At 47.5% G+C, this 62,886-nt stretch overlaps 1 protein-coding gene across 1 annotated transcript; it reads left to right on the top strand.

Moving 5' to 3' along the window:
• The first annotated feature begins 4,613 nt into the window (after nucleotides 1–4,613).
• On the top strand, nucleotides 4,614–36,069 carry TDRD5 (tudor domain containing 5). Its single transcript, XM_075068286.1, has 17 exons — nucleotides 4,614–4,845; nucleotides 6,980–7,380; nucleotides 7,856–8,032; nucleotides 10,216–10,299; nucleotides 11,984–12,040; nucleotides 12,963–13,116; nucleotides 14,839–14,948; nucleotides 17,062–17,282; nucleotides 20,158–20,370; nucleotides 20,997–21,063; nucleotides 22,148–22,348; nucleotides 23,920–24,075; nucleotides 26,099–26,266; nucleotides 28,055–28,264; nucleotides 28,686–28,820; nucleotides 34,533–34,749; nucleotides 35,534–36,069. The coding sequence occupies exons 1-17, from the start codon at nucleotides 4,614–4,616 to the stop codon at nucleotides 35,788–35,790; spliced, it is 3,060 nt and encodes a 1,019-aa protein (XP_074924387.1). The 3' UTR covers nucleotides 35,791–36,069.
• Nucleotides 36,070–62,886: the final 26,817 nt, after the last annotated feature.

The following is a 62,886-nucleotide window of genomic DNA, read 5'->3' as shown; positions in this document are numbered from 1 at the left end:
GCGACAACTAATTCCTTTCCCCCCTCATTCCCCCATGGCAACTAACCCCGCCCAGGGAGACTCCCCCTGTCCCCCCACGGCAGCTAACCCTGCCTGGGGACACTTCCCCCCACCTGCCATGGCAGCTATCCCTGCCTGGGTAGCCCGCCTCAGCTCATCTCGGCTCCGCCTCCTCCACTGAGCAGGCCAGCGCTGCTCTAATTCTCCTCCCCACCCAGGCTTGCGGTGCTGATTGGAGGAGACTTTAAGTTGGGCTGTGTGCTCAGCGGAGGAGGCAAAGTGGAGGTGAGCTGGGGCGGGGAGCTGTTCCCCTGTGCGCCCCCCCATTACTGCGGGCGGCCCTCCCCGTGCCCCCCCACCCAGCTCACCTCCACTCCACCTCCTCGCCTGAGGGGACTTTTAGGCACCCCCATCACTAGGTGCCCTAGGCAGCTGCCTAGTTTGCCTAAATGGTTGCACCAGCCCTGCATGCTGTGCCCCCCCTTGCTCCTCTGGCTGCACCGCCCCCGCCCCCGGCTATACAGGGAGGCTGGCAAAGGACAGGGGGGTTGAGATGAGGGATGTAGAGGGAGGGTGGCAGGGAACAGGGGGTATGAGGGAAGGTGAAGGGGAGGATGTGGAGGGAGGAGGACAGGGGGGTTGACTTGAGGGGAGGATGTAGGGAGGGTGGCAGAGGATAGGGGTATGAAAGGAGGTGAAAGGGAGGGAAAGGCAGGGGAATGGGGTACATGAGAGGGGTACATGGGGTATGGAGCTTGGGGAGGGGTTACCGGGGATGGTATGGGGTGGGCTGGGGTCCCAGGGGCTCTCTGTGCAGAGGGGGCTGGAGCTGCCCCTGTGACTGGGAGAGCCTGGGAGTCCACTGCCTGCCCTTCCGCTGCTTTTTTCCTGGGTCCGGCTGAGCCAGCAGCAGAGACAGCAAACCCCACCATGGCGAATCTCCTGGCAGCCCCAATCACACAGCAAATTGGTAGCCGAGGTCGCACGTGGCTTAGTGGCCAGGAACCGGGGGAGCTGCAGTCTGGCTTGCTCACTCAGCCTGGAGGCGCTGCCCTTTCCGGGGTTGCTCGTGGAGCCTGGCTGTGGGCGGGTCGTGCTGACAGGCTGCGGCAGGAGCGGAGAAGCACTCTCCTCTCCTCAGGGGGAGTTTTATTCTGGTGAGCCAAGGGTGGCGCTAAGGATCCTGCTGGGAGTGACTGGCCGCGGGTCCGCCCAGTGTGGCTGCTGCGAGGAGGTGGGGGAGACCCTCCCTGTCCCAGGACCCAGTCAGTGCAGGAGGCGGGGCGGGCACCGAGCTGCCCTCGCAGCGGGTTGTGCACGGAGCTTGCCATGAGCAGTGCAGAGCTGTGGTGTCCGCTCCTCCACCGTGCACGGGCTCTGCTGCTGTCTCTGCTTTGCAGCTGCGCTGGCAGGGTTCTCCTGGGCCAGCAGGAACTGTCCGGACCTAATTGTTGACAGCTGCTTCTGCACCGCGGCGCACTCCAAGGGGCCTGGCCGCCAAACCGTCCACATCAAGGTTATCTGCGGGTGGAGGGAGAGTTGCGGGCCGCCATGCTGCGCCCCCCCCTTGCTCCTCTGGCCGTGCCGCCCCCTCCCCATGGCTCCTCCGGGTGTGCTGCCCTCCCTTGCCTGCAGGAACCCAGTGCTGCCCAGCAGACCAAGCTTCAGAGCGGAGGGAGCGTGGGCCCCGCCCTCTGGCGCCATGGTAACCCCTAACTAAGGCCCCACTTTTGGAAAATGCACTGAGGGAAGCGGCTGCTTCCCCTGCACCCTGCTAGCTACATTACTGCTTCCAGCATGACTGTGAACCACTGATAACTACTCTCTGGGAACCATTTATGCATCCACCTTTTAGTAGTGCCATCTAGGTTGTATTTACCTAGTTTGTTTATGGGAAGGTCATGTGAGACGGTATCAAAAGCCTTACTAAAGTCAAGATATACAACATCTACTGCTTCCCTCCATCCACAAGGCTTGTAACACCAACTGGGATTGATTAGTGCCCCTTCATTTCTTTCCAGATCCAGGGCTGTCCCTAGACATTTTGGTACCCTACACTGCCCCTTGTGGGAAGGGGTTGGCCCCAGGCCTCTGGGGGCTGGCCCAGGTTTCCGCGGGAGGGCAGGAGCTGGCTTGTGGGGCAGGGGGAAACCGTCCCCCAGCACAAGCTGGCAGAGCAGAGCAGGTTGGGGCTGGGTCGCTCCACTTCCTGCCACTTGGTGAGTACAGGGTGCGCCCGTCTGCAGACCCCTGGGACGTTGCTCAGAGGAAGGGGTGGGTCTGGGGAAGATCTGGGGCAGGAAGAGGCAGAGCTCATGGGGAAGAGGCGGGACAGGGGCAGCTTTCTTGTGCAGCTCAGCCATCCGAGGGATCAGGCTGGCCATGGAGCACTACTCAGCTGCATAGGGCACCAGAAAATTTGGGACAATTTAGTCCCCAAATTTCCTGGTGCCCTATGCAGCTGCGTACTTTGCATGTGGGTAAGGACGGCCCTGCCCAGGTCTTAATGATTTGTCTGACATTTTTCAATGCTTGCATCATTTTGTACAAGCCTAGGTTCTGGTGCCATAATATACACACTGTGCCATTACATTGTGCTGTTGTGCTGAAACATCAGTGTTGTGGAGCAATGATCCTTTCTGGGAATTTTCCTAACCTTCCATGAGGTAGGTCTGTGGAATGTGTAAGGCAGAGGTGGGCAAACTACGGTCCACTGGCCACATCTGTCCCGCGGAACCGTCCTGCCTGGCTCCTGAAATCCCGGCTGGGGAGGCTAGACCTCAGCCCCTCCCCTGCTGTTCCCTCTCCCCTGCAGTCTCAGCTCGCTGCGCCGCCAGTGCTCTGGCCCACCGCCCCTGCTGGGCAGCATGGCATTGTGGCTGGCCCTGTCATGGTAAAGGGATGGGGAGCGGGGAGTACCGAGGGGCAGTCAGGGCACAGGGAGTGGTTGGATGGAGTGGAGATTTGGGGGGGGGCAGTTAGAGAATGGGGAACGGGGGGTTGGATAGGCGTGGGAGTCCCAGGGGACCTGTCATAGGGAGGGAGTGTGGATAGGGGTCAGGGCAGTCAGGGGAGAGGGAGAAAGGGGGGTTAGATAGGGGGTGGGGTCCTGAGGGGCAGTTAGGGGATCTGGGAGGGGGTGGTCAGGGGGCAAGAAGCAGGGGGGGTTGGATGGGTCTGGGATTTTGAGGGGGGCAGTCAGGGGGTGGGACGTGGGAGGGGGCAAATAGGGGGCAGGGGCCAGGTTGTTTGGGGAGCCACAGCCTTCCCTACCCGGTTCTCCATATAGTTTTGCAACCCCGATGTGGCCCGCGGGCCAAAAAGTTTGCCCACCCCTGGTGTAAGGGCTTAAAGTTGATGCTAATTGGAGATTGTATGTTCATGATGTGGAGCTGGGCTGAAGGTTTATATTGGGGTGTGGTTGATTTTTTTTCTTCTATTCTTTCCCGCCATCCCTTTTGCTTTCTTTGAGCCTGAAGGGGGAGGGCTCAATCATGATTCTGTGGCAAGATCCTGGGCCTGCTTTCAAGGCCCCGTTGCTCTCATTGGTTTAGCCGGCTGTGCTGTCAGGTCTGTCTGATGAAGCCTACGTAGAGATCTCATGTTTTGCTTTGTGCCTCACGAGGTTGAGTTACCAGGATGGGCACAGCTAGCAAGGCGCAGTAGGACATGGCTCCGTGGGACATGCATGGGGTGGCCCGAAGGGTCAGACGGGAGCTCAGCAAAGGGACCACTCAGTACAACTTTGGGGGTGTGTCTGTACTATGGATGCCTGTCACCTGGGATGGAACTCAGCCCTGGCTGCTCCCCCACAGGACCTGTGTAGGAACCCCGCCCCCGCCCCATGGGCAGCTCCCACCTATGGAAGGCTGGCCCAGCCCCAGCAGGGGGAGGGCTGCCTCAGCGCAGTACCTCGCTCGCACCACTGGGTGGCATTATGTGCCGCTGGTGAAGCTCTAGCGTCCCTCCGCGGCTCTCTATGGTCTTCCTGGTCGAACGCCCCTCAGGCACCGCCCTATGGTCTGGTGGGAGGACACAGGGGCGGGGTGTTTGTGCGCAGGCGCACAGGGTGGGCACCACGTGAGGGAACGACCCGGACGCGAGGACACAGCCCGAGCCCGCGGTGGGGCGGGGCCGGGCCGGGCCATTCTGGGGGAAAGGGAGGGAGGAGGACTTGGGGCAGGAATCGCCATGGGGGAGGGGCGGTAACAGCAGAGGGGGCGCTAGCTGGGTGGGGGGAGGGACAGGGAGACACAGTGGCAGTAACCGCGGGGGTGAGGGAGGGGCAGTAATTGCATGAGGGACAGTAATTTCGTGGGGGGAGGAGCAGTAATTCTGAGGGGGCAATAACTGCAGAGGGGCAGTGATTCTGGGGAGAAGGGGACAGGCTGATGCAGGGGCAGTAACTGTGGGGCAAGGGCTGTTGTGCTGCACTCTTGGTGCTGGCAGACTCCCTCCCTTACCCCCCTTTTCTCCTGCTCTTCTACCCCCCCCCCCCGCTTGCCTGTCTCTGGGGCTTGCTATAAAAGTCCATCACTGAGGTGGTTCCAGTGCCTCTTCTCCCTGCTGGAAGCTGCGCTCTCTGCTCACTCTGTCTCTCCCCTAGTGCAAACATGTCGGACCAAGAGCACCTCATGGACTTGCTGAGGAAAGAGGTGAGGTCGCTGCTAATGGCTGTCAAAGAGGGCCTGACCCCAGTGCAGCTGGAGCAGGAGTACCTGACTATGATCGGCAAACCTCTCCCATTGCGCATGTTGGGCTACCGATCCACCATGGAGCTGGTGAAGGACATGCCCGATGTCGTCAGTATCTGCTCCTGTAGAGATGGCTGTGTTGTACTGAAAGGTGGGTGCGTGACTTTCCTGGGAAGAGGAGCAAATGACTTGGGAACCCTCACCCTAGCATGGGAAGACATTCAGTAGAACAGTCTCATGCTGTACTTGTAGTCTGTATGTGCATGATACAAGGCTGTAGTAGCTTGTGGACCCTGGATGTGGAGTATTTGGACGTGGAGGAAGTTATCCAGATCCTGCTTATTTCTTGTTTCCTCACCTTTGGGAGCAGAGTCTTTGGAATGATCATCATCATCAGCAGCAGCAGCACTGTTTTGGGAAGAGTGAGTTTTGCAAAATTGAAGAGGCAAGCAGCCTCAGGGGGAGGATGACTTGACATTTTAAAATCTTTTTTTAAGAAATGAGGGGTGATGTGGAAATGCTGGGAGAGCATAGCTTGGTCTCCAAAAATGTTCGTAGAATTCTTTGGTAAGCTCCATAATACCAATCCATCAGTCCAGAGAGATCTTGCAAGGCTGGCTGTGTGCTCCCTATAACTGAGGGTATTCACGGTTTAGTATTAATAACATCAGCTCTCACTGGTGGTGCTGGCTTGTTTTAAAGGCATGTAGATAAGTGCTTAATTTGAGGCCTCCCAAAGCACCGTGTAAGTGGTGACAGATATGGCAATTTCCTGATGATATTGAATTAAGGTTAAATAGCTTTGGAGTCCACTGTATTATAAATGCAAAGTTTGTATTATTGTATTGTACTGTATTATTGTGGGATTGTATGCAACTTCTCTTGGAAGGAAAGACTTGGCCAATATATACTCTGAGAAGTGTTGAGTTTCAAAGGACTCTTAAACAATATGCCAGACAAGAAGGATCTTTTGGAACAAAGTTAAGTGGGTTTTCTAGGAAATACCTGGGAGGAGGTGAATGCAGAGTGCCTCCTCTGGACCCAACTTTTTGATGCTATTCCCAAAGGAGAGTGCCATTGTCTGACTGACGTATGCATGGCCTCTCAAACGCAAAGACACAAGCAGTATAAAGGAAAGGCCAATCTATGAATGTGTGTGTTTTGAGCAAACAGCTGTTGTAACCACGGAAAAGCCCCATAGTGGGGTTCGAAGGAGCAATCACCTACTAGAACTCTTGCTCAAGTTCAGGTTGATCGCTAATAAGCTTATTTGCATAGTGGGTAGGTTCTTTTATTGTTTTAATAGTTTTTCAGCTTAACAATGAATGTGCTTGCTTAGAAAGGGCTGTGTGGTAACTTATAACTGTGGGCAATTACACTGTTTGTAGCCGCTGGTGAGAAGGCAAAGCACAGATGGAGACCTGCTTAAGCAGTCTGACTTACTAGGGAACTGCAGCCTGGAAAAACCCCTGTCAGGAGGGAAAGAGATATGAGTCTGTGCCCAAGAGAGGTGAGGAGCTGGGAGTCAAGAGTGGGTGCCCTTGCTGGAGCACAAGGGGGAAATACACATGCAGTTGCCGTGAATTGGCACCAGCTATGTATATACAGGGATCACTTTATCAAATAGTTGTGCAGTTTAGCTTCAGTATCTGCATCAGTGTAGGGCAGTGAAAAAAGAATGCTGTATCTGATTGAAATTGGAAAGTCAGTTTAGGTAGAATGTAACTGCACAAATTGGAATTAGTCCAGGACACTGTTGCTAACACCTTTAACATTGTGAAAAATGCCATGCTGACAGGTGGTTAGGGTCTTGGCTTTACATCTTTTTCGAAAGGCTGTAGCTCCAGTAAAGCGCATTGTGCTGTAGCACTATCAAAAGGTCCAGTAGGGTTTTGTTGCAATACTGGCTCACAGGGAAGGGTGCCATCTATTGAGCGGCCAGCACAGCCTTCTACAATATCTGGGTTCTCTCGTATGATCTGCTGTTCAAGCACTTAGTAGACTCAGTAGCCCTTTCTGCTTGGATCATGATCTGCTGAGATCATGATGCTGACACATTGTCCTCTATGGGATGTTAAAGCTGATCCAGACTGACTAAGGGGGGGAAGATAAAAGCTGTAAGTTACTGTGCTTTCCATCATTAATGGTAGAGTTCAGCAATAACTGAGTAGTGCAATTTGCTCTTTGAAGAGGACTGTTTCCTCAGAAAGGGGCAAGTAAAAGGGAAAGGGGAGAGAGGAAGAGCATTACCCAACACAGCTTTAACTATTTTTCTGCTTCTTTAGTCATTGCAGATGAGACCACCAGGGGGTTGGCAAGTTTGGTTGCCAAGCAGAGGACCAGTTCTAAGGCGCAAAATATCATGCGAAGAACAAATGCCTTCTCTCGCCCCCGCCTGCCCCGGCGGGGCCGGACCCCTCCTATCCTGCCAGCTATGGTGAAGAGTGAGCTGAAAGACCTGCTGAGTCTGTCCCCAGTCTTGCTCTCAGATTTTGATAAGGCCTTCGCCAGGCGTTTTGGACGGACATTCCAGTATACGCGCTATGGATTCTTGTCCATGATTGAAGTGCTGAGCGCAGCCTCTGATATCATTGCCATTGAGCAGACCAGGGCGGGCTCTCTGCTGACCCTGAAGGAAAGCCCCTCAGTTAAGCCACAGCAGGAAAAGCTGTCACAGGGTGAGGCTGTATATGTATTTAACTTGGGGCAGGTAGTTCTGATTAGCACATATTGTCACTTTTTTTTCAAGCAGACCGTGTTTCAGCTGAAAGGGCCTAGGTCTCCACTGGCTGCACTAGCACCCATCCTTTAGGATTCACACGCAGGAGGGCTGCAGTGGTGCTGCTGCCACAGCTGTGTGCCCAGCCCAGTGCCAAAGGGTTCTGGCTCTGTATGACTTGGGACTTTATTACATGGTTCCTCCTCTGTGTTCTCCAGGGTAGATGGATGGAGAGGGGCAAGTTTAGCTAATCGGAAGTGTATACTCTATAGATAGCTTTTATTAATATGACAAAGGTTGCCTCTTTGTTGTGGAAATGGATAAACATTGGTGTGAGCCCAACATTGCCTGCTGGCTTGACAGGGCAATGAAAAACTGTGATCTGCATGTTCACGTAGTTTGATTAATGCCATGTATAAACCTCTTCTCTGCTTAAGGTAAGATGATGATGATTCAGCCAAAGAAAGCAGAGCAGGCCAAGCCTGATTCTCTGCTACCACCTGCAGTTAGGACACCCCCTCCAGGATCTGTCTTATGTACAGAGAGCCTTGAAACACCAAAATGGGGATCAGAGCCAGTGGAAGCAGCAGTAGGGAACTGTGGTGAGAGACTGAAACAAGTAAGTAACTGAAGTAGTGAGCTGTGGGGTCTCTTATCCTTAAGCAGAGTCATTTAATAATGTAATTGTTTCTGGGATATAGTGTATCATCAGTACAAGGCAAAACAAGGTTTTCTAAATTGTTTCCTGTTGCACTAATCTGAAAACAAATTGATATTGGCATGGGAATCCAGTGGGCTATCAGAATCCTGTTTCTGATATGCAAAATCTCTGTACTCCTGTTACAGATCACCCATTGGCCAATTCCTGTAATGTTACCTAATGATAGAGTGCCTTCCACTCAAAGATCTCAGACCACTTAACATTAAGCCTCATAACCCTCCTGTGAGGGTAGATAAGCCATGGTAACTATTCCCACTTTACACATGTGGAAACTGAGGTACATTGTGGTTAAGTCACTTGTCCTAGGTCACACAGAATCTCATAGAGAAAGGAGTAGAAACCAGGAGCCTTGAATTCTTGTACTTTGCTCAGACTACTAGATATACTGCCTCCCAAGGACAAAAAAGAATGGAAACTTTTCCAGGTAATGCCAAAACTGAAAGACACTATTTCACATGTCCTTTCTGGTCCTGATGGGCTCTGTGCTGAGGTAGCATATAACTGGACCGTTTATTAGCACCAGGGAAGGGCTTGGTCCAAAGGCCAGCCATTGTTGTTGAGTTCTGTGTGCTAGGCAATATTCAGACAAAGGAAGATACTCACTCTCCTCACCCCAGTGTGCTTACCTAGGTGATCAGGCACAGACAATTCAGTACTGACCCACAATTAATACAGTGGTTAATGGTACAAATGGGAGGTGGTGTGGATTATTTTAGATCATTGTTGATGTACTAATGGAGCAGCATGTGTTAAGGAGGGATTTGAAATGAATAATACTTCACACCTAAGAGGGTCATTTAGCAAATGAGAGAGAGAGAGTTCTGTATGTAGGGGACAGCATGAGGGTAGATGCATAGACATGAGTGGGGAAAAAATACAAAGGTTAGGTTTTGCAGGGAGGTTTGGATGAAGTGTAGGCTGTGGGAGGGAACTGATCCAGAACTGTAATAGGCTGCAGTATAATTAGTTCCTGCTAGAAGGCTCATATGCCATGGCAAGAGCCTTAGGGACAAAGGAAGAATGAAAGAAAGTGTGTGAGATGTTCTGAGAGCTCCAGAAAGCTTGCTTATGGCCAGGGTTGTACCTACCCATGTGCAAAGTACACAACTGTGTAGGGCACCAGGAAATTTGGGGCACCAAATGCTGCTCCAGCTCCTGCCCCTGCTCCGCCCAAGCCCTGCCCGCCTCTACTCCTTCCCCAAAGCCCCTGCCCCTGCTCTGCCCCAGCTCTTCCCTCACTCCCCTGAGGTCTGCAGCAGGGGTCGGGCCTGCACTCATCGGTGGCAATAAGCAGAGTGACCCGGCCCTAGCCTGCTCCGCTCCCCTGGCTCCCAGCTGCACCGCTGCTGAGTGCTGGGGTGCAGTTCCCCCCTGCTCCCTAAGCCCCAAGGCTGGGAGCCAGGGGAGCAGAGTGGAGTGGGCTGTGGCTGGGTCACTCCACTTCCCACTGCCCCATGGGTGAGGGGTTGAGCCTGCCCTGTACTTGCTGGGTGGCAGGAAGTAGCACGACCTGGGCCCAACCGGCTGCACTCTGCTGGCTTGTGCTGAGGCGTGGTCCCCCCCCATCTCCCAAACTGTCTCCCTCTCCCCGCCTGTGGAGGCCTGGGGCCAGCCAACCCCCGGTGGGGTTGCATAGGGCACCAAAATGGCTAGGGATGGCCCTGCTTATGGCTGGCATGAAGTCTGCTTTATGATGAGGTGGTGCAACACCGGTAGTATAATGGCAAATGTAAGCAATAATTAATTGGAGACCCCTGCATCACAGCAAGACCCATCATCAGTATTGGCAAGCTACAGAATAGTCACCAGAGATTATGGAGGGCAAGAACTACTAGACATTCCAAGTGCCCTGTATCTGAGCAGTTTTAGAGTTAATGGTTGTGCATCTTATGCATGCAGTGTGTTTTAAAAATTCTTTGCTAGATGCTGACATGCAATCCTAATCTCTATGTAATTTCCACTAATAAACAAATCTTTTATTGTAATTATTGCCCCCTTGATTGCGCAATTGATATGAGTTTTCTTGAGCCTTGGAATTCACCTTTTTGTTCTTAGTATGATTTTTGGCTTTTTCTTTGAAGTTGGAGAAGGATATTAAGATGATCTTTGCACAGAAGGGAGCCGGAGGGACAGTCAGCTCAGAACTCAAAGAGAAGATCCGAGTTGTAAGTGTTGTTCATATCTGGAAATGTCTCTAAGCTTTGGGCAGGAAGAAGCATTTAGACATTAGCATGTCTAAGGCCCCATCTACATGACGCGTGAAATTCGATTTTAGATACGCAATTTCAGCTACGGGAATAGTGTAGCTGAAATCGAATATCTAAAATCGAGTTACTCACCCGTCTTCACCGCGCCGAATCGATGTGCGCGGCTCGCAAAGTCGAATCCGGAACTCCGTTTGTTTTGGTGGAGTTCCGGAATCGATGTAAGGGTGCTCTGGGTTCGATATATCCCCGTCTAGACGAGATGCATATATCGAACCCAGAGCTTTCGATTTTAACGCGCCGAAATGGCGCGTCGTATAGACGTGGCCTAAAGCCCTATGATCAAGGAACACCACAAGTGCTTCTCAGTAGACTTGGTGGTTACAGGTAAATTAGGGAAGATGATGTGGGGTCAGTAATATGTTTCCTCTGTCTTTGGCATCAGATAATCTGTATTCTCTGCTGGGTTTTTCCAGGCTATCTATGAATCCTGATGCTTGTGCAGAACCAGAACCTATGAAAGGTGGAGAAGCCCTATAGAGTATTTAAATGTGTGTATTTAGGGGGAGTGAGATCACATTGGAGAATAATCTACTATTCTCTCTTTTACTGCTAGTGTCTTGAACTGTTCCCCTTCACAACAACTGAAATTTTACAGATACTTCATGTACTAAAGAGCTCACCATCTTCCTATAAGTGTGGACAGTACCTTTCATGTTATGGGTACGCTTAAGCACACTGAAATACAGTGGTGGGCTGCTAATTGAGGCTTCTCAGCATAGCTATCTGGGTCGGGTTCTGAACCTGGAGGTGGTGAACAGGTAGATATGGGAGGCATGACTACTTTGTCCTTACTATATTGCTAAGTGGGAGAGGGGTTTTTGGCTAGATTTGGCTAGGGGTGTTAGGATGATGCCTTTTTGGAAAAGAAGGTAAAGGTATGGAAAAGGTCTTCAAAACCACTGGCCTAGATTATTTAGCTGGGAATTAGACTTTTGATCCTTGCAGCTATTCTACAATGTGGAATGCTCATAATCCTTGTATACAGTAGAGCTTCTCTCTGCACACAGTTCAGAGATGTGTGGACTTGCTGATTGGAACAGATGAATCCATGCCAAAGTAGATACTTTTCACTGAAATTCTCTCTTGTAACCGAGTAGGCTCTGGGTGCACTTTCTGTATCTTCTAGCAGGGTCTGTGGCCACAGCTGAGGCCAACAGGTCAAATGCAAAATGCAGATCATTTAAAGGGCTCTTCCATTTGCTCCTCCTGCTCGTTTCACTGTGTGGGGCCATGAATTCCAAACATACACATGCTAACTGTTGTCCTTTCCTCTCTTTCCAGTTTATATGTACCCTCAGAAATTAAGTTATGCAAGTCTGAGGTTCTGGATAAGTGGCAAAGCACTGCTAATTGAGGGCAGTGACAGATAGAAGGTCCAACACGTCTAGCCACAGGGGCTAGTATTAAAGTGCATGTTATTAAAAAGCTAGGGCCCCTGACTTTCTATAAGTACTTGTTTTGCACGCATAACATGCTGTTTAGTTGTCTGTGTTGCAGTATGAAGCCTATTCTTACTCTCTCTTTCACCTAAGGTCCAGGTACACAACTGTCTGGTTATGATGTGTCTTTTCCTATCATGTAGGTTGCAGCCCAGTATCCTGAGGGTTTGCTTGCTTCTAAGCTACCTGGTGAGTTTGAGGTAAGTTTTGCCTCTAGCAGGTAGGGAGTCTTTGTTCAGTTTGGTTAAAGCTGGGCATAGTACATGTAGATCTCTGTAAGCTTCTCTCTCAGCTCTGATAGAGCAGTTTCCTCTTTTCAGTGCAGGTCCCCTCCAGAAGAGGGTGCCAACTCTGTGTTGGCGCTATGGTGAAGATCAATATCCGTAGGAGCTAAGATGATGTCGCCTAACTCATGTCCATTCACATGCTGACAAAGAGGAAATAGGAATATTCCCCCAAAACTTAATTACCCCAATAATTCTCTTAAACAGTTTTAAAAGGGTATTTTATTTAACTAATCTTGAGGCAGGCCACAGAGGCTGAAATATTGATTTTTCTAATCTTTGTGGAATCCTGTAAGTAAATGAAATACCCTTCTTAAGAAGCTTAAGAGAACTGAATATATGTATTTTGAGAAATAGTCTAATTTTGTTTTTGCTATTGAGGAGCAGCTCCACTAATATTAGGGAACTAGTGTTCAAGCTCGTTCTGTCTGGGTGCAGGCTTCTATCTATAGTCATGTGTTCAAGCGAAACACATTCTTTGGTCGTTTAACAAAATTATTAGATATGCAAAATGTAAATCTACATCCTATGTCTGGTTTTAGGGATCAGGTATGTGTCTGTTACATAGCAATGAACATTGTAATTGATGCGCTGTGGAGTGCTGCATTCCATGTCCAACATCAAGAATGAGAAGGTTGCAAGTCATCTGGATATGATTTGTACCAGCTTATAGTCCTGACTGTGAAACAGTTCTGTTTAAAAGATACCATTGAACTGTTTTTATAGCTTTGGAATCTTTTTCCTCCCCATACTTGTAACTCCCTTTAGAATGGTGTGTTCGCAGTTTTTTTTAAGGCAGTAGAATATGCCTTGTAAAACTCTTCTTTTCTGGCAACAGGCACGTTTTAAACAGAAGCTGTCCGTGAAGGAGCTGGGGTTCTTAAATGTGATGGAGTTCGTTGGGGCCCTTAATGATATTCTCTATGTTGAGCGCAAGGAAGGCGGACAAGACTGGCTGGTCTTTGATCTTGAATCCAAGTGCTTAGCAGATGGTAAGTGAGGTTTGTATGTCCATGTTTCACTGTAGGGCAGGAGTCATCAAAATACTGCTGGTGGGACAGATGTTACCAACGAAGATGTACAGCAGGGTCCCTTAAAAATGGGATCTGTAAAAGAGAAACAGTGTCTACAAGTCTCATCATGCAATTCATCACCTTGGTCTAAACAGAGTAGCGTTCAGAGCACGATGCAGCATTACACACTAGGAGCTTTGCTCATTTCTTACCATTGGTGAGTGGATTTGTCAAGCCTGAGTGAAACTCTTAGATTTGACATTTATATTCAAAGTTAAAAACCTATTGAGATGAATGGGGGGACTTCACATCTGTTTTAGAATTACTGTCTGAGGCTGTCAAGAAAACAGAATAGCATAGATCGGGGTAGGCAATCTATGGCACGTGTGCCGAAGGTGGTACGCGAGCTGATTTTTCAGTGGCACTCACACTGCCCGGGTCCTGGCTACTGATCCGGGGGGCTCTGTGTTTTGTTTTAATTTTAAATGAAGCTTCTTAAACATTTTAAAAACCCTATTTACTTTACATACAGTAGTTTAGTTATATATTATAGACTTATAGAAAAAGACCTTCTAAAAATGTTAAAATGCATTACTGGCACACGAAACCTTCAGTTAGAGTGAATAAATGAAGACTTGGCACAACAATTCTGAAACGTTGCTGATCCCTGGCTTAGGTTCATTGCCAGAGAGTATTTTCACAATAAAGGCTAGCCACCCCTCCCCCTTTATTTATTTATTTATTTATTTTAAATCAAAGATTAGATTCTGCTGCAAGTATTGGAATCTGCGACCAGTATCACAGCAGTGGAAAGTGTGTGGTAAAAGTGCTGTCCATTTGAATTGTGAAGGCAAATCATCTGCTTCTCCTTCTCTTCTCTGTGGAGGGAAGCTTGCTTTGTTGGCATCTTGCAGATTATGCTTTAATGCAGATATTTTTGAAACCTTTTTGTTGTGGGTTCAGGAGGGAAGTTTTTATCAATGAGTTTTGTAGCATGTGCCACTGGGCAAGGAAAGAGTTTTTTAGTGTTTCTGCTTTTGTATCTTGATGTACATCAGTTCTTTTTCTCATTGCTTTCTGAAGCCCAAATGGATGTGTTCTCCTTCCTTTCTTAGGGCCTTATCTACAGACGCTCCCCAACTTACGCAAGCGTTCCATTCCATTCCGGAATGCCTTGCGTAAGTCGAATTTTGCATAAGTCAGGAACGTATACCCAATATTTATAGACGCCAGAAAAAAAAAAAGCATACAGAACGTATGGAACTTTTTCCATAAGTGCGCATTTCAAAAGTCGGGTTTGCGTAACCTGGGGAGCGTCTGTACGCTAAAGAAATTGATATCAGTGTAGTGTGACTTAGCAGTATAAACTGTGGCATTGTAAGCCCTGTTTTACAGCAGTATGGTGTGTCTACATTGGGAATTTGTGCAGGTGTAATTATCTTGATGTAGTTACGCGAGCGGCAATTTCTTTATTGGGTTAAGTCACACTTGTGTAAGCCCTGCATTACTTCAGTGCAACATATTTGCGCTAGAGTAAGAGCAAAGGTAAATTTCCTGAATGTAGATGGAGCCTTGGAAAGTTACAGCTCTAGCTTTTAAGACAAGTGTGAGTTTCATCCTCTAACAGAGCACATTTGGTTCCATTAGATAAGCAATCAAAGGATGAGATCTGTCAGTCTGATTCTTTGACATTTTCACTAGGTGCTGCTGAGCTCAAGGTCTCCAGCTGGGATTTCCATTCTGAGAACGCGGAGGCTCTGGACCTGAAAAAAAGCCAAGTATTCGATGTGGTAAAAAAGACAGTGAAACCAGTGAGTGTCTTTCAATAATGTAATGACCAGGGGTGCTTTTCAGGTTTGAAAGCTGTGATTTGTGTGGCTGGCTGCTGGGGATTTAAATATCCCTTCAAGAGTGTACTGTTGCCAGACTCAGCCTTGCAGAGTCACTAGAATCTTTCTGCATCTGTATCCAGCCTATCCAAAGCCATCTTACCTATGGACATTGTGGATTCTCCATCACTTGAAGTTTTCAGACTGAGATGGGATATTTTCCTAAAAGATATGCTGTAACTCAAATAAGAAGCTATGGGCTTGATGCAAAGAATACTGGGTAAGGATCTCTGGCATGTTATGAATAGGGTCTTACAAATTCACAGCCATGAAAAATGCATCATGGACCATGAAATCTGGTCTTTTGTGTGCTTTTACCCTATACTACACAGCTTTCATGGGGAAGACCAGCATTTTTCAAACTGGGGGTCCTGATCCAAAAGGGAGTTGCAGAGGGAAGTTGCAAGGTTATTTTAGGGGGGTCAGAGTATTGCCACCCTTACTTCTGTGATTACCTTCAGAGCTGGGTGGTGGGAGAGGAGTGGCTGTTTGCCAGGTGCCCAGCTCTGAAGCCAGATCTCAGCCAGCAGCAGCACAGAAGTAATGATGGCAGTATCATATCATGCCATTCTTACTTCTGCGCTGCTGCTGCTGGTGGCTCTGCCTTCAGAGCTGGGCTCCCAGACAGCAGCTATCACTCTCCAGCTGCCCAGCTCTGAAGGTAGGGCCACTGCCAGCAGCAGCACAGAGGTAAGGGTAGAAGTACCACAGCATCCCCTACAGTAATCTTGCAACCCCCCCCCTTCCCCACAACTCCTTTTTGGGTCAGGACCCCTACAGTTACAAACACCATGAAATTTCAGATTTTAGTAACTGAAATAATGAAATATACAAATTTTTAAAATCCTATGACCATGAAATTGACCAAAATGGTCTGTGAATTTGGCAAGGCCCTAGTTATGCAGGAGGTCAGATTAGAGCATCTTAATGGGCCCTTTTAGCCTTAATATTTATGAATTTGTTCATTCTGTTAAGTACCTTATTCCCACAATGCAGTTTCCACCTATGGTAGTTGATCAGGGGATCTTTTGAGCTCATCTGCTTTGCTTCTGCATTGTCCAGTAGGGATGGCTACCAGGTGAAGTGAGGTGCCTTTCTCTTTCTTTCTCCCTTGCCTCAACCCTCCATGTCCTGAAGTTACTTCTTTGGCACACACTCTCCTTGCTGGCACAAGAAGCAGTGTATACAGATGGAGTCTGAATCTCTGTAGGGCAGCAGAAAGCACTACCTCCAGGCCACTGCATGCACCCAGATAACTAAATGAAACCAAAAAAGATTTAGTTCACCTTTTCAGTCAAGTCCTCTCATGGAGGGGACTGGCTTTCTCCCTTCTGGGGTTGCCTCTAAGTTTTGATGACAAAATAGTTTTTTGTGTTTAATAGCTTATTTTCCAGGCTCCCAGATGGGAGCTGTTCAGAGGTCACTCTCAAATCTGGTGTGAGGTATCTGTTCCCCATTTGCTTTCTTGGTGGGCGTAACACATACCAGAGAGAGTTCTTGGAATTTCTCTGTTCCCAGAGAACTTTCTGCTGACAGATCTCCTCTGCTGAGCCAGTCAGACACAATGGTTAATTGGAATCTTTGCAATGGGTGAGTCAGGCACTCCTTCTCCTTCATTGTGGGTCTGAACCACTCCAATTAAATCTTCCAGCCCTCGTCATTTGAAGACCTCAAGAGGAAGGGCATTGCAGTAGGTCTTAAGCAGTGCTTAATTTGTGCCAGGGCTGAGCCCTTGCACCTCTAGGCTCGGCAGTTCAAAGCCCCGGAACCTCTGGGCTTCTCACATTTCTTATCAAAGTAAAATTATTGCTTGAGCACGAGCACCAGCACCTCTTTCGTTACAAATTAAGCACTGGACTTAGGCTGTACGGTGCCACTTAGAATCCTTTCCAGTAGGTATTAGGACAAGCCCCACCAGCACTGGGTTTTATCTTAATGGGGCGGTTGCTTGTCCTTGTTCAGTGCACCCACAGCACCAGCATTTAACCATCTGTCTGAGCACCAGATCCTTTTACTCCTTTTCTTGGTTCTGCAGTATCGGGATGTGGAGGAGCTACAGCTAGCATGGGAGATAGCAGAACCAGAGATCCCCCCTGATGCTGTTCAGGACAGAAGCCTTTATTGTCTCCCTGCACTGGACAGTAGCACCCTAGTGGGTGTCTTTGTGGAGTACATCATCTCTCCTAACCAGTTCTACATCCGGATATGTAGCAGGGAAACGTCTGAGATGCTGGAGGACATGATGATTGAGATGAGGTGAGACAGCATTGTATCAGCTTTGTGCTGTGGCCTGCTGTGCAGATTCTTCATGAATGTGTATGCATGTGCTATGCTGCTGAGAGAGCGTGGCACCCAGCTTGCTTTTGTGGTTGGTATTGGCTTGGGTATGTTGGTGCAGATGTGCATGCACTCTGCTCGTTCATGTATGCCTAATACTTACTCATTCCTCTATAACTGGCAAACAAGAACTATGTTTGGTGGCAGTTAAGGCTGCAGCAGGACACACTTCAGCCACCCAACATTTAAAAGCATGGAAATAAATAGTTATGGCAAAGGACTTACTTCACACTTTCATGTTGCCTACAACACTGTTGATATAGGACCCCTTAAGGCTTTCATGTCCATCTCTAACAGATACCAAAAAGCACTACTTACCCCAGCTTCATCAAACTTGCACAGTAAGGCAATACCTTAACAGTTACTTCCTGTGCTTTTGTATCAGCAGATCAGCACATCTGACTGTCATGCTATCCATGCATTTGGGAAAGTCATTATCTAAAGGTTTTGTGTTAAGTAAAAGGTTGTTACGACTGGGGTACATGTTGCTTTCAGGGATAGTTATGAAATGCTCTTTAGCATCATTACTGATGCATAACTCATATTCTAGGAATTCATGCATGAGGAACAGGAAAATAACTAAAGGACTGCTCCCAGAATGTGTTAGATTTCTTGCAGAAGGAGTACCAAAAAAGTGATACAATCTTAATGAAAAATTGCCAAATAGGGTGACTTTTAAATGCTTATAATTCTCTCTATTCATTTTTCATTGAACCACTATGAAAAATTCAAATAGATTCTGGTATTTTTTGACATTTCAGCAAAATAAAGGTTGACAGCTTCTGTTAAAAACTGAACTCTGAAACACAGCTCTAACTATACTTTTTACGTATACTTTTTTACATACTGCTGTGCAAGCAACCTGGAACATCACTGGCCCCCTTAACTCTCCAGCCTGGGCTCCATCTCTCAATGCTTTGCCAGTGACAAGCAGCAAACTCCTCCAGGCACTGTAATCACTCAGCCATCAGCATGCAGAGGCACACCCAGCTAAGTGGCATGGAGAGCATTCATGCAACTCATGAACTATACACAGGGAAACACCAGTAAACCTCCCAAGTCCCCAGCATTGCACCCCAGAAATATACTGTCTTCCACTGCTCAAGATCTTCTCTTGAACAATGGAAGCTCAGTAATTAGTTCGCACCTTCATCAAAGGAAAGTAGCTATGCACCAGCCTTTGTAATCTGAGCAGATTCCACAAGCACTTTGGACAGACTTACTAGTAAGGATAATACATTCAGATAAGTTTATTAACTACAGAAAAATAGATTTTAAGTGATTATAAATACGGCTCAGATTTTGTCAGAGATATTCAGTAAAAATTACGGACAGGTCACAGGCAATATACAAAAATTCACAGAAGCCCATGACCTGTCAGGGATATTTTTAGTAAAAATCACAGACAGAATGGGGAGGGAAAGGGTCCAGTGCCCACAGTGGCTGGGCTGCTGTGGGGTCCAATCCCTGCCCTGGTGGGTGGGCAGCTGTGGGGAGCTCAGCTCCCCAGAGGGAATTGGAGCTCTGAGGGACCCCTAGGAAGCTCTGGGGTCCCCCTGCTGCAGAGCTGCTGTGTGCCTCCACCAGCAGGCGATGAGAGCTGTGTTGCTGCCTGCTGACAGTAGTCCAGCCTTGGGGCAGAAAATGTCACGGAGGTCTCTGGAAGTCATGGATTCTGTGATAATCGTAGCCCTAATTATAAATGGTAGGCACAAAGATCAGAGATAGTTACCTTAAGAAAACAAAAAGTAAACTCATTATCTAAATCCTAAACTTTTAGACTAAGCAAGAATTGAATCAAACAGTTTTTCTCATCTCACTGAATGTTGTAGGCAGGTTCTGGTTCTTAATTCTCAGTCTGAATTTCCCTCCCAACATGAGACCAATCTCCTCAGTTCTTAGTCTTTGTCTTGCCATTGTTCTTGTTGTCTTCGGCGTAGGTGAGGGACAAGAGATGGTTTGATGATGCCACTGTCCCTTATTTTATACTCTCAATCTGTCCCTGGAAAGATACTGGTCCAGGCATGTCCTGGTGGGCCTTGCTGAGTCAGAGCTGAGCAATCCCGATTGTGTGGTGCTTGCGCAACTGTCTCTTACAGAACTGTAAATCTCTTGTTTACAATTCCCATGCTGATCAGTGGTCATTAAATGCCCATCTGGGTGTGAGTCACCATCCCTGTTGTCACTGGAAGGCTAGCAGTGAGCATATCCCACACTCATAGCACGTTTCAATAAGAACCATATAGCAAAATCTTATAACATCATACATAATGATATACATATTTTGACAGAACAATGAGTTTCAGCAGATCATGACCTTTCATATGATACCGTGCAAGGCACGCTTTATTATGAAATATCACAACCATATACTGTTGAATATGGGGATTGCAGGATGCTACTTTGAAGTACAGTGTGTCACAACTGTACCTACTGTATTTTCGGGAAGGCTAGTAAAATCCCTGTATGTGCTTTATACTCAAGCCTTTGAATTTGACTGTGTTCATCATAAATATTTAAAGTACCTGTGTATTCTACCCATGTGCTATAAGAGGATGATATGGAAAGGTCACCTTCACTGTTAAGGAAGATCTTCCTTTACATTGTCATTCCTAGATCTTATGTTAACTCTGAAAACTGTTCTCAGCTCTGATGTTTTACATAAGGCTCCTTGAAAGCTCGTATCAGAGAGGGTTAAAGGAAAACAAGGAAGCAACACTGTATTGAAGTACCTATGGAGTTCTCTCTCTACTGCTTCCTGCTGGGCACTACCTTTTTCTGTGGTGTCTTGCAGACGATGCTATTCAAATAAAAACGTTTCTGACCGTTACGTCATGCCGGAGGCCTTGGTCCAGCCTGGCCATCTTTGCTGTGTTAGGATTTCGGAGGACAAATGGTGGTACCGAGTCATCATCCACCAGGTGCTCAGCGAACAGGAGGTGGAGGTGTTCTTCCCAGACTTTGGAAATCTGAGGACTGTCCAGAAGTCTTGCCTGAGATTCCTCAAGTAAGTTAATTGCGGTATTCTGGCTAAGGATATTCTGGCTAAGTGCTGCCAAATCTTCTCTTCTGGAACTTGCCCCTCTTTCACTCCCTTTGGGGAAAGCTGCATAAACACTGTCAAAATAGAATTCACAGTGTTTTCTAGACATATCTGGAGTTGTCATTTATTCTGGGGTGAATGTAGAGCATCAGTTATCCTTATCTTGAGTTGGTTGGAGTGGAGGGAAGAGAGCTTTTTTTCATCTTCCTCCTTTCCCAGCCTCCGCACTGTTCTCCTGTCTCCTCTGCCTCTCTGCATGGGGGCTTTAGCACTAATTGGACCAAAAGTCATAACTATTGGTCTTTGTTTAATGAGCTGCAGTGCTGAGATACATTTGGCATGGGGCAGTGTGTGGGAACTGGCACTGCTGTTGTCTGTGCTGTACCCATTCTTTGGATGCAGGATGTTGATTGCCAGGGCTGTTCATCTGGCATTTTTCACAAGCATATAACATTAATTAAAAAAAAACAAACTATGAAGTGGCTGTTGGAGTTGAAGGTCAAGAGGCTAAATGGCTCACAGAAACTTGTACCATCTGTGTTTTTAACCTTTGGTGTATGATGAAATGATGGATTTGATTCCTGTTGCAGGTGCTGCTATTCAAAACTTCCTGCCCAAGCTATCCCTTGTTCCTTGGCGTGGGTGAAACCCATACAGGTATGTATCCGCGTACAGTTTTTCACTTGTGTATATATAATGGGACTGTGCAGTAGACATTGGCCTCTTGCCTACTTGAAATAAACTGAGTAATATTGATGTTGACAATCACTGGACCTGATCCGAATCCCATGAAATTTGGTGGGAGTTTTGTTGTTGTCTGTCAACTTATCATTGTTCTCTTTCTGAATATTCATAACATGCTTGTTTGCATTCTGTCTACAAATGGACAGCACCTGTAGAGGTATTCATTATGCCATTGAATAAGTTTTCTCCTCTGCCCTGAGTCCTCTGTGACCCTTCTGGAGCCTGGGGAAATGCAGCGCAGTTTTCTCTGCTTTAGATATTTGCTTTACTTGAGTGATCCACATTTATTCAAAACTTCCTTCACAAGTAGGGACTGACCAGGACCCTCTTTAGAGTTAGCCCATTACCCCTTACAGCAGGATCCCTGATTTCCTTTCCACTCTAACTTCAAAATAGATAAATAAATTTCCATCAGACTTTCTCAGAACAAAAAAATTTGTCTGGGGTGAAAAGTGTATGAAAGAACCCCAGAGAGGAAAGGCTTTCTAACAATAATATATTTTGGGTTCTTTTTATTTCCTTCACATTCTAAGCATTTAGGTTCAGATTTTCAAGCTTTTCTTCAGGGCTAGAAACTTTTTTTATAAATGAAAGCTGAAATTCTTCTTTAGTCATGAGGCTTGCAGCAAAGCATCGTATATTGGAAGACTCCTGATAAAACTTCGGGAGCTGGCCACACAGTTTCAGTCTTTGAAAAATAAGAGCTTAGAGTGCAAATGGCTTCCCAGTGGTAACTCCAGCTTTGCAGCCTTTGTACATTTTGAGTAGTTTAATTTAATTGAGTGTTGGTAACCTTGTCAGATTCAGTTTGGTGCATTTTGCCTATCTGCTGCATCCTTATTACACTTACTTCAGCTAAGCCTTGCCTGGTTGTGCCCCTGAATCTAGCTTGCCTTCGCCCCTTTGCATCCACGCTGAACTTTCTAGGAGTGAGAATAAGCATCATATGGCTGCCGATGGGCTATTTTGTAATAACCTGTTTATCTCTTTCTTCAAGGGGCATTGGACCACCAATGCCATTCTCCAGTTCTGGAAGCTGTGTAACCTGAAGCCACTGGTGGGAGTGGTGGATGAATATGTGAACAGTATTCTTCACCTCTTCCTGTGTGACACTACCGCTGATGAAGATACCTACATCCATCAGGTCTTGAGAGCAGAGGGCCATGCTGTCATTTGCAGAGAAAATATTCCCTCCAAGGTGAAGAAGGGCAGAGGTGGCGAGTTTGAGCTAGATTGTTCAAGGGAGGGGCTGTAATATGGTGGGAATTTGGATTATGTAACATGGAAATTTTACTTTAACAAAAAGGAAATGCAACAGGAACTTCCAGTGCACCTTAAAATGTCACTCATCCACGAGAGGAGTCTATTGGTGCAGTATATTAATACAATAGTCCTTTATCTCATAAAGCTTAAGTTCACACTTATCTTAAGAAACAGGTTTTCACAGCGTGAGCACAATCAGACATTTGAACTTCATCACCTAACCACCACTGTGTAGTGCTGCAGGGTTCATGTGTGCTTTCATCTCTGCTGCTCAGTTGTTTGAAAAGCTGCCAGGGTTCCATTGATGTAACACAGAGGATTCTTTTGGTTACATTTGCTAACCCAGGTTTAGGAGATTCTTAATGTGGATATTTTAGTATCATTTATTGTATACTCATGTACTGTGGACAGGGACCTTATATAAATATGGAAAAAATAGATTGAGAACTGTAGACATTCTCAACAGCAGCCCAGAACTGGGATAGTAGTGAAGAGCCTGTGTTACAGGGCAGGATTAAGGTACACAGGTGCAACTGCCTATAAGATACTTGCCTTTTCTATGCCTGGCTCTCACCAGTTCTGTCAGTCTATCATTTTTAACAGCACAAGATTTGCTCAGAAAATGGACTAGAACATTTAGTTCTAGATCTTTGAAATTGATGAGGTTTTACTGTCTAGTTTGAGGTCTGCTTGGAAGTCTTCTGCTTTGTGCTTATGTTTGTTAATGAAAGAACTCAAACTGTTGTGCGGTTTTGGTACTTTTGCTCTGGAAATATCAGTCTCAGGTGATTTAGCTGTAATTAGCTGATTTGCTTGAAGCACAAGGTGAATTACAAGAGGTAAATCTCCAACCTTGTCTGCACTGGCTGCTGAAGCCCAGCTACAGCATACTGAGTTTATACACAGATCTAGGGGTAAAGATGCTAGTGTGATTGATTTTTTTTTTTTTTTCCTGGTAAGTGTACAGTGGCCTATGCTACAGTTCCACGCTAAATGGATTATGCTCCAGCACCAGATTATAGTTTAGAAAGGGGGTTAGGCTGTTAAACAGTGTGGTAAAAATGTATAAGTATAATATAGGTAAGAACAGCCAACACCATGATTTGAAAGTGAGAGTCAGTACTGTTTTATCAAGAACTATAAACAAAATCCCATTATTTCAAATATCAGTAACAGGCAAAACCCAGGGGCCTTGTGTCCTTTGCTTTAATCAGCATACTGCACAGTAAATCTTGTGGCAAGAAGCCTTGCCATTTTGGCATGTGTTGTGTCTAGATATCATTTGATGAGTAGTTTTGTCACTGTGGAAAACCATTTAAACTTTTTGCAACAAGGCAGACTCTGCCAGCGTCCAGATGGCTCTCAAGCTAGCTCCCACTCAGTTGAGTAGCAGGTTGCTGCAGTTTGAAAACCGTTTCAAAATCTTGCTCTAGTTTTTTTTCTTCATTTTCTGTTAAGTATAACACACTTTATTGACTGTACTGTACTGTTTTTTATTTTTAATAGGGGTTCATAGAACAGAACCCCTCAGAATTGTACCTGCAGCCCAGTCCGAATGATGGATCATCAGGGTCACACCTTCCCTTACAGGAACAGGAATCTTTCTGTGAAATCAGCAGGGCAGTGAATCCAGAGCTGAATGAGAGTGAACCATATGCCCAGGTGGGAGGTTTTTAGCTCTTCTGTGTCTAAGACAAGATGAAAAACAGCTGTTGTGTTGGGAGATTCTGGTGGGTTGGTACACAGTGTTTTAACTCTGTGGCATAAAAAAGCAAACAGGTGCCATAAGAATAAAAATGTTTCAGATGGGACACAAGTATCTCATCTAATGCTTGCCTTCGTCTTTTTTATTTTCCTGCCTGCTTGTCTGGTCTCTTGACAGCTCTTGGGTACTCCATAAACTTCTAGGTATAGAGCCTTCTTTGCTCTGAGACGCCTGTTCTACTTACCCTTTGAACTCAGACTTTTACTTGGCTGTTGAGTTCAGATATTGTACCTTGGAATCAGCCTTGACTTCAGACTTTTCCCTTTCTCATCTCCTGTGTCTTCACTTGCTTTCACCTTCATCATAATATTTAGCTCTTTATATAGCACTTGACCTCCAAGTACTTTACAAAAAAGGAAAGCATCGTTGTCCCATTTAGCAAAGGGGAAAACTGAGGCACAGAGGGACAGTGACTTGTGTGTCACCCAGCAGGTCAGTGGCAGAGCCAGGAATAGAACCAGTGTCCTGAATCCCAATCCAGTGCTCTCTATCCACTAGGCCACACAGTGGTGAAATATTTATAAACCAATTTTGTCTATTTCTTTCTTACAGGCTTTTCTGTGGCACACTTTATCAGGGCGTCTGAGCACCTTTTGAGTAGATCATAGCATCATAGGACTGGAAGGGACCTTGAGAGGTCATCTAGTCCAGTCCCCTGCACTCATGGCAGGACTAAGTATTATCTAGACCAGCAGTTCTCACACTTTAGCAACCCAAGGACCCCTGTTTTGATTTAAAATTTTTTGCAGACCCCCAAGCTCTCTGGTCAGCCCCAGGCCCCGCCCAACTCCACTTCTTCCCCCAAGGCTCCACCCCCACTCCACCTCTTCCCAGTTGTTCCCTGGCATGCAGGAGCCCTGGAAGGACGGAGGAGGAGTTGATCAGTGGCGCTGATGGCCCTGGAGATGATTGTCCCCTCCCTCAAGCGCACCTTGTCCCCCCTCCTGGGAGAGTGGAGGAGGAATTGATCAGCAGGGCCCATGGACCCCATTCTGTGGACCCTAGTTTGAGAAATGCTGATCTAGACCATACCTGACAGGTAATTGTCTAACCTGCTCTTAAAAATCTCCAGTGAAGGATATTCCATAACCTTCATAGGCAATTTATTTCAGTGCTTAACTACACTGACAGGAAGTTTTTCCTAATATCCAACCTAAATTGCCCTTGCTGCAATTTAAGCCCATTGCTTCTTGTCCTATCCTCAGAGGTTAAGGAGAACAATTTTTCTCCTCCTTCCTTGTAACAATCTTTTATGTACTTAAAAACTGTTACCATGTCCCCTCTGTCTTCTCTTCTCCAGACTAAACAGACCCAATTTTTTCAGTCTTCCCTCATGGGTCATGTTTTTCTAGACCCTTAATCATTTTTGTTGCTCTTCTCTGGACTTTCTCTAATTTGTCCTCATCTTTTCTAAAATGTGGTGCCCAGATGTTGAATTGTTCCTTGACCTGAGTATTCTAGGAACCATTTTTTAATCTCTCATAATATAACTAATTTAAAACTAGTGTAATAAATCTAAGCATCCTGTTTTAAACACCATGCACAGTGCCTAGCACAATGACCCCCATCTTTACTGGGGCCTATAGGTGTTACTCTAATACAAATGACAAATGATCATGCTCTGCTCTCAAGCAGAATGAGAGCTGTGTGTCTGCATTTGGAATCTTATAGTTAATTATCTTGCACAATATAAATATTGTACATGTACTGTACAGAATTGTACCTTACTACTTTTGTTTATGCTCTTTTGAAATAATAGATGTTATGGGTGAGTCCTTGGTTCACTGGGTGGATGGTTCTACATATTTTTGTACAGTCATTTATGTCAAATACAATAAATATTTTAAAATCAGAATTTAAAAAAAAAACAAGCCAACCATGTACAGTCGAGCTGAAATAAAGTTGCTGTTCTCTTTCTAGAGATCTCAGGTTGACCAGAAGGATGCAGTGTGCTTAGCACCTGAAGGAAGGGTACAAGAATACGCCTGCTCTGTGAATTCTTATTCTCTTACTTCATGGGACTTACAAGGCAAAAATTCGCAGGAAAGTCCAAATGGAGAGCCCAGAAAGCCAAAACTGGAAATGCAGGTGAGGTTGGGTTTTTTTTCCAATACTGAATAACTTAATTGAGGTTGAGCTGAGACTGTCCCTTAATCAGCTTGCAGCTGACAGTAAGGCTAGGGCAATTCCAAAAAGCATTTTGCAAACGTGTTTAACTGCAATGAAGGGTAAGGAAGAATAAGACCTAGAGAGGAGCTCCCCAGAGGAATCAAGTGTTGGTGACAACTTAAAACTGCTGTAATAAAACTGCAAACTTTAAATGTTGTTCAGGAGATGTTTGCAAAGGTGGTTAATCTTTATACTTACAGGTGGTGGCAAGGTATTAGGATAGGAACAGTTTTGGCAATGAAATTTTGCAGACTTGGGGATGACAATATGAACTAGTGTTAGTGGAGAAGAATGCTCTTAAGCAAATAAATGTTAACTTACTAGCATGCATTTAAACAAAATGTAAGTAGAAGAAAACAGTGGAATTGAACCTCCCAAGAAACCAGATTCTATACATCAGAGTATTCCGCTCATCCACAGAAAGGAGCAAAATGCTGGAACTACTCCATATCTTAGGACAAAGAATGGTGTTGCGGAAATGCTGCTAGTGTCTGCTGTATTAAAAGCTTCCAGACTTAGACATGCAATTACTTTTCTGTCCATTTTAAAGTACAGTAGGTTCTGTTTAATCAAAATCATTTTTCTAATTTATTTAGTTAAACTGGTGTAGACCTTTGTGTGGACACATCTAATTAGCTTTGATTTGACTTAATATGGCGTGCTGGTTTACTGGTCAAGGCTTTGTCATATCACTTGAGTTAGGAGAAGATTGAGTCTGTTTGCTTCCTTAGAGCCTAGGAATTTTTCCTCTTAATTTCCAAATTTCTCCTGCTGTGTTATAAGTGCAGTGAAGTATTAGCACAGACTTTCTTAAACTGCTACGTGCTGCTATATGTATCATTTGGCAAAGGGTTATATGGTGTGATAAGTGCTTTGGGAGGGATAGCTCAGTGGTTTGAGCATTGGCCTGCTAAACCCAGGGTTGTGAGTTTAGTCCTTGAGGGGGCCATTTAGGGATCTGGGGCAAAAATCTATCTGGGGATTGGTCCTGCTTTGAGCAGGGGGTTGGACTAGATGACCTCCTGAGGTCCCTTCCAACCCTGGTATTCTATGAACCTTCTATTTATTAGCAACCACTCGGTTCCCAGTAAAAAGTTGTCATTTTTCTGAAGGTTGCTAGTAAGAGGAGGGAAGGCTTGCTGGGCTACAGCCAGGGATGAATGCACTGGGACATGCTAAGCACCCTGCCCTGGATCTGGGTGTTCAGGCTTAACATGTCCCAGTGCATCTTTCCCTGGCTGCAGCCCCACGATCCTTCCCTCCTTTTACTAACAACCTTCAATAAATGACAACTGTGAAAAGCCTCGTATCCAGACTGCAGTGGCCCTCCCAGCTACTGCCCTGTCTGTACCCTCCTCTCCCAACTGCAGGCAAGCTTGTGGGTCTGTACCCAGGGAAGTTGCCATAAGCGACATGCCTGTTGCCAAAATGCAAGTCTCGAACTTAAAGTCAGTGGGATGAGGTTGGTTCCTAGGCATATGTTCCTATTAACGGGAAGTTGTTAATATTAGTATTGCTATTAAGCAGTATCCACTGTAACTATCAAACCTCACTGAACTCTTGAGGCTAAGAGGGGTATTTAGAAAATGGAAAGATGGACAAGGATACGGAGAGATGAGTTCCACTCTCTGCCCTTTATTAAATGGTTTCTAGGTTCTTCACATAGTCTTATAGAATATCAGCTTGAGTTAGTTGCTTTTTTTAAAGGGAAGTCCTCATCTGGACATACCATCCTTAGAGCCGGCGTCTGTGATCTCAGACATCTGGAATGAAAAGTGGTTGCCTCTGCAAACCTTACAGAAGCAGACTGGTATTGGCCATGACACCTTGCAATTGGATACTGTGATATCTTCCAGCCAGACCTCCAGCCATGAAGGCAGGAATCAGAGCCTGCAAAGCAAAGAGCAGCTGCAACAGGTTACTTCTAATCTTTCGTGGAGGGAGGAAAATGGACAAATGCCCCATGGTGACATCTGAAAGGGATTTAAACATCTTGTGTATGATGCACAGTAGGCTTCATATGCTGATTTAATGGGGAAACCTGGCCAATACCCTAAAGCGGAAGTGTGTACGAAGGGATACCCCATTTTGTCCAGATCTGTGATTTCAGGGCTCCTTTCTTGCTGGCCTCCTACACCAACAACTTCAAGTTTTTGTGCCTGAAAAGTTTTTTGTTTGGAGATAAAATGAGAGGTTTAAGTCCACTTTCAATTAAGGGTTAAATAATCGATCCTTTAATGCTATTTCTCTCTTGGTTGCAATTTTTGCCAGATTTTTCATATGTTTCTGCCCTTCCCGCTTTCTCTCTTCTCCATACTCACTGTACTGAGTGTCTTAGGCAGGGCATTTTGCTGCTGCTGAAGAGACTTCGGATCATGTGAACATGACAAGGACAGCAGTTGAAAAGTCAAAATACCCAATCCAGGAGACACTGGATCTGGGAGAAGTCCTGGAGTCCACTGGGGGGCTGAAGGTAAGTACACATTTTCTGGCCTGGCATAATGGTGTGTTTTGTTTTAAAATTATTTTAATAGTCCTGGAAATATTTTTTTGGTCTTTATTAAATTGAAATTTTAGTCGAAATGAGACACAAATGTTTTAAGACAATCCACCTACCTCTGCGTCTAGATTCTTACATTTGTGCCCGCCACCAGTTTGTCTGAGTGCCTCCCAAATTAATCCAGTTATAGCAAGTAACATTAAACAAAATGTAATGTCTCATTCTCATTCAGTACCTTTGTACCAGAGAGCCATGCTGTGACAGTGTACCCCATAAGGCTTTATGGGGAGGGGTGCTTATAAATGTATGTATGATATAACTGGAACAGAGTTTTGCTACTTATGCCATTTAACACATCTATGTAAAGGTTATAATCTAGTGGTTATGTTCATCTTAGTTGTATGCAGGTACCATTTGTGTGTTCAAAGTTATGAACATTGGCTGTATATTTGCTTGATTTCTAAGTAGCCGTAGAACACTTGGTCACTTCTTGGGAAAGGAATATGCAAGTTAAGTGCTCAGTCAGGAAGCACTTAACAGACAAAAGAGCTTGGAAGACTCAATCCACATAAGATCTCTACCTGAGGATGTTCAAAGTAGCATGTGGGTAATGGCTGCTACCTGCCAGTCCTGAGTCATGCATGGGCATGTGACTTGCCCATGTGATTCCAAATCTCCATTTTGTTACTGGATTCACACAGGGGGAGAGAGGGGTGTATACCCAGAAGAGAGAGTCTATTTAAACCATTGGGAGACCCCTTCATTTGGTCTTCAGCTGGCTAAAGAGGGAGCCTCTCCACCCCCCAGGATACTTGAAAGAAACTGGAACAAAGGACAGTAACTACAGGTGGTATGAGTGATTGCTGGACCCAGGCTAAAGGAGATTAGCCTGTTAAAGGGAGTATTCTGGAACTGGTGAGGATCTTATCTGTATTCAGTTTCATTAGACATAGATTTGCACATATTATTTTATTTTGCTTGGTGACTTACTTTGTTCTGTCTGTTACTACTTGGAACCACTTAAATCCTACTTTCTATATTTAATAAAATCACTTTTTACTTATTAATTAACTCAGAGTATGTATTAATACCTGGGGAAGCAAACAACTGTGCATATCTCTCAATCAGTATTATAGAGGGTGAACAATTCATGAGTTTACCCTGCATAAGCTTTATTCAGGGTAAAACAGATTTATTTGGATTTAGACGCCATTGGGAGTTGGGCATCTGGGTGTTAAAGGCAAGCACACTTCTGTTAGCCGCTTTCAGGTAAACCTACAGTTTTGGGGCAAGTAATTCAGACCCTGGGTCTTTGTTGGAGCAGACGGGAGTGTCTGGCTCAGCAGAACAGGGTGCTGGGGTCCTGAGCTGGCAGGGAAAACAGGAGCAGAGGTAGTCTGGGCACATCAGCTGGCAGCTTCCAGGGGGGTTTCTGTGATCCCGTCACACATGTCATGCTTTGATATGATTGGCAGTCTCTGCTAATAGAGACTGTGTGATCTGCAGGAGTGAGCTGAATGGTTCAAGGTAAATCTAGATTCTCTTACAGAACTCTGTGAGGAAGTGTACATATCTCCTGTCTGCGCTGCATCTCTCTAGTCAACAGTGTTGACCCTTCCTTTTCATGTATGCCAGTGATGATAAAGGGTAAGAGGGCAATGAAAGAACCCAGAAAAGAATCTTTATAATATATAAATGTAGTTAGCAGTCTAGACTCAGCAGCTTAATATTGGTGTAATGCTTCAGCCTGATTGTGGAGGGTGCTTGTCAGCTTCCACAGAAAGACACTCTGGCTGTTTGTTTTCCCCTGGCATACTTTTGGTGTGACCAGTTCTGTTATAGGTGGGGAAATCTGTGAAATCTACTCTGTGTAGTTTCACACTGAACCTGATCTTGCATCAGGGAACTTAGCGGGAGTTTTACAGTCAACTTCAGTGGGAGGAGGAGCAGGATCTATGTTAACAACTTTAAAAGTGCGTCTATGGCTGAATTTATTTGAAGCTGCTTAGTCAATATTGCCAATGCCTCTTACTGCTTGAGTTAGGGGATTGAAGTCAGGATTCTTAATAGTAAGGTTGAGGAGGATCATTTGTGGGACATGTGGGGCACAAAGTGAGTGCTGATACTTAAGTGGGATAATAAATAATGACTATCTAATGCAGGGGTCAACAACTTTTCAAAAGTGGTGTGCAAAGTCTTCACTTATTCACTTTAACTTAAGGAGTCACGTGCTGGTTATACATTTTAATAGTCTTTCTATATTATATAACTAAACTGTAGTACATAAAGTAAACAATATTTTCAAAATGTTTAAGAAGTTTAATTTAAAATTAAATTAAAATGCTGATCTTATGCTGCTGGCCCACTGCCGGCCTAGGGTTCCATTCACCTAGTTTGGCAGCGGGCTGAGCGGGGCCAGTGGGACCTCGGCTGGCAAAGGGCCGGCAGCTGGGATCTCAGACCGGCAGCAGACTGAGCAGGGCTGGCGGCTGGGGCCCCAGACTGGGGGTGCAGGTGGGAATGTGGGTGGGGAGAGGGTGCAGGAGCTCCTGTTTGGTGCTCAGGGTGGGGATGGGTATGTGGCAGGGGGTGCAAGAGTCAAGGCATAGGGTGTGGGGGGTGCAGGAGTCAGAACGGGGGCTGGATGTGTGTGAGGCTGTGCAGGAGTCAGGGTGTGGGATGGCTAGGTATGTGTGGGGGTGCAGGGGTCAGGGCAGAGAGCTGGGTGTGTGTGTGTGTGTGAGGATGCAGGGGTCAGGGCAGAGGGCTGAGTGTGTGTGTGGGGGGCGCAGGGGTCAGGGTAGAGGGCTGGGGTGCTCGGCTTGTGGGGCTGCTCCCAGCCCCCTGGCATGAGTGACTCATGGCAGGGGGCTGGAGGGGATATGTCAGATTCTACCCCTTTCCCCAGGGCCTCGTCTATCCCCTCCTCTTCTCTGCCTCCTCCCTGGAGCAGCAAGCATGCTGCGACTCCATTCCCCCTCCCCCTTGCAAGGGCGATCAACTGATCTGCGCAGGGAAGGAGAGGATGAGGCACAGGAAGGCAGCACGCTGGGGGAAGAAGCGGGGGTGGGGGGAACTTGGCTGCCAGCAAGACCAAGCTTCTGCCTCCTGCCCCCGCAGGAGAGAGCTGCGCGGGGGCAGGTGCTGAGTGGGGCCAGGACGCCAGCAGGTGGCAGGTAGCAGCATGCCATTAAAAATTGTGTGCCGCAGGTTCCTGACCCCTGATCTAATGGTATAAGTTAACATGACCATTTATGAATGCAGAGTTTGGGATGGACAAGAGGCGGGAATAGTAGAGGGGCATAGATTGTTCTAGTGTTGGTGGCAGCAGAGGGATCAGGAATGATCAAATACCTACAAGTTTTTTGTGCATTATTACAGCTCATTAACTGCAATGAAGAGGTGGTTAGTGACTATGATGAGAGCCGTTCTAATGGGGTATCAGAAACCAGATTTGAGAGGATCAAGGGAAGAGCTGGAAGAAATTAGGGGTAGGAAAGATGTAGGCTTTCCTGGGGTGGGGATGGGGTGAGGCTTTGTGAGAGCAAAGAAGTTGGGATGAGGAAAGTGTCACTAAGGTAATGAGAGACGAGCAGACAACATAGCTTGTGCAAGCGGAGGTGGGGAGATCAGAATGGATGATGTGAGAATGCAGAGTTCCTCATGCTGACTCAGACATAACCACACAAGTATTAGACAGCTGATCATGTGGCTTTAGGAGCCTAGGAATCTCCCTACTGGAGTAGAACAGTTCATCTAGTCCAGTATCTTGTCTGACAGTGATCCCGGACAAGAAGAAGGTACAAGAGACTCTAAGTGACAATTACGGAAAAAACTTCCCTTAGGAGAAGATTCTTCCTAGTCCCCCATCAGTTATTAGTTGGCTTATGTCTGGAGCCTGAGGGTTTCGATCTTTTGTGCTTTATCTCAGTTCACTATGGATTGTTCTCGTGCATTGACTGCTGCATATTGAGCAGAGGTTTCCATTGAACTATTGACATCAATGGCCATGTCTTTCCCAAGTGGTTGGTTAATTTGCAACCGAGCAATGTCAGTTCAAATTATTCTTTCCAAATGTGCATTACCTTCCATTTGTCAACACTGAATTTCCTTTCTGTCCATATATATGCTTCCTAGTTTGTTTACTACTTCAGGAGCTCCCCACAGTCATGTCTAACCTTGACTGTCTTAAAAATTTTTTGTTTCTATTGTAAATGTTGTCATTTTACAGTTCATAGAAATGTCGGAATCTCGAGGACATCTAGTCCATCCTGCCATGCTGAGGCAGGATTACATATACCTAGACCAGTGGTTCTCAAACTTTTTGTATTGGTGACCCCTTTTGAACACCAAGCCTCTGAGTGCGACCCCCCCCGCCTTAGAAATTAAAAACACATTTTTGATATTTAACACTGTTAAATACTAAATTTAAACTCTGTTGCTTTAAAATGAATTTACCTTTTCTCACTGTTTTTAAATTAAACCTAAAACACATTTTTATCAAATTAAATATAAGTGGAAAAGTTATTTTTAAGTAGGATTTTATTTTAATACTTGACAGCAATTAATGACCTGAAGCAAGTAATAACCCTCTGCATGGCTGGGCTCCACCTGACAACCCCAGTACAGGGGTCGGGGCTCACAGCTCCTCTCCTGGTTGGGGTCAGGACTCACAACCCCGCATGGTGGTCAGACTTGGGGATCGCAGTCCCACTCCTGGCCAGGGTTGAGGTCGGGACTCGCAGCCCCATGGAGGGGTCATACTTGAGGATTGCAGCCCCACTCCTGCCTGGAGCTCACAGCCCCACTCCTGGCCAGGGTTGGGTTCAGGGCTCGCAGCCCCATGGGAGGTCGGAGTCTGGACTCACAGCTGCGTGCCCAGGTCAGGGCTCGCAGGTCCCGCAGCTCAATACAGGGGTCGGGGCTCGCAGCCATGCGATGCCGTCAGGGATCACAGCCTGGAGAAGTAGTCGGGGCTCGCAACTTGCAGCTGCACACTGAGGTTGAGGCTCATGACCCCCCACATAACCGACTTGTGACCCCCAGTTTTAGAACCAGTGACCTAGACCATCCCTGACGTATGCTTGTCTAACCTGTTCTTAAAAGCCTCCAAGGATGGGGATTCCGCAGCCTCCCTAGGTAGCGTCTGCCAGTGCATTAACTCATCCTTATAGTTAGAAAGTTCTTGAAGTTTTTTTTCTTATGCTCCCTTTTTCCAGTAAATTAGTAAATACAAACATCAGTCCCAGTACAGATCTGTGAATTAAACTAGAAGCTAAGGTTTTATTCAACTAAAAATTGACTGAGCAGCATACCCAATCTCAGTCCAAACTGCCTTGTGCTCACACTGTCACTGTCAGTCTTGCTGTGCCTGGGGCCTCTCTCAGCTCAAGAACTGAGGGTTTTTTACAGCAGACCATTAATATCTTATTAAGACATGAGCAGAGATGGAATTTTGTATGTTGCAATAAGTAGCCACCGTCCTTGGAGAATGCAGAGGAGGTGCTGCTCTCTGGCCCTGATTTTGTGCAATTGGCCAAAAAAACCCAAAACAAACTCCGAAACGCAATTGCTAGAATTCCTTTCCAGCTATGTCTGGATGCTTAACTATATGGTGACCAGGACAGCTGATGAACTGTAGGTGCACTAACCTCGCTCTCTGCTCTGTTTTATATTTGATTGCAGACACCAGCCTCTCTTGGAGATTTATCAGATCCTGCTGTTTTGTCCAAGTCACTGGAAGAGTTTTATGTCTCCCTAAGCTGTTCCCAGCCCTCAGCAGAGCCTAGCCAACTGGAGACTGATCAGAACAAAATATCTCTTAACAAGGTCCAGCTTCTTACACCACCAGCTGCTTCTGCCTCACTTACAACAGCACCTGTATCTTTGGAGAAGCAGAATGGTACTGTGGATTTGTCTGAGTGGTTTTGTGAAAACTGAAGGGGTATTAGTAGTGTGCATTCCACTGCCCAGTTTGAATGCTGGCCCTAGCTCTGCGATCCTGGTACTATGTTAATGGCACTGGTGGGTGTTCCTTGGTATTATCTGAAGTCCATTACAGTCAGACGCTGGGCTCGGGAATCCTGGGGTTAGGGCACTGGTGTATGCAAATGCAGACCTTGAATCTTGACTTCTTGTTGCAATAAGTGTCAATAAGTGACTGTGGGTTGATGCAATACTTCAGGTTGACCCCATGTGCAGAGAAGTGGATTCGTGTGTATTTTGTGGGGATGAACTTGAATTGAGGTTTATTCCTCTCTTGGTTCATTTCCCTGCCTTATCCAGATATTTTTCTTCTGTTACGTTTGTCCAGCCCTTATCCTAAATATTTTTGCCTGTCTGTTTCAAGTGTTAGAGTTTCCCAATATTAAATGGACTCTCATCTCCTGGCATTTAAGGGATTTCATGTAAAACCATGGAAAATGAGAGAGAGCGAAGCCCTTGTTCTTTTTAAGTCCCTCTTAGCTCCCATGTGTCTGTCCTCTGAAACATAAATTGATTTTAACTTCACAACACCCCTTTGAGGTAATGAAATATTTATCCACATTTTACAGGATAAAATAATTTAATTGCCCAAGGTTGCATAATATGTCTGTGGTAGAGCTGAGAATCCAGTTCTCCTGAGTCCCAGTCCAGTACCCTATCCATTAGACCATCCTTCCACCCTTGTCTCATTTACTATGCAGGGGAAGTCATTCCAGAGACGGTAAAGAGTGAGGACCTCTTGAGGACCCAAGTTATCACACTGAGTAGCAGTAACAGCTGCAGTAACCGAGGGGCTGAGGATCAGAATTCTCTGATTCTAGCTGCTGAGCTCCAGGTCTCCCAGAAATTCTACGTCCCTCGCAGCTCACCTACCGCAGCATTGGGAGCTGCTGCACGCTTGGCCACCTCCAGTGGCCTTTTTCACTGGTTCACTGTCTTGAGAAAGTTGGAGACATGAGGAGGAGGAGGAACCCCAAGCTGTATGGTTTCTCAAGAAAGGAGTCTAATCCACTTGTACTGCATCAGACAAGATGGAGAAACAAAGCAGATGCTCTTAGAGGGGTTGGTTCTCCTGTGCCATTTCTTTGTCCATAAGAGTTACTCATCCTCCTAGGACATGCCTGTGTGTATGGGATAAATGTTGCTTTTATTTTCAGTGGAGATTGTTATATTCCTTCTGTTGTACTGCTGCGTAATGACTGTGTTCTTTTTAATATAGTGGTTTGAACTGTGTTTCAGTGTTGTTGTGTTGCATGTATGAACAGTCTCCAAAAGGTGGAGGAAGGAAACTGGGGTCAGATTTGATGTGTTGGAAACAGACCATCTTTTAAAAAAACAAACAAACAAAAAAAAACCCCAAAATCTCTTTCCCCTCACCTCTAAACCACTTCCCCTCAAACGTGTATTGCCTTGAGCGTCGCAACTTATGGCTTATTGTGAATAAGGATTTTTAAAATGCAATGGATCCATCACATAATCCTTTTCTTGGTAGTACAACTACTGGCCTCATCATAAGTCAGCCATCCAGCCTGTGGTGAGCACTGCTAACCCGTAAACAGCCTACCTCATGCCCCACTGTCTTGCTGCATCTACATCAGGGGTTCTTAAACTGAGGGTCGGGAGGTTATTACATGGGGGGTCGTTAGCTGTCAGCCTCCACTCCAAACCCCGTTTTGCCTCCAGTATTCATAATGGTGTTAAATATGTAAAAAAGTGTTTTCAATATATAAGGGGGGTCACCTTCAGAGGCTTGCTTTGTGAAATGGGTCATCAGTACAAAAGTCTGAGAACCCCAATCTACATAGTGTTAAAATATGATGGTTCTTCAAGTAGATGCAGCTGTGCATTCAGCTTAGGTGTGCATGCCTCCGGTGCATTGGAGCCGGAGAGATCTGCCTAGCAATATTTGTAGAGGTGGCGCTCATGCCATTGTGGCTTTATCCCCTCCCCTGACTATAAAAGGCAGTGCCGCCTCAAGCCCCTCAGTTCCTTCTGACCACCTGTGGCTAGAGTCAGCTCTGTCGTGTTTCACTTCACACTTTTGTTCTGTTTCTGAGAACTTTGTCTTATGTATATAGTAGTTTCATTTCAGTGTGAGTATAGTATTAGAGCAGTTGGCTGCTGTCTGTGATGCTCTCACTAGGGTTCGAGCACTGCCATTGTGTGGTGCCATCTCCCAACAGTGACGCCCACATGAGGTGCTTATTGTGCCTCAGTGAAGGACACATTAAAGAGAAGTGCCCCATCTGCAAGTTGCTCACAAAGAAGACTCAGGTGGCAAGAGTGTTGCAGCTGAAAGTAGCACCTGCTAAATCAGGCCATGAGGCTCGCTTCGACACAGAGGCCCTCGTCCCATTGATAGTCACTTTGAAATTTGCCAAGTGATGTCGCTGCACATTGGGTTTCCCCCAAGAGGAAGAGCGGTCATTCACCCTTCTCTGGTAGGGTGAGAAATTGGTCTCATAAAACAAATTGGGACCATTTCGTGGTTTGGGGAAACTCCTCATCTTTTAAGAGGAGTAGTCACTGGTACTGTACTCCCTCCAGCACGTGGGATGAAGCAGATCTGTCAAACTGCTCCCTGGTACCATGCCGAGATCAGTGAGAACCTGTACCATTGACTGAGTTTCAAGCTGTAGGCCATCTATAAAATCTGGTACTTATGAAGTCTGCACCAGCGCTAACTGACTGCATGCTGGTGGCAACAGACGTGATTTGCCTCTCAGTCCTAGACTCTCCACTGGTTCCAGAGGACTTTGGTGCCATATCTTCTACCGCTTCACCCTCCATTGTGCCCTTGGCACCTTTCAGCTGCGTTGCAGAGCTGCCAAGTTCATTGGTACTATAGGTCACACCTCCCAGGCCTCAGATTGTGGAGTGGAGGCCAGTGTGAGGCCTGATACCACAAGCCCCCTTGACACTGGTGTATATTTTGGTGCAGTCATCTTGATAGCAGATCCCTTAGAGTTCAATACAGCCCTTTTCCTTGGTACTGGGTAGAAGAGTGTCTCGTTCAGAACCACTGGTGTGCTGATCCCCTGTTCCTCTTTGGCATTGATGCTGCCCCTGTATGGGCTTCAGATGAGTCAGACCATTTGCCCTGTTGGGGTGGCTCCCACATTGTCACCAGAAAACCTCCAGGAATCCTCAAGATCCTGCTTGGGGTTGTCCTCCCCCTCATTGTCACACAGGCACCAGAAATTGCATTTGGATCACCACTGATGCTGAGATTGGCATGTGTCCCATAGTCGGGATGGGCTCTTGGTCCAATGCCTGCTGGCCACCAATGTCTTATCCATATGCCTACTGGCCTCCTTGGGATGCTACTGGGTCCCTAAGATCTTACTCCTTGACCTGCTCTAGAGCGAGATCACGGGTCCTGATGGTAGCTTCCACTCACAAGTCATCTCAGGTGCAAGCAACTTCTGAGCCTGTTCCTCCTGGACCTATAGGGCTATTCGAACTGGATCCTGTAGTGAAAGAACAGGACTCATCATTGGCACAGCAGATCATCTCATCCTACCCGAATGAACCTGCTGTGCCTGACTCTTACTCTCCCTCGATGTCTGAGGACTTTAAGGCACATCTGACACATGTGGGCTCTATCTTGGGTATCCAGGTAGAATTCCTGCAAGAGAATATGCAGATATTCTCCAATCATCAGCTCCAGGAAGAGTAGCCCACTCAATAAATGAGGCTCTTCTAGAGCCTCTAAAGGCCCTGTGGAATACTCCAGCTCTGTTGCCTTCCATGGAAAAGCATTCAGAGAAATAGTACTGCCTTCCCATGGAAGGCTTTGAAGGTTTCTACTCTCACCTGTCCCCTAACTCTCTCTGGTGGTGTAACTGCAGTAAATGACAGGGCATGGCAGAAAAGATACAAGTCCACCCCTAAAGTCAGAGTCCAAAAGGATGGACTTAATGGGGAGGAAGATTTATATCTCCTTTTCCCTGGAAATGCGCATCACAAACCAGCAGGTGTTGCTTTCTAAATATCTTTGTCAGTTGTGTGGCCATGTCTGAGTTCCTGGACAAGTTGCCAGAACCCTCCAGGGAAGAGTTTACGGTCTTCATTGTGGAAGGCCATGTGGTGACCAAGACCTCATTGCAGTCTGCCCTGGATGTGGCAGATGCCATGGCCAGAATTATGACATCAGCTGTGAGCACGTAGAGGGGCTCATGGCTGCAGAATTCAGGCACTATGTTCAGTGTACAGTAAACTATTGAGGACTTACTATTTGGCTCGGTTTTGTTTCCGAGAAAACTGATGAAACACTGCACTTTTCAAAGACTCCTGAGTACTTCATGTTCTTTGGGAGTATATACTTCAGCCATAAACAGGTGCCAGTATAATAGACAGCAGCAATGCCACTTGCAGTGTTTTGTGAGACAGCTCTCCCTCCCTGTGTGGCAGCAGATTACTCCCGCAAGGGCCATAGAACCCAGAGAAGAAGGTCCTCTGGTTCTGGATTAACCAGCTGGCTCACATCCGCCCTCCCCCCGCCCAGTATCAACCAAGTGCCCAATTTGACTCATGTATCCAGGTCAGCGATCCAGTAGTACCTCGTTTTCCATCCCACCTTTTCGGGGACAAGCTGGCCTGTTTTTGTGGTGTTTGGGACTTGATTACCATGGACATCTGGGTCCTAAGCACCATCAGATCGGGTTATGCCATACAGTTCATCTGCATCACTCCTCCCGTCCCCATTACCCCATCCCTTTTCAGGGATCCCACTCATGAGACACGGCTTTTCGAACAGGTTCAGTCTCTAGTGTCTCGGGGGGGAGAGTGGGGAAGGGGTGAAGAATGGGGTCATAGACGAGGTTCCCCTGCAGTATGAGGGTCAGGGATTCTACTCCCAGTATTCCCTAGTTCCCAAGCCCAAGGGAGGGATGAGACTTGTCCTCAGCCTCCGCAACCTCAACAAATACATCAGTTACATGCAACTGCCCTCCCCCGCCTTAAGTCACAAGGACTAGTTTGCTGCCCTAGACCTTCAGATTGCTTATTTTTACATAGCAATCCTTCTGAGCCTCCGGAGGTTTCTCCAGTTAATTCTGGTCTACCACAACAATCAGTAAACCATGCTCCCTTTTGGTCAGTCCCTTCCTCCCCAGAGTTGTACCAAATGCATCATTGTAGTGACAGCGTGCTTCAGGAAGAGGGGAATTCATATCTTCCCATATCTGGCCAATTGGCTACTGAGGGGCAGGTCCAGAGAAGAAATCTTCTACTATTCAGTTCATGCTGTGTTTATTGTATCATCTAGGTCTCATCTTAAACAGCAGGAAGTAAACATTTGTTCCAGCTCAAAGAACAGAGCCCAGTGGGGCCCTGACTGACTTTGAATTTGAGTGTATGTCTGCTGACTGATTCTATGCAATTTGCCACCTATGTCTGGAACTGCAGTCTCATCCCTCAAGCACAGCCCATGTATGCCTGATATCACTAGGCCATATAGTTACATGCACACAGGTAGTCCAGTTTGCCAGATTGTGCTTTCATCCTATTCAAATGTCACCGAAGTAGGTCTATCATCTGAATAGTCATCCCTTAGGCAGACTGGTTCAACTTCCTCCACTGATCCTAGACTCCTTATACTCATGGACAGTTCAGGGAAATGTGTTATGACATTACCCTTTGCTCGGTCTCCATTGACAAAACTGTTGTCACCAATGCCTCCTTAATAGGTTGGGGAGCACATCTGGAGTTGCTGGAAGTTCAAGGCCTGTGGTCTGAATGGGAAGTTTCTCTGCACATCAGTGTCCTAGAGCTTTGTCATCTACAACGCCTGTCAGATTTTTCAAGATCACATCTGGGACACAGTGCCTCCTATACTCACTGACAGTAGCACCATGATATATTACATGAACAGATGGTGGAACACACTGCCTGAATCATGAATGGTTTCTGAAGCCCAGCATCCATTGGTCCATGTTTGCAGTTTGGCGTATCCTGACAATCTGCCTGTTCGCCATGAGACAACAAGAAATACTGGCTGTTTTGCCTCCAAGGGGGGCCTCAGTCCAGGCTTCCTGACCAGGGTTTTTCACCTGAGCTGGGAATTGGCACTCCTGTATTCTTTTTCTCCAATTTGGATCATCCTGAAGGTCATTCTCAAGATGAAGTTGGACCATTCTATGCTAATTCTAATTTTTCTAGCATGGCCATGACAGTATTGATTCTCCAACCTCCTCACATTATCAAGTTGACTTCCCATATCGCTTCCTTGTCACCCCGACCTCCTGATGGAGCATCACAGTCAGGTTTTGCATCCAGTGCTCTGCTCAGCTTCCTGCATTGCACAGTGTGGATATTGCCTGGTTAGATGAGGAGAAGCAATGTGTGGAGGAGGTCTGACAAGTCTTGCTCAACATTAGGTTGCTCTGGTTGAGATCTTCCTATTCAATAGAATGGAAGTGGTTCTTGATATGGTCATTAGCCTGGGAAGTTCAACTGAAGCTGGCTTGTATCCAGGACATCGTGGAGAACCAGTTACACCTTTAGTCTTCTGGTCTTGCACTTAATTCATTGAGAGTTCACTTGGGTGGCATTTTTGGTGTTTCATCCACCTATGTAGGGGAAGTCTTGTTTTCAAACCCCAGAGCAATGAGGTTCTCAAAAGGAATAATTTGTCTTCCCCCACTGGTTAAAGAGATGATTCCTCTGTAGGACCTGAACATTGTTTTAGCAACTCTGTTTGAGCCTCTGGAAACTTTTCTTCCTTCTGTCAGAAAATTGCCTTTCTTGTGGCAATAACATCTGCAAGGAGAGTGGGTGAGCTGCAGGGTTTGTTGATGGAGCCTCCTTCCATGCAATTTTCTAAAGACAAAGTAACTGTGGATAAAAACTTAGGGTGTGGTTGCAAAGTGGTTTTCTAGTTTCACTTGAACCAAGCTATATATGTACCACTGTTCTTCCCTAAACTGCATTCAACTGCAGAGAAACAGTGTCTTCAAACATTGGATGTCAGGGGATGTTTAGCTTTTTATCTGGATAGGACCAAACCTTTCTACTCCTCATCTGGTTTGTTTGTTTGACGTGCAGACCAAATGAAGGATCAAGTGGTTTTCTTCAGACGATCTCCAGGTGGATAATTTTGTGTATCATGACAACATATGAAGTAGCCCAGGCTACTCTTCCTCAAAGGGTGCGAGCTTATTCCTTGTTGATGGCATTTCTCAGCGACATTCCTATAGTGCAAGTCTGCATTCCTACATCTGCAGGTCTGCCACTTGGTTCTCAGTGCACACTTTTACAAACCAATATGCCATTACTGCTGTACCCAGATCTGATGTAAACTTTGGGAAGACAATCCAGTACTTGTTTAAGTAGACTCTGAGTCCCTCCTATGAGGAGGTTTGGAGTGGCGCTACCTCTAGATGAAAAGGGGAGGGGCTATGGCATGAGCACAGTCCCTCCGGGGACTACTAGGCAAAGTTCTGTTGCTCCGGTGCACTGGGCGTGCAGACACCTAAGTAGAGTATATATGGGCTTCATATCTTGAACAACAGTTACAGAAGTAATGTGTTATTCTTCAAAAAGTGGCTCTAAAAATGGCACTTCTTTCTTAGCAGATCTGCTTGTGTGTACTCAAATACAGCTGCTGGCTTTGGTAGAATCAGATCTGCTGACTTCCATGATAGAAGTAAGCGTACCACTTGTCATAGCCCTGCAAAGCCAGTTCTGCTCTGGAAGAGTGAGCTTGATTTTTTTCTGGCTCCTGCATCAGCAACAACATTGACTAATTTTCCAGTGCAGAGCTAGATTCTGCCCTCAGAATTTTGCAATCTCATTGTTCACCTTCAGTGCACCCATGGTGGACCCTGATGGAGGTAACAGCTGCACCTAAAGGCAGAATGTGGCCTGCAGATTTTTATTACTGGTGATACTTGAACCAGAAAAAATGAGGTTAACTTTCATTTTGTAGAGGAGAGGAAAAAAATGCTCTTGTAAACTAAACAAATATGATGTACAAATTGAAACACAACAAATAAGGAGCCTCAACAGTGCCATTTTAGAGTTACCTTTCACAGTAAGTATAAAATAAATGCAAAACTTGTCTTTTAAAATAGGAGAAACCCCAAATTGTTTGTTTGAAGAAAATCTTAAAACTCAAATTTAGCAGAGAGACTGCCTCTTTGGGTAGATAACGTAGTTAGATTCTCGTGAATGTTGTTTGTTTGTACTTCTGTGGCTAAACATATGGTACCACATTCTCAGTTTGTACAAGTCCCCATTGCTCCCTTGACTCAGAGGAGCTGCACTGAATTACATCTGCTCAGAACCTGGCCCATACTATACAGTCCGTTAAGTAAATGATTTTTGCATATTTGAAAACTGCTTTTTCAGCCACTACTACAGTGTCATTGTTTTGTGAGCATGCATTGTTCTAGTCTCAGTGGATTTGTGACATGAGGCCTGTAAAGGAGCTGGCAAGGGGACTTCTTATTCTTGGTTTTCAATGTGGACTCCTGTCTACTGTGGTTTTGGTTTTTTTTAAGGGACTAGGGGGGAATCTTACAAAAAAGTAGTGCTGATTTTGCTGCCTTATTATGTTGGCCCTTTTCCCTGCACAATGCATACTAGTTCAGGAAGGCAAGCGAAACGACTAGTGTTCCTTGGCCTGCAGTAATTAAAATAGACAGTTACTGTATTTTAAAAACATTGTTTCTTGCTAAGCATTGACAAAGAGTGAAATTTTGCATCTGATTCAGGTCAACTACTGAAAGTGTTCTCACAAGATGGTCCACCTTGGCTTACAGAAGTACAAGTTGTGTGGGTTTTATGCTAAAAAAGCTCTTGATTGCTGATTATTTGTTTGCCAGTCAGAGTTGGTGTAGGTGTAGTGGTGCCTGGATCCTGGATTTATACGTGCATTTGGTGAAGCCCATGAAGAGGAAAGTGAGTTTCCACAGTGTGACTTCCCTTATCTTCTCAGACGAGGGTGATCTCCAAGCTAGCTTCTGGGCTCTGAGCACACAGGAAAGGCAACTCCTCTTGTGTTGGGAGGTCAAACTAAACTAAAGTGATGACCATTCTGACAGCTACATTCAAATATGTATTGGAGGTGACTTGTGTGGATATGATGGCAGAATGATTGGTATGTTGGCATCAGATTTCCTAAATGGTTATGTCTTATCCACATCCAGACAGTGTCATCTCTTGAGAATGAGGAAGTTTTAGCAGAAAATAAAGGAAGAGTGATGTTCTGGTGAAACTACTTCAGGCAGAGTTTTTCAGGAAGACAAGACTTTAAACTCACTAATTCTTCTGGCCATGGTGGTAGTAATGCAGCCATTGGTTCAATGGGTTGGTCCAGAAAGTTGTTCTGTAAGTCTTGCTTCCTGTTGAAAATAGGGACCTCAATAGGAAGATGAAATTTGGCAGCTGCTTTCAGGAATCTGACATAGGATCAGATGCTAGCCTGTTTCCTAGGTGACACCTTTACAGCTCTCGGTACAGCAACTCTTAAGTATACTACGGTTCAGTCCTTTGTATATCCATCAGACAAAAAACTCAGAGGATCTAGTGTTCATATTGTGGAGGGCTTTCCAGCCCCTAAAAGTCTTCCATATTCAATAATAAATCCTGGTGGTGGAATCTTTTCTGAACTTAGGATGGATGTTTATCACAACATCAGAATATGCCAGGTTTTGGAGATCTACTGTCTTGAATTCCAGGCCCTTAGCTGGTGTCTGGTTGGATCTCAGCATTTTACTGGGTCTTACAGGAGATCTGTTGAGAGATGTGGTTCCCAAAGAGTTCTCCTAGAGTCAGGGTCCTGTAAGGCTAATAATAGGGGTCTCTCTGGAAAGCACTGGCCCCGACCAAGCTGATCTTATAACTGTGGCAAGAAGAGGCAGAGGAGGGAAAATGTACATCAGATGATTGGACCAGCTGAGGGACAAGGTATTGCCCTCCAGGCCTGTTTTTCTCTCAGTGCCTGGAGCAGAAGAAATCCAATCATTTTATTCTTGCTGAAAGCAAATACATTTGTTTGGGGAGTGCCCCATTTGAGTGGTGGTGGAGGAACTAAAGGTGGTGGAGGAGAAACTATAGGTCATCATCTCAGTGCAATAGTGAGCACAAAAAGAAAACACTGTAATAGAGGCCCCAAAGAGATTTGCAGTTGGAAGTTGCTCCACATGGTGGCTCAGTCTTGAGGAATCTCCTAGATGGAGTCATGTCTATAAAAGGAGCTTCCCAAAGAAACAAGATTGTTTGTGTTGTGGCATAAAGTATCATAGAATCATAGAATATCAGGGTTGGATGGGACCTCAGGAGGTTATCTAGTCCAACCCCCTGCTCAAAGCAGGACCAATTCCCATCTAAATCGTCCCAGCCAGGGCTTTGTCAAGACTGACCTTAAAAACCTCTAAGGAAGGAGATTCAACTACCTCCCTAGGTAACCCTTATATGGACACTTATTATATCACAACTAAAGTACTCTTACAGGGGTGGGAGTGTGTGTAGGGAAGAAACCAAGAGGATTGTCTGTTCCCTTGAGGAGGAGGCGGCGGCAGAGAGTTTCTTCAGAGTAGTCCCCACCAGACAAAAAAATTAAACTGCAGAAACTGGGGCAGTGTTGTCTCAAAGGGATTTGAACCATGGAGAGGGTGGCAATACTGGCTCCTTTGGAGGTACATGAAGGGTTAGAAGGAGATGTGGAAATAATGTTGCTTCAGAGGGAACAGGACTGTTGGGAGACCAGGCTACTTGTGTATGGAAGAGTGAGCCTAGTATAGGGAGAGACAAGTGGTCTTGGCTGTTGAAAGGGGAAGTTGTGCTTCTACTAGAACAGCAGATGAACCGGAATTTACATCCAAGGAGAATTTGACCATTTTGGAGGAGGTGAAATGGCAGTCAATCTGTAGGAGGAAATTGCCATCTTTTTATTAAAATTGAAGTAAAAATGTTTTTCCTGAAGCCTGAGAACTGGATATTTTACAAACACACAGAGCCACTGGTAGCTTTTTGGAGTGAGTAACTCTAAATGGAACCTGAGACATGCTGTGCTGGGCCTCCGAGAAGGGCAGCACTTAAGGCACCGTCCAGGGGCAGTGTGATTTGAAGCCACCATTTTGTTGTTTGGACTCTGGGCCACTTTAGGAACCAGCGTTTCTGGTGGTATAAATGTAACCAGGGACCTCTCTAATTTACAGTAGTCTGCCCAGAGCTGTCTGTGGGCTGCTGTCCAACTATCAGTGCTGTGGAGATATTCCCCAGCATGCCTCCTCCAGCCCCACTCCAACCATCCCCTATGCCAGACCTTGTGAGAGGAGCAGCATAGGGCCACTATAGGCAACTGTATGCTACTGTTGTGCTGAGGTAATTCTTCCCCAGCTCCTTATGGCTTTATAGCAGCCCTCCATGCTGCTGGATCCACATATAGGGGCCACAGAGAACTGGCCACCTGGCTCCTTCTACCTCTTAGACCCTAGTTTTTAGCTCGTAGGCCCTACTGCCCCCTCTCACCTTTGCTTGGGAAGAAATGACTTGCTGCTAAAGGCCATGGGTAGGAGAGTGACTATAAAAGATCAGAATTAAGGCTGGGGCCTGAGACCCTGAGCCATTAAGCATAGTAGTGGAGAGAGAAACTTGTTTTTCTCAGGTTTCCAGTAGAAACCTCCCTTCTGTTTCCGCCAGTGGGGGTTTCATTAGCCGTTTGCTCTTTTTGTAATTAAGTTGCTGACCTGCTGATTCAGCTTGTTTTCCACTGACTCCATAAACGGAGCCTGTTTGGCTCAGCTTTGTGTGGGCTCTCCTGTGGCATTCTGGGAGGTGGAGTACTAGCTTAAGGGGCTCTGTGTCTAACACAGAGTTCTTGGCTGCGGTAGCCTGTTAACTAGCATGTGACATTCCCCCCTCCTCTGCCTCACTGCCACCTCTCTCTGCAATCCCCTTTACCTAACAATGCCTTCCCCCCGGTGACGCCACTGCTGCCTGCCTGACAAATGACTTGTCTACCCCAGCACCTGCCAAACCCTCCTGTTACCCACCACATTCCCTGAGGTGACTCCCCCAGCTGCCTGAACCTTCCTGCTACCTTGTATATAACATGACTACTCCCTTCATAGCTCCCCTCCACCTGCCAAGGAGCCCAACAATCCCACGTAGCTGCCAGACCCTTCCTCTCCCAGCTGCCTAGTCCCCATGCTGCCCCTTGACAAGTTCCCAGACTCCCAGCTGCTGAATGTCACCATCCACCTGGCAATTCTATTGACCCAGCTCTGTAGATACTGCTCAGACAGGCTGGCTGCTATTAGACCCCTTCTGCTGGTCTCCCATTAAAACCTTTGCTTACGGGCTGGGGCTGCAGTTTTGTACTTGGCATTGCTTTGTGGGACAAGAATCCCTTATGGATCCTTGCAGTGAGCATTGCTCAACCAGGCAGGGGTCTCTACAGGGTGCCCCGAGCTGCCTCTAGTGGGGTACAGACTGGAGAGCCTCCACAAGGGCTGCAGACTTGGGGAGTGGGGATCCAGGCCTGGTGAATCAAAACTGGTTTTCCCTTGTTGCCACTAGGCATCCTCGTGTTAAAGGCTTAAATGTAAAGGAGAGCTTGCCTTATTTGCTGGGATGGGGCGTGCCCTGAGCTGGTTGTCGCCATCCTGATGCCATTCATGCTCCTGTCTTGTCAGCTCGCTCTCTGGAGAAGCTGCTGCCTGATGTGTGTTCAATTTCCAGTCCCCTGGGCTTGCCCAAAGCGGTTACTGCAGTGTGATGATGGCATTTGAAATGGCTGGCCACCAATCAGGTCCCAAGTTGGGTTTGGGTGTGGCTGAAGTGTGAGGTTTAGATTTTTGGGTTCAGGGCCAGTCCATGTTTATGTCAATATCCTAATGTCTGCTTACCTCCCAGCTCAGTTCTTGTTTCCCACTTTCCATTGTTCATTCCTGATGATCCTGGGTGTGGCCTTACTGATCAGCCTCCCATTTTCTAATGAATAGTGTAGAAGACAAGATGATCGCTGCCTGAGTTTGCTGTAGGTGCTATGCTGGAGATCATACCCTAGGGACAATTAGATTGAAGTGCTGAATTTGGTGTTGGTGCAGTCGGGGAGATGTCCCAAAACCTGGAAAGGCGAAAACCATGTATGATCGGTTTCTTGTCTGTTTCATTTGATCCCAGGCTAAGCAACCTATTTGCTCTGCTTCTGACCTGTGCTCACACCTTAGACTGCTAGCCTTTACAGACAAGCAGCAAAATGTGCACTTAGGAGTTTGTACTAAAATGTGGGCACCTGCTTATAGCAAGACCTCACTAGTGTAGCGAAGCTCATATATGGCTTCAGTAAAATACAATGTGCAGAATGTAAGTCAGATTCTAGTAACCATTCCTTTGGGTCCTTAGAGAAGGAAAATGACCTAGTAACACTTCCCCTCCTCCAATGGCTGAGCAGTACTTCTGATAGTGCAATGCTGGGAAGCCTCCCAGCTTAGGTAGGACCCAGTGTTGGCCTTGTGTACAGTATGTTCAAGTAGGTGACAACTCGCTCTATTTTGATTAGAGAAGCACAGAGCCCCTCTTCATTGAGGCTGGAGCGTCTTCATCTTCAGACATCTGAGCTGACAAAGTTGTCTGATTAGGGTACCTCCATTGAGTTCTTCTCAGGCCATGCACAGCTGGGACCTGGAGCAAGCAAGTTTCCTGCCATCTCTAAGAGGGAGTAGCCCTCTGCATGAGGAATTCCCAGGTAAGTGGTTTCTCAAGGCCTTTGCAGGGTGTGGACCAACACAAACAACCAAAAATCAGACCTGGGGAAATTGTGAAGCATTGACTGTGAAGAGCAAACTAGGGTTGGAGCAGTAAGCGGGCTGCTTCTGGGGAATAGTGTCCCCTGAAGATCTGTCACTCACCAGCTGGGCGAGGGAGAGCAAATGGCAGCATAGCAGAAAGCGAGGAGGGACCCTTGCTGTTCCAGCTCCTTTCTGTGTTAATGAGCTCTGGGAGCAGCCATGTGTGGCTTGGTGCTGCCCAGGGTTTGGGTGGAAGCGGCACAAGGACAACCTGGCGCACATCTGGCTGTAAGGTGTGGGTGGGGGGCAGTGCAGTGCCATGGAGGGGCTCTGCCTGCAGCCAGGCTGACGTACCAGCCATGCTGGGAGCCAGCAGCATTGCCATCCTCGGGAGCTGCTCCCTTCTGCCACCGAGGAAGGAGTGGGGACTCTGTCTTCACTGTGGGATGGGTGAGGTGATAACGTCACCAAGTTTCAAGTGTTTGGGCTGGAACTTTTCCTACCTGATGTCGTCTTTTGGCTGCATTTTTTTGGGATAATGTCAGGAAAAAATGGCTCAGCTGCTCCTCAGATTGAGGCTAGTGAAAAATATTGTTTTGCCATGTTAATTTTGTTTTTCAGTGTTTCATTGAGCATCTCTAGCACCCCATGCCTTGGAGCAAGGGCTTGAAATTTGGCAGTGGGGTCAGTCACACCAGTGTCAGGGATGTGCCTTTTGCTGTCCCCATGAAGAGCTACTCAAATTTGGCCAGTCTCAATCTCCATATGCTAAATAGAGGACTTGCTAGACTTTGGCCCCTAGATTCCATGCTGCAGGGCTGAGCGGGACTCTCCTTACAGTGGCCAGGGAACACTGGGCTAGGCACAGGAACTGAGAGCAAGGAGACTCTCTCTCTCTCTCTCTCTCTCTCAGTACTCCCCAAGCTGGTCCCTGGGCAGGGTGATCTGTAGAAGCAGCAGCAGCTGGGTTGGAATGCAGAGCTGTGAAGAGCCAGACACGGGGGTGGGGAGTGAAGATGAGGAGCCTGGGATGGGGATGTGCAGCCAGCAGTGGGGCCTGGGCCTGGCCTGGGGAGCTGATGAGCTGGGCTGAGCGGAGACATTTTTTGAATTTGTGGAGTGCTACGAAACTTTCCTAACCAAAGCACCAGAGAGGTGGAGTCCCCATGTGGTAAGCTTCCAGACTGAAATGAGTGCCTAAGAACGGGACCTTGGGATGAAACGGAAAGGTGTCAGATCAGCCGTAACGTGCCACTTTAGCATGAGACATGTTGCTGTAAAAATGGCATCTGCTTACACAGCCGGTCTGCTTCCTGGCTGCATTGAGGTGTATCCTGGCTTCTTTTAGTGGCTGAGACTGGGATTTTCATTGAATGTCAGTGGGGTTTGAGTGCTCAGCTCCCTCAGGCTGCTGTGAACATCCCAGCTTTAAATTTTTACATCTCTGCTCCCTGCAGAGCTACGGAGGTGTGTCGGGTAGTGTTCTTGCTCACCTATCATCCACAGAATTAATAACCTTTGTTATATTACACCTGTAATTCAATGGGATGGCCCTGGTGTATTTGTTACTGGTGGTGATGCATGAGCCAGAAAGAGCCCAGCTTGACTCTCAGATCCCAGAATGAAAGGGGGAGTAAATGAGTCCCTTCTCCCTGAAATTTAGCTCTCAGACTGCACTTGGGCTGGCTTCAGTCAAACTAAGCCTGAACTATCAGAGAGCAAACCACTTTGGAAACCACACCGTGTTTGTGTTAAACATTAGACAGCCTTCCGGTAACCACAGTACCACTAGCAGACTGCCTGAGCGCCATGGCTGCTCTACGCTGTGGTCTGGTGCTCCTGTGTCTGAGGTTTTCACAAACTGCAGCCTGCATTGTGGGTTTCCTGGGCTAATCTTCCAGCTGTGCTGCGGGACCCACAGCTTGCTGGCGAGTGATGGGCTTGGGACTGCTGGGTCGCATTTAATGCTGCGTGGCTCCGTGTTCATACACTGTTGCTGAAGGCGCTGGAGCAAGAATAACACGCCTGAGGGAACCAAGTAAAATGTCACATTCATGTCTGTATTATAGCATATACGCCCCAGCGGCCACACCAAGCCAGGGCTCGGAGTGGGAAGAGAAGGGAGCCCAGCCTATTGCTGTAGGCTCCTGAGCTCCCTGCTTTGAGCCCTGGGTCCTCGTTGTCAGGAGAGAATGGCACTGTATCCCTTGGCTGGAAAGCTCTTGGACATGCCTTTCAGCTACTGTAAGGAAGCCCAGCAAACATGAGCTTCCCTGGCACCTGAGGAGAGGGGAGAAAGTGGGAGGTCCGTCTGGGGCAAAGGAAGGGAGAAGCGCTGCACTGAGCACATAAGGAGCCCAAATTCTTAGTCTCGTCCCTTCTATTGCTCCTTTCCCCTGAGGTCTCCAGGCCCTTTGCTAAGGTGAGTGAATTAAGTATCTCAGCCCCCTGTGGCAGGGAGCTAAGTACCATCACCCCCCTGTTGTACAGAGGAAGTTATCGAGGCCCAGAGGTGGTGCGGTTTGCTTTCCAGTCAGAAGAGGGCTGGAGTGGAGCTGGGGAAAGAATCCAGGTCCCCAACTTTCAATCCTGTGCCTTAGCACTGCCCCATCCTGCCCTCCTCCCCCGTGCCCCTTAAGGAGGTGATGGCTCTGGAAGGGAAGACCAATGCAAGAGCTTGGTAGGGAAGCTCAGCAATCCCTCACTCAAATCTCCCAGGCCCCCTGGCTTGCTAGCACAGCACTCACTTCCCTGTGATAAATGGCTGGGCGGCTGCCAGTGCTCTGAATAACTCTGCCTTTGAATGTGCATCACCCAGGGGGGACAGGCAGGCCACCTCTGCCCCTTGGGCTTAGTGGTAATTCTGCAACTTGCTGTAATCACTTCTCTGGCTGTAACATTTGGAAAGTCTGGGCCCCTAACTGTCCCATCTTTGGTCATGTCCCATCTTTGGAACTGGGGAGCTTTCACATTTTGCCTGGTTACCCTTTGTAAGGTTATCAGCAGCTTAATGACAGATTTCAGATAAGTGGGCTGCAGCTGCTGGGGAATGGAGTGGAATTTAATTAAATCTGAACAATTTGCTAAGTTCAAAGGGCCAAAGCTCTCAGCTCAGCTTGGAATTTTTGTCCACAAATATATGAGAGTAGTTTTTCCTGTGATCCACCCTTTTTGCTCTCTGGAACCTTTGTAGGGAGGTCAAAATGTGTCTGCTAGTAGGGCAAACCCCCTGGAAATATGATCCAGATTCCCTTACAAAGCACTGGAAGTGTTAGTCCATGATTGAGTCTGGCAGTCTACAAAACTCACTGGGAAGGATGGGTGGGGGGGAGATAAGAATACTTTGTATTTCTTTAGCACCTGTTGGCTAGGACTCTTCATGGGTATTTTTGTTTTAACACAGTGTCCTGGGTAGGAAGGTATTTTATGTTTTGCAGATGAGGAAACTGAGGAACAGAACAGCGAAGCAATTTGCCTAAAGTCACAGAAATTCTTTAGCAGAGCCTGGACTACCTAGTGCAGTGGTTCTCATCCCACTGGGGGCCGTGAGCAGGTTTCAGGGGGTCCACCAAACAGGGCTGGTGTTAGACTTGCTGGAGCCCAGGGCAGAAAGCCAAAGTCTCACTGTCTGGGGCTGAAGCCCAGGGCTCCAAGCCCTGCCACCCGGGGTTGAAGCCGAAGCCTGAACAATTTAGTTTCACAGGTCTCCCTGTGCCGTGGAGCTCAGGGGAGTTTCCCTGCTTGCTACCCCCTAACGCTGGCCCAGGCTTTTATGTGCAGAAAACGAGTTGTTGTGGCACAGCTGGGCCATGGACTTTGTATAGCATGTTGCGGGGGGCTCAGGAAAAAAATAAGGTTAAGAACCCCTGGGCTAGTGAATGGGACCCTGGCCTAGCACTCTGGAGACCTAAGTTTTATTCCCAGCTGTGTTACTGACCCTACTTCACCTCCGAGTGCCGTCCCCATCCCCAGTTGTCTGCATTGTCTAGTTAGATTGTAAACTCTTCAAGATAGGGCCAGTTTGGCCAGCACCTAGCACTGTGGGGCTCTAACTGTGGTTGGGGTCTCTAGGTTCTACTGTCAATGCAAGAGTCATGGATTCCCTGCCTTCTGCTTTGCCTACCTCTAATGTGCTGCTGCTACTGTCCCAAGCGCTGCAGGGGCTGGGCAAACCACCGTGCAGTCTGCACTAGGAACTGATCACCCCTTTCCACCAAGTTGGAATAGCAGGGTGGGTTGGAGGGCAGCTCCCTGCAATGCTATTCCTGTGCAGTGACTCCTTGTATCCGTACGCTGCTGTGTTTTGGGGGTGGGGGCTGCGGCTGGAAGGCCAAGTGCTGAAATGCCCCAAGGGAGGCTGTTTTCCTGGGATGTGCAGCCCAGCTTTGCAGGCTCACTGGGTGCAGAGAGGTGGGACGTGCTGCATGGCTGAGCTGAGCTGTGTTCATCTGCCCACAGCTCCAGGCCCAGTCTCCTCTGCAGTTAGTCTGATACAGTCTTTGCATAAGTGACTCCTGCAGGTTGAGCTCCTGGGGCAGGCTCCTTACCCATCCCCTCAGCTGCTGCATGGTTCTCTCGACTGGAGCATCATTGCCCTGTGACAAGACACTAACAAGATGCGAGTCATCTGTGGGGACACAGGTGCCAACTTTCCTTGGTGCTGGTGGGTGCTTGTGCCCCTGGCCCCAACTCCGCCCCTGTTGGACCCCTCCCCAAATCCCTGTCCTGGCCCTGCCTCTTCCCAGAGCATGCCACGTTCTTCCTCCTCCTCTCCTTCCCTCCCATTGCTTCCCCTGCAAAACACCTGTTTCGCAGCCCAAGCACTGGTAGAGAGGAGAAATAGGATTTGGCGATGTGCTCAGGGGAGGAGGCAGAGCGGAGGTGAGCTGGGGAGGGGGGCTGCCGGTGGGTGCAGGGCACCTACCAATTTTCCCCAATTTTTGCCCCGGAGTACCCCCACAGTCAGCACCTATGAGTGAGGATGAAATCTCTTGTCTCAGGATTCTGTACCATGATTCCTCCGACAGCCTATGTGACCAGGGTCCCAGTGTGGGCTAGCTGTGGTCACTCAATTAGGGCGAACTGTAAAGAATGGGGCAGACAAACCCCAGAGCTGGTGGATAATTCAATACTTAGATTCACCAAGTCAGCATAAAACAGCTTCTTTGTTATCTTACTGGTTATTCAGAAGTCAATAACACCATTCCCTTGAAATGATTAGCCTCTATCCGGCTACCCAAGTCAAAGATGATGATTTCTGAAAATCTTATTTCATCGTATAAAAGAAAAGGTTCTAACACTCCCAAAGGACCAGACACATTACCTCCTGGGTTAATGAATGTTCCATCTTACCTAAATGCATGCATATAACAATTCTTATTACCTAAATTAAATTTATTAAAGAAAAGAGTATGATTAAAAAATTAATATACAGACAGACATGAGTTTCTCTTGAGGTTCAGATGCATAGCAGAGATGGTGAACTTTATAGTTGTAAAGAGTTTTCAGAAATAGTTTATAGGTTATACACCAACATCCAAATATCCTATTCAGGGCGGACTACTCAGCACTGGGATCCCAAAGTGGTGGCTTAAGCTTCCCCTAATGAAACATCAGGCAGATCTGAGATGAACAGGATCAGGACCAAGGGTCTTTTTATATAGTGTTCTAGCATCCACTTGACAACACAGTCCTAGGTGAACAATAGGCCTTTGATATAACCTTCTGTTTTCTAAACACCACCTGTAATTAGTTACTCAAATTAACATAGGGCAATTTATTCATTAGGCAGTTAATCACAAACTTGAAAGAGACATATAGACAATGACATTACTTCACCCCGATTCACCTAAATGTTAATACTCCCTTTTGATTTCTGAATTAATCGTTATAGTGACAGAGAGGAATTGTCTGTTTACAGGGCTAGTGTCTAAGATACGCACAATTAGTATCACTTCTAACAATATAGGTTTGCATTTCGAAGTTTGAGCCTTTCTACCATGAATGGCCCTCATTACCATTCGCATACCTCTTTAACATGGCTCTAAAGGTGGGCTTTGGGTCATGCAAGCTGTTTAACCTATTCTGGCCATGTATTATACTTGGTATAAGATTTGTTGCAGTTATGTAACAGTGGTAGCAATAACGATTTGAATGATTACATTTTAATTAGACAACATCACAGCCTGAAACAAACTGTGTACGACAGGCTAAAATGCACCACCCCCACCCCCAATCTCTGGAGCAATGGGCTGTGCCCACATCAGTCCTGCAGCGCTGCACTGTATGGTGGGCCTTGGCTGTTGAAGGGCTGGACTTGGCAAGTAATGCATAATGGGACTGAGTGGGTCAGCAGCCGAGGTACCGCACCAGCTCAGTGCCTGCTGCAGAGCTTTCCTGCTGGTACTGATGTGAAGAGAACAAATTGTTCTGCAATAGTCTCTGTCCCAGAAGCTCTGCTCTGAGCATGTCAGCCTGAACTCAGTGGCAAGCGACCCTGGGCTGAGCTAGTGCCCCAGTCACGAACAGGTGCGGCTGCAGCAAGCAGAGGTTATTGAACCAGGGCTCCCAGGAGAGGGGAAAAAATGTTTAAAGTGAATTAAAAATGGACCTGCAGCATAGCATTCCCCCTCCCTCTGGCTTTCCCTAAAAGCCAGGGCTAGGCAAACATCCTTGAGGTGTGCTCCAAGGGAGTGACTAATGGACTGCAGTGATGGGTGGGGTCACAGTTCACTGCATCTGCGTCGATGGGGCCTTACAACAGAACAGCCGGGCGCCTCCCTGGCCTGCTGTCACATGGCCTCGAATAGGAGAGACTGAGGGTAGGGAGTCAGTGCATTGTCTGGCGTCATATTGGTTGTTACAATAGCCCCTGGAGACCCGGTTGTGCTGGGTGCTGCACACACCCAGCGAGAGCCCCTGGCCGGAAGGGGCCTCGTCTATACCCCTGCATCATACTACTTTAACTCTCTGGTGCATTTCAAATAGTGCAGCTCCTAGTGTGTGCAGAGCTGTACTGTGCTTAGACTGGTGTGGCTAAGTCCTGCATGGGACGGGGATGAGCTATTCTGCTACAAGGCACCTTTTTATGCTGTTGTAACTGTGTCCATGCTAACGTTTGTTCTGGGATCTGTGTAACAGGAACTCCAAAAGCCACATGTAGACCAGGCAGGCTGGAGGGAAGCTGAGGCACAGAGGTGAACTGAGATCAGTGGCTGAGTCAGTAATAGAACCCTGGACTCCTGAGTCCGGGGCTAGTGCTCTGTCTACTAGGTTACACTACCTGCCTGTCAGGTGTCCTGGAATAGAGAGACTGGCCTGGGCCTGGAGGAGGGCAGTCTGTCCTCTTCCCTACTCCCATCACCTGCGATGGGCTGGAATACTAGAGAGAGGAGAGGCAGCAGCTCTGCCCATCCTGGTGTCAGGCTTGGGCTCGTGCTGTTGAGGGGCCTTCATTGTCCTAATTGCTGGTGGCCGAAGGGGTTCTTCCCCCTGGAGTAGGGGGGGTGGCAGTTGGGGTGCACTGAGCTCTCCTTGTCTTGCTATCAAGTGCCCAGGGAGGGGAGATGCAGAGAGCAGCGCTCATGTTGTGGCCAGCATGTGCATATAGTCTTCTCCCTGCCCCAGGGTGGGGTGTTGGGACGGGTTACAAGCAGGGGTGCCATCACAGAGAAGGAAAGGGCTGGTGCCCTCTGTTGTGATGACTGTGCCCTGATTGTGAGCACCGCTGTGAAAAGTGCACATAGGTTTCCTAAGGTGTCATTATAACGACACCAGTTATAATAACTGAGGGTGACTAATGTTGATGGGGAAAGGTACAAAAGGGAGATGTACTGACTGAGTCAGTCCAAACAAAAAGGCCTGGGGAGAACTTGGGGACTGCGCTGGGATCAGACCTGATAAACAAGAGAAGCAGGGGTCAGAAATCAATGGACCTAAATTGGTGTGTCAAATATTAGGTGGACAAAACACTGTGGGGATGGGCTATTTCACCCAGCCCTCCCCTCGTGGGGCCCTTAAACTCAGAGACTCGGAGAGGAGACTGAGCAGAGGGGGAAAGCTGGTGCCCAGGCTGCTGGCTGACTGAAAAGGGGGAGAGAAGGAAGGAGTGAGCTTCACCATGATGGCTTCCATTCCCAGCCATTCCTGGGATCCCAGACCTTTGTCATCTTGAGCCTGAGAGATGTCCTGGCCTGAAGGGGCCAGAGAGAGGGACCCAGGTGACGTGGCCACCTCCACCAGCCCCAGCTCAATCTGAAACAACTCCTGGGAAGAGAGACTTCATCTCTCCTCCCTCTGTGTCCTTTTCCATCTCTACCTCTTTTCTATCCTCCTCCTTCCTTCTGTCTAATGAGAGTCTGGCTTAGCCAGCCAAGACTATGTATTTTGCAACACCTGCTGTGAGACTGTGCCCAGAGAGACAGCTAAAAGCAGTGCCCCATACAGGCCAATGCTGGTACAAGTTTGCCAGGTCTGAGTGGCGGAGTCGTCCCTGTGCTGGGCCTGTGCTTTGCCAGCAGAGCGAATCAGCACCAGGGACAGTGTCTTCTTGCGATCACACTTTACTAACAGTGGCAACTCCAGCCCATTTCAACTAACTGCTGCTGTCTTTCCCCAGCAGGACAGTTATTGCCATCTTTGGTACCATCTAGGAGGGTTTGTCTCTAAAGACTCTCTCCAGCTAAAGGGAAAAGGAACAAGGGATGTTATTAAAATAAAAGCCTCACTTAATACTCTCCTTTCTAATGCTTTGACTGTTGCTCCTCCTTTTCTGTATCTTTAATTAAAGGTTAGAAGGATTTTTAAGGGAGCGTTTGACGTGGCATGAAGCAGACAGAGGTCTCTGTACACCAAACCCTGAACCTTGTTTAACCCTGTTTAATGTTGGACAGTTTGTCATGTTAACAGCTGTGACTCTTTGGGCCCACATAGTCCATCAGAATGAATAGAGCACTGCCCTCACCTGGTATCTCCTGATGTGGAATAGGTGAGGGGTAATAGATCGGGGCATACGTAGCCATCTGTCCAGATGTGTTGCAAGCTGGTAGGGTTGGGGAGGTGCCAGGGCTCTGGGCAGTGGGAAGGGTGGGGGCAGCGGTCTCTGTATGTGTGCTGAGGGTTTGGCCATGGCAGTCACCAGGTCCATTGTAGAGACTGTAAATGGAAGCACATTGCATTTTAAATGGCCTGTCAGAAAGCATTTGTTGCAGGCAGGACAAGGCTGAGAAATGACAGCTCATTTCAGTTTAACAAAGAGCTACAGCGGCTGACAAATACCGAGTGCAGAGAGCTGGCGGCTTTTCAGCTCAGTCCTTTGCTGCTGCACCCCCCCACTCCCACCCCCACCCCAGACTGTTCACAGTGTGGCTGGGGGAAGAACACAGGAGAGGGAGACAGGGTCAGGCAGGGAGTCACCTTCCCTCCCCCCCCCCAGTTCACATGGCAGGGGAAATAGCTGGTGGAGGGTGCCTGGATTTAGGGGCTAGAGCCTGTTGTGAGCTGGCACGTGCCCAAGTAGGCCCAGAGGGAGGACAGGTCTCCAGCCTCTGATCTCATCTAAGAGTGTGGGAGATACAGATGGCCACAAACCCCAGCAACTTAGTGATCAAGCTTAAAAGCTTAAGTGAGTGTTTGAGCAGGTGATGCGGGGGCTTGAGACACCTATGGTGCCCGGGACGGAGCAGTGTCACACTGACAGCCGGGGCAGGGGCTCTGGGGTATTCACTGAGTGCAGTGGGGTGATATCCCCAGGCATTCCAGCACAGTATGATATCCCAGAGCTGGGGCTGCATCCTGGGGCTCTGCGTGAACAGAGCTGGCTCTAAGCAAACGGATGAGCTGTGCTGATCTATTTACTCCACTGCACTAGCCTCCCTTTCCCTAACGCAGGGAAGGGGATGGTGGCGAGTGGATTAGGCTCATGGTCATTCTACAGTGCAGGGCTGGGAGTGCAGTAGCTAGGGCTAATCTCCCAGGGAGTTTACAATGAGCAAGGCTGGGATGGCCAGAGCTGTGAACTCCTCCAATGCCAGCATTCCTGCAGCTTTCCCTAGACTGACTCCTAATGAGTGGGGCAGGAACGGCTGTGGCACAAAGCTCCACATCCAGCACGTCTCCATTAGTCCCAGCCGTGTGGCCTGGGAACACATGACCTCCAAAGCCAGTGCTCTGGCACCGTTCCCTACAGTGACTCCTGCTGGGAAAGGCTGGTGCTGCCGCAGCTGCGAGCTACTGCACAAAAGGGTTGGTGCTGCAAGGGCTTCAGTGTTCCTGCACTTCTGGTGTATGAGTTCTAATCCCAGCAGCTAGCCATGGATGCCCTTTGATTTCAACAGGAGATCAGCGCCTAAATTCCTTTGAAGGTCTGGGCCTAGGTTCATTATTGTAAAGTTCTTCATTGTCATGCTCCGTGTCAGACAAGAGAAAATCTGCCACCTCCTTTGCCCCACCACCATTTCGGCCCTTTGCTTCTTCTCCTTCCCCAGCCTCTTTTCTCTTTCTCTCCCCATCATCCTCATCTTTGTGTCACCTCCTCTTCCCTCTACCCTTCCTTCCCTGCAGCAATTTCATCCCCTCCAGCAGCTCTACTATCCCTTCTCCAGTCCATCTGCTAAAATGATCAGCCATGGAACAGCTAAAGCGTCACTTTAGTTGCCATTCCAATGCATTTAATAGAGGATAGGGGAGTTCACACCTCTCCGAGCCATTGGCTGAAGACTCTGGAAGGCATCGTTGCATTGCTTTATCTTCTGTTTGCATTTGGAAGGCATGTCTGGAAATGGGAATAGATACCTGGGGACTGCATGGCCATGGGGTGCAGGGATACAGGTCCCAGCTGAGTAGGGATGTGTGTGTGCAAAAATGCAAAACAAAGTGGAATAGGTGGGGGGGGTGTGCAAAGACCTCCCTCCCCCAGCCTGATCTTCTCCTCTTCAGTGCTCTTTAAGCACTGTTGGGTTTTATTTTTCCCATTCCCTGCAAAAAGGTTTATTTTCTGGTTCAGCTCTTTAAAAGAAGAAGCTGGATGTAGGGACGGGCATGGGATCTCACTCACTGCTCTCTGGGTGCTGCACTTGTGCTTTTAATCCCTCGGCTGTCAAGCTCCATTAGGAGATTTGGGCATCATTCTGCTACTACTCGGGCCTGGCCTCCCTCTAGCCCAGTCTGAAATGAGGGCAGTGCCTTGGCTGCAGGAGAGTGATGGATGGAGAGTGATGTCTTAAAGGGACAATGCCCTCCGCCTTTTGTCTTCTGCAGCTGCCAGCATTCTCCCTTGCACCCATTGGTGGGGTATTTGGAAAGAGAGGGAGGCTGCCTTGCTGTGTTGGCAATCATGCAGCACGTTTTGCTAGCAGCGCAGCCTGTGGCTGCAGCGTGGCAGCCGATGCAGGTGGGCCCGGAGAGGTGAGGGGAAGGGGTTTGGTGGATCATAGCTGCATTGGCATCACCTAAGGTTGCTGACTGGAAAAGGGAAAACAGGGAGAGTTGCCCAGTACAAAGAGCCTCAAACCAAGGGCAAGGGATGATCAGCCCATCATGGACTTTGGGGCCTCTGATGCCTCGAGAAGAAGCAGGAGCCGGTCCCTCCACCTGTCACTGCTTTGTTCAATGGAACAGCCTTCTCCCCTCACCACAGCGCAAACCCATTGTCAATACAAAAGCTGTGACTGTCAAAGGACTCTGAGGATTGGCCCCTCTGTTCCCATTAGTTTGAATGGTGATTAGCACCCAACTCTTGTATGCAGCTTTGCAAATCTCAGCCTTCTGTCCTCTCTGGGTCAAGAGGGCAGCCATGTTTTCAGTCCCCACCCATAACTCCTCCTCTGAGATCTGACCCTGTGTTCAGACAGCAGCTTTTCACCACATAACCATGTGTCCGACTGCAGAAGTGGGCTCACACACACAATGTTACCTGCTTGTCTCAGTGCATCCTAGGAAAAATCTATCCCAGAATGCCTCAGCAGGGGGAAAGTAGCAAGCAGACATGCACACAGGAGGGCGCTGTGGGGTTCTCACTGCACAAAGAGCTGCAAGGCAGGCAGACTGGCCAACCTTGGTCACTGGCAAGGGCCACTTGGGCTCAGCTGCCACAGTTACTAGCTGTACATTGACCACAATTTGGGTGTACATACCAGCCATGTTCTGAGCACTCAGGGCTCTGGTTACCAGCTCGATTCAAAGTGCTGAGCCAGCTCCTCAGCTGCTCTGAGCCATCCTCTCTCAAGTAAAATCAAAGGAGCTGTGCTCATTTATGCCAGCTGAGGATTGTGTGAATGGTGACTTTAGCAGCATCTTCTCTCCCGCTGCTGGTGATCTTCACACTTGCATGTAGAATAGATGAGAGAGCCACTGAGGAGCTACAGGTGACCTGCAACCAAATAAGGATGCAGATGCCATCGATATGATGAGCCAAAGTTCCCAGGTAACCTAAGTCACAGCTGAACATCCCAAGAGCACCCAAGTGGTTTCAAAATTCTTCATGTTTCCCTTCCAATTCCTCTTGGTGAAGAGCAGCACCACTGCACCTTGTCCTCTTCTAGGCTATGTGATGCTAAGTTGTCAGGCCCTCCCCAGGCAAGGGTGTCTCCTCCTCCAACATTGCAAGGACCTGAGTCTCTCCTCACTCACCCCAGTGCAAGTCAAGTGTGGGAGGACAATTGAGTCCTGCTGTTTCCAGAAGTCGGAGGTTGGGGAGGAATCCTGGGCACAGAATGGCAAGTGGACACATGGAAGCTGGGTGGAAAGAGGATGCTAATGGGAGCTGGAGCTGTTCAGGTTTGAACTACTGACCAAAGTATGTGCTGCTCAGACTGACATCCTCTTTCCACCCATGTGCCGGAGGCAGGGTCCTGAGCTTCTAGGCTCTTCTGGGCAGTACTGCCCTAATGCCTTGCCTGCACGCTGGCCTTTGTATGCTTTCTGTGAATTGCATGATCCTTCTCTTGCTAGCATACAGCCCCCTCAAAGGGGCTCTGTTCTGATCTCACACACTGGTGATTCCAGGGTGGCTCTGGTGACATCCCTAGCACTGCTGCTAGTTCTCACAGGGTGTCACACCCCCTGGCTTGAAGTGGTTTCCATCATATACAGGGTTTACAGTCTGGGTCAATGGCTCTCAGCACCCCTACTATACAAATTGTTCCAACACCCCTGCTGTCCCCTTAAGTGAAGGGGGACACCGCTGCCCACTCCCCAGTGCAGCTACATTCCGGGTTGAGCTGACTAAGAGGGTGGGGTGCCATTTAGGGCTAATGAATGAAATGAAGACAGCTATGATTAGGGGTTGTAGGCAGTCCCTGGGGGAAAGTTGAAGGCAGCAGATTAGGGGTGGGGTTAGTCTGCTGAGGCAGAAAGCCTAGGCCAGGAGGCTGAAAATGGCTGAGGGTGAGGAGAGAAGCAAAGCCTAGTAGAGGGATAGTCTGGTGATCTTCCCCATGCAGAGGCCAGGAAGAAGCTTGCAGAGGATTTTAGCTTGGGTGGCTGTTTTGGTTAGAAGAACAGGTGGGGAGCCGCTGAGTGTGGCAGAGCCTACTGGAGCTGGCATAAAAGGTGAGTTGTTGGACTGGGTATGGGGGCACTTATAGGCTAGGTGCATTGTGTGGGGGATAAATGAGTGGTGTTTGGGGGGGTTCAAGGACTGTTGGCACTTATGTGGGATAATAAACCAACCCAGGGTTAAGGTAACATCAGACCCATTGCGATGGAGTCCTTAAGGTGAGGGGGGAAAAGGAGGCAGTAACCCTGGTGTTATTGTGCCCAGCTGCAAGGGGGAATCATAATGGGTAAATCAAAACTGGCCTAGAGTTGCAGAATGGTTTCTGTTCTAACTCCTTGGGCCAGATCCAGCTTGTGTCAGGCTGCTGGCAGACTCAAGCAGGTTTCATGACAGTGGTTATACTTGGATCATGTTTTCAAGCCTTTCTGTGCAACCAGGTGAGCTAAAACTTAGTGTCAGTTAAAAACAACGTGATTCTGACATCACATAACTCCAGGAGTGAGACCTGGGCCTGTAACACTGATGCCTTTAATTTGCATCCGGCTTGGTGACTCATGGGAACTTTCCTCCTCCCACCCTGCTTCTGGAATCCCTATGGGGAATCTCTGGTCCAGTGGCTGCCTTGAGGTTAAATTGAATGGCTGGGGCCTTTTGGCTACATGAACCCTGAGTATTTGAGAATAAAGCATAGGCAAGCTGCACATGCTGCCCTGCTCCCTGGCAAACAAAGCAGAGGTAAGGAACTGGAAGGTGTGAGCCCCAGCCCTGGAGCTAGATGGGACTAAACTAGACACCAAACACTGGGTTCCTGTCAGGG

This window comes from Chelonoidis abingdonii, chromosome 7 (genome assembly GCF_003597395.2).
Source record: "Chelonoidis abingdonii isolate Lonesome George chromosome 7, CheloAbing_2.0, whole genome shotgun sequence".
Taxonomy (NCBI): Eukaryota; Metazoa; Chordata; order Testudines; family Testudinidae; genus Chelonoidis; species Chelonoidis abingdonii.
Note: the sequence above shows the minus strand (reverse complement) of the source record. Positions and strands in the feature narration are given on the sequence as shown.

What these genes read in the sequence shown, in the direction of transcription:
- TDRD5 (XM_075068286.1), top strand. Translation starts at nt 4,614, where the DNA reads ATGTCGGACCAAGAGCACCTCATGGACTTGCTGAGGAAAGAGGTGAGG. An exon ending in AGCCAAAACTGGAAATGCAG is followed by an intron (nt 26,267 to 28,054) that starts GTGAGGTTGGGT and finishes CTTTTTTTAAAG; the next exon opens with GGAAGTCCTCATCTGGACAT. An exon ending in AGTCCACTGGGGGGCTGAAG is followed by an intron (nt 28,821 to 34,532) that starts GTAAGTACACAT and finishes ATTTGATTGCAG; the next exon opens with ACACCAGCCTCTCTTGGAGA.